Below are 72,089 nucleotides of genomic sequence, written 5' to 3'. Positions count from 1 at the left end.
GGAAGCGATTAGATGCAATTGTTAAACAGTGGATATACGGCACAATCTCAACCGATCTTCTCAACACGATTTTGGCTCCAAAATCAACTGCTCAGAACCTTTGGGATCGCATTAAAGAAATTTTTCAAGATAACAAAAACACTAGGGCCGTGTATCTTGAAAATCAGTTTAATTTGCTTCACATTAGCAATTTCTCTAATGTCACTGCTTATTGTCAACAGCTTAAGAGTATCGCAGATCAATTAGCAAATATTGATCAACCGGTTTCGGAGCAGAAGATGGTGATTCGACTTGTCTCCGGCCTCACAAACTCTGACTTTGACACCGTGGCAACGATGATTCAGCAAACCGACCCGTTACCCTCTTTCAATTCTGCCAGGTCGAGGCTTCTTCTTGAGGAGTCCCGCCGCTCTAATGACCAGGGTCAATCGGCACAATCTTCTTTTGTCGCCCAGCAGGAGACCGCACCGTCCTCAGGCTACAACAACCAGCAGCAGCCGCCATCTCAGGGTGGTCGTGGCTCCGGCGGCCGCGGACGTGGAGGCAGAACTGGTGCCAAAGGGGGTGGGGGAAAAGGTCGAGGAAAAGGGCGAGGGAATTCCTCAAACAAAATGCCCAGCAACAATACCTCACAACAGCAGCCCGACCCAACTCAACAACAATAGTGGCCCAATCCACCGTTTTGGCCAGGCTATCAGGCCCAGCCATGGCAGCCTCAACAATGGCCTGGATCTTGGGCCACCCCTCCATGCCCATATCCATCTACCCTTGGCCCAATTGGGCAACCCTTGCGGCAATCATCCCCTAGTGGGCCTTCACTCATTTCTGGCCCATCTCAGCAAGCATATATGGCTAGTCCATCACCATATGGACGACTTTACACTCCCACGGAGCTTGGTTCGGCCTATTCAACCATGACTTTGCCTAATCCGGACAACGGATGGTATATGGACTCGGGTGCTACATCTCATATGACTCATAACTCAGGTACTCTCATGCCCCTATTTAATTTAAGCACTAAAAATAATATTTTAGTTGGCAACGGACACCGCATTCCTATTACGGGTTATGGTCATACTACCCTCCCAAACAATAAATTAATCCTTCGTGATGTTCTCTTAGCCCCTCAAATCATTAAAAACTTAATTTCAGTTCGCAAATTTACTTCTGATAATAATGTTTCTATTGAATTTGACCCTTATGGCTTTTCTGTGAAGGACCTTCAAACGGGGAGGATAGTAACGAGATGCACTAGCGAGGGAGACCTATATCCAGTCACCACCACCACCATCCCATCATCATGTCTTGCCTCTACACTTATGGTCACTACCCCAACCACTTGGCATAGTCGCTTGGGTCACACTGGAGCTAGTTCTTTTAATTTTCTAAGGAGCAATAATTTAATTCATTGTAATAAGGAGTCAATCTCCAATTTTTGCAATTCTTGTCAATTAGGAAAGCATGTTAGACAACCCTTTTATGATTCTACTAGTCATACTACTTGTGCTTTTGATATTATTCATGCCGATTTGTGGACTTCCCCAATTCGCAGTATTAATGGTCATAAATATTATTTAGTTCTCATTGATGATTTTACTCACTTTGTTTGGACTATTCCTCTTGCTTACAAATCTCAAGCTTTTCCTACTTTTGTTGATTTTAGTAAATATGTGCAAACTCAATTTGAACGGCCCATTAAAGCCTTTCAAAGTGACCATGGCCGAGAATTTGACAATGATCCATTTAAAAAGCAATGCTTAGATATTGGAATGGTCTTTAGGTTCTCTTGCCCTCACACCTCTTCACAAAATGGAAAAGCTGAACGCATGATTAGAACCATTAACAATGTCAACCGCACACTCCTTTTTCATGCTTCCTTACCACCAAACTTTTGGGTTTATGCTCTTGAGACCGCTACCTATCTCATAAATATTTTATTAACCAAAGCTCTCAAAAACATAACCCCAACTCAAGCGTTATTTAGGAAACAACCGTCATATGATCACTTACGGGTGTTTGGGTGCCTTTGTTTTCCTAATTTGTCCGCTACCGCTCCTAATAAATTAGCTCCTCGCTCCGCTCCATGTGTCTTCTTAGGATATCCATCCAATCATCGTGGCTATAGATGTCTAGATCTTTCATCAAACAAAATTATTTTGTCAAGGCATGTCACCTTTGATGAATTCACATTCCCGTACTCAAACTTGGGTAATTTTCGGATTGGGGACTATGATTTTTTGGGCCATGATGAAGCCTCTCCACTTCTCACACATATGTTGATGCGGCATTTCCACAAGCCCAACACTCTAGCCCATCAACCAAGCCCAACCCCAAGTCCCCCTCCCTCCACGCACTCCCCTCCCTCACCTCAGCAGTGCAGTCCGCGGGTAGCCTGCGGTTCCCTAGCCACTGCCGCGGCCAACCCGCGGACACCCCTGCCTACACCCGCTTCTGGTGGCAGCCTTGCCACGCCCCTATCGCGCGACCAGCAGCGCTCCCCACCTTGTCGCACCCCGCAACCCACATACACCCCTCCCCCAGCCCGGGGAATTCCCCCCATTCAACCCACCCGCCCACCACCACCCTCCCCACGTGTTACTCGTAGCCAACGAGGCATATTTAAGCCTAACCCAAAGTATACTCAAACCTCTTTGATAACTTCGGGTCCTTCTATTCACAAATCACCACTTCCAAAAAGCTATAAAAAGGCCTTAAATGACCCTAATTGGAATGCGGCGATGTTTGATGAGTATAGTGCTTTAATTAAAACGGGGACATGGGAGTTGGTGCCTAGGCCACCGGGGGTGAATGTTGTTAATTGTATGTGGCTATTTAAAAATAAATTCAAGTCTAATGTTGACCTTGAAAGGCACAAAGCTCGTCTTGTTTGTGATGGCAGGTCTCAGGAGGTCGGTGTAGATTGTGATGAAACTTTCAGCCCGGTAGTTAAACCGGCCACTATTAGAACTGTTTTGAGCTTAGCGATGGCTAAAAAGTGGTCAATACATCAATTAGATGTCAAAAATGCCTTTTTACATGGTGACTTGCAGGAAACTGTTTATATGCATCAACCTCCGGGTTTTGTTGATCGGAGGGCTCCTACTCATGTTTGTCGGCTTCGCAGGGCACTTTATGGTTTGAAACAAGCTCCCAGAGCTTGGTACCAACGCTTTGCAAATTTTCTCGTTAAATTGGGCTTTGTCATTTCCAAGAGTGACAACTCTCTTTTTACTTTCCGGCAGGGTGATGATATGGCATATTTGCTTCTATATGTTGATGATATTATTTTAGCTACCTCATCTGACAGGTTGCGTACAAGAATTATTTCTCAGTTGCAAACTGAGTTCCCTATGACTGACTTGGGTCCTTTGAGTTATTTTTTGGGGATTGCGGTGACCCGCAAACCCTCTTATATGCTACTTTCACAGGAAAAGTATGCACAGGAGATTTTAGAGCGTGCAGGTATGGCCTCTTGTAAGCCTGCAGCTACTCCAGTTGACACTAAGTCCAAACTTAGTGCAGATGCAGGACCACCTTTTCGGGATCCTACTTTGTATCGCAGTTTAGCAGGTGCTCTTCAGTATCTCACATTTACCAGGCCAGATATCTCTTATGCGGTACAACAGGTGTGTCTATTTATGCATGATCCCCGGGAACCTCATTATGAGGCATTGAAACGCATTCTGCGTTATGTTCAGGGTACCATTGCTCACGGCTTACATTTATATCCTAATGTTTCTCATCGATTGATTACTTACACTGACGCTGACTGGGGAGGTTGTCCCGATACCCGGCGTTCTACTTCGGGCTATTGTTGTTTCCTTGGGGACAACCTCGTGTCTTGGTCATCTAAGCGTCAACATACTTTGTCTAAATCGAGTGCAGAAGAAGAATATCGAGGCGTCGCAAATGTTGTCTCTGAGGCGTGTTGGCTTCGTAATTTATTACTTGAGTTACATTGTCCTCTACGGCAGGCTACTATAGTTTATTGTGATAATGTCAGTGCTATATACCTTTCTGGCAACCCGGTACAACACCAACGCACCAAACATGTGGAGATGGATATTCATTTTGTTAGAGAAAAGGTTGCTTTGGGGGAAGTACGGGTTCTACATGTTCCTACTAGATATCAGTTTGCGGACATTTTCACTAAAGGCCTACCACGAGAACTATTTCTGGAATTTAGATCTAGTCTTAGCGTACGATCTCCTCCCGCTACGACTGCGGGGGTGTGATAGATATTATATTTAGGATAATATTTGTCGCAGATTAGGATATATTAAATGTATCTTTTGTATGTTTATCGTATCTAGGATTCCTAACGTGATTAGGCCTAGCGTTGTAAACTCTATATATTTGATCAATGGTACACACTCCAGATTGAGGAGTTTTCCCGAAATCTAACACTAATCTAGTTCTGTTTCCTACCCAAAAAAAAAAAAAAAAAAAAAAAAAAAAAAAAAAAAACTTTCTCAATTCACTTATTGAAATTTAAACTACTAGACTCGACAATACTAATTACTAAATCATAATCGTTAGTTTATAACATAAAATAATTTTTTCAAACTCAAGCTCAAGCATTGATTCATATATAAAGAATCCAATTTAAACTTGTATTAAAAATCAACATGAATAACTTTATTAGTACTAGGACGTTATAAAATTAATGGGCACTAGAAACAAGTATGACCCAAACTAAATCACTAATTACATGAATATGACTAATCCAAACAAATAAGCTCTTCGTTTATTTTATCTAAACAACCAATTTCCATGACTTATTTCCTTAATTAGTGTATAAATAATTAGTGGATACATTTTGATTGGATTAAAAATGATGTTGCAAATGAAATTATCCAAAAGAACACATGGCCGACATCCCATAATGTAATGTAATGCAAGTGATGGTGGATGTATACATCAAAAGTAAGAACCCTTTGAATAACAAAATCCAAAACGGCTGATAATTATCCTTTATTAATTTGGTTAATCACCCCTTCTCACTTTTTTAGTCATCGTCAGCGCCAACACATCCATTTATTTGGATTGGCTTTTCATGTTGTTGAATTGGATCATCTCTTGCCCGGCCCCCCTACGGATCGCCGCACACTTCAATAAAATTTAGTTGCTTACATGTGTTAAAACGTCCCAAAATTAAAAATATTTGATAGAATAATCTTTAGTAATTGACTTTATTAGTAATCTTTATTCTAGAATGATCTGCGCATACACTTATTATTCAACAACCTTATTCTTCTTATAAATTATAATGTTAATCATACACTGCACAAATACAACAGAATTAGAGGTGGCAATTAAAAGATGATAACCATAAATAATTATGTTTGAGAAAATCCCCAATTGGATTTCACTAATCTTAATTACACATGATTTTCCCCTCCATTTTGAATTGTCAATTCGGTGAGGTCTTAATTATAGAATTTGAAACCCTACCTTACAAAATAAGACAATTGAATTAAAATGCGGAAGAAGAAGATATAGAAAGAGGGAAGTGTAGACACCTACTTTTGGCCTCTTGTCCCGAAAGGAAGTGCGATGATGTTACAAAAACCCGTTTTTCATGCTAGATCAAAGTTGTAGCGTTTATGGACTATGAAAAGAATTATGAAGTAATTTAAAACCCATATTTGAGACCAATTTATCTTAGAACCTTGTCCGATTACTAATTAGGCCTAAACCATGTTCATACATGTTTTAACTTGATTAATAACGGACCCAAATGCGTCAAATGCAAGATTGTATCCAATGGAACCTACATTGTTGAAAAACCGAGCCAAACAGATAAACCAACCATCAAATTCCCATGCAAAGCCTATACAGAAGGATAGCCCTTTTAAAGAGCTTTCCAAAGGTATATTATAAGCCCAAAATTCCGAGCCAAAACAAAGAAGTTATGATCAAAACACTAAACCGGGCCCTAAAATCGATACCCTTGCACTCCAACGGCCATAAATTTTGATCCATAACATATTTTAACCTAATTCTAATGGCATTGGAAAGAAGACATTCAGAGGTTTCCAATGATATCTCACATGCCTTAATCTAACTCCGCAATCAAAATTTATGGAAGTTTTAAAAACGTGCTTTCGTATAAGGGAAACAGCAAACCAGCGCAACTCAATCAGTTGCGCGCGCCTGGCATGCGCGACTCATTGAGATGTGTGCGGCACCCAGCGCGACTCAAAGAGTTACGCGCGCCACCTGACGGCGCGACTCTAAAACCCTAAACCTAGATCTCTATCACTATAAATAGGGGTTTTCGTTCAGCTCTTAACGGACCAAAAATTCAGAATTAAAACCCTAGTATTCTCCAAACCCTAATCTCTCAACTTCTCTTACTATCATATTACTTTTTTTTCTCTCTTCACAAATACTTTCCAAGCCTAATTGAATCTATTGAAATCCTTGGAGGTACGAAGAAGAAAGAAAGTCCATAAACACATTAAACGGAGATTTAACACAAAAGAAGAACGTTTAGTTTCCTGAGCACTTAGATAAATCACTTTTCCTTTATTGTTTAAATAACTTTAATTGAATAAATAGTGTTGTTTGATCAAATAGTAACTTGTTTTAAATAAGATTAGAATTGAATAATTAATTGATTGATTGATCACCTAAGCCAAGGTGAATCTTGTTTACTTTTGCTCCTTTCACGAATTTGAATTAAATAAAGAATAACGATTTTGCAATGTAATTCCTACACGATTAATGCGTGTAAATAAAATCAACTAACTTAGTTTTAGTTATCGCGTTGCATATATTGTTTGGTGATGAAATTGTGAAAAAGGAAGAGCTAGTAGAGGCCGCACTAGGGCTAGAATAGCGATTCCTCCCTAAAAGGAACGTTATTTTAGTACCCTTGCTCCCGAGCTCATTTCTAGTTTATGTAGACCAATTTGGGCATGGGTAAACTTACGATTCGTGGTAATTATTCTATGAACTCCACATGGGAGAAAGGCATGAACGAGGTTTATGAGTTTTCCTAAAACTCATTGGCGACTCCCTACTTGTTTCTTATAAAAAAGCGTGATGACAAGATCTATTCTAATTCAAGGTCCCCCAAACAGTCAGAAATTCAAATCCTAATACACCTTAACAAGTGTAAAGTCCTAGGCTTTTAAATGGCCATGGGCATCTAAGGAAGGACCCCCTACGATGGGATCACCCTCCTTACAGTGGCGACTCCACTGGGACATAGAGGTTACAAGATTAGTTCGTAGTTATGGTTCAAGGTTTCCAACATAACACTAGGTTGCCTATGGATTGTAACGAGAACTAACTTGGGTAATCTCTAGTTAGAGAACGAGACTCGAACGCATAATATCTTTCTTTTTCACAAAAGTAAAATTCAAACAAGCAACATTGCATCATGCATAATCATAGCACAGTTTAACTATTGGGGATTGACTCATTGACTAGGGGTTTCCAACATTAGGCTTCTATTCCAAAATCAATAACAATCATCCCACCTATATCGCCAACAAAATGTTGGGAGGGCTATGCCATGGGTCAACACGTTGAGTGATTGATTCGTGCATCGTCCCTTAAGATATGGTACCTTTTGACACCCAACCCTTGACCTTAGAATGACATTGTATATGCTTTGACGGTTCCTTTTATGTGCTTTTGTGACTACATGAATATGTGCTTCGTGTCTAATCTAACTAATTCCAACTTGTTACCTAGAGATATAATAATAAAAAAATTCGCAAAAAATTATGGTTAAAAAAAATGTCGAATATACCACATGGCACGTGTAACTGTCAAAGTTGCGCATGCCCTCCTAGCGCAAGTTCAGAAGTTGCGCGCGGCAGCTCCGCGCAACACTGTGTCTTGCGCGCGACCACTGTTCAACGTTGACTTTGACTCTTTACGAGCAATATCATACGGAGAAAACGATACTACAGCTTTAAGGTTAATCGTTAAGTAGGTGCTAAAAATATCTCTTTGGCTAACAATGTTGTCTAACTTTTACTATGATCGTCTTTTTTCGTTTTTTTTCGAAAAATCCAAAATCATGTTTTTTATATCGTTCTTTTTGAATTTTCACAAAAAAAACAAAAAATAAATGTTTTTTTTATCGTTCTTTCTGCGCTTTCGCAAAAAAAAAAAAAAAAAAAAAAAAAAAAAAAAAAAAAAAAACCGCATGTGGCAGATGCTTCTCTTGAATTTGCACTTTCCACCTTAGCGTAGGACGGAAAATTGCGCGCGATACTGTTTTTGATTATGATGATTCGTTTACGTACTTTATAATCGAGCTAATGACATTACTTCTTATGAAGTTCGTCATTAGAAGTTCGCATCTCATAATAGGGCGTAATCAATATGTTTATTCTTAAACATGCCTATTTTCATGTTCATCATTTTTTAGTTGTAATTGGTCAACCTTGATTTAAGAGTATAATTTATTTACCTCTTATATGGTTTAAAAAGAAAATTCCGAGAACTTTACTTGGGATGATTGCCTCACAAAAAAAAAAGAGAGAAATAGGACAAAAAAAATGTCGTTCTTAAAAAAAAAAAAAAAAAAAAAAAAAAAAAAAAAAAAAAAAATAATAATAATAATAATAAAAGAGTATGATACAAAAAAAAAATTATTCTAAAAAAAAAAAGAGAAGATAATGAAGATAAAACCGAGAAAATGATTTAATTATTTCTTGATTTTACATTCGGAGGCTATCATTCTTTTTAAGAAAATAGTAAAATATTATCCTTTAAAGATGAGCAATATGAGAATCATAATCGAAAAAAATGATATAGATCTCTATTGCAATCTAAGTGATCAACAAATACCATAGTATGTTTGATCATTTTAAGGAGTATGTTCGGGTTGATTAATATTCCTAAAATCTGATGAGCATTTTCAATTCAACTTTCTTGTCTTTCTCTTCTACCTTTTTCGAAAACAATTCATTAAAAGTAAAATCCTTAGATGATTACCCTGTTGAAGTCAACACAAATCATGACACTCCATTAATGATTGTTCGTGAATTTTTTGACATTTTTCATCAACAAACTTGCTTAAAGTGAATTAGTATTACAAGGATTAAAAAAAGGAAATAATACAACAATCACTTTGACTTTGATTCATTGTTTGAATGCTTGGCAGAAAAGGTTGAAGTGAACGTGCTCAATTTCTAGTGGTACACGTTACTAGATCATCTTCCACATTGGCATACTAGTCCAATCATGGGTGACAAAGCAGCATTGGAGAAACTTAGAGAGGAACTCAAAAACCTAAAGGCCCTATGAGAAGAATAAGCCCAAATGAAGTCTCATGAAAAACAGAAAAGGCTAAAATAAAAGCAGAAAAAGAAAACGAAAACATTCTGCAAGAAAAAGCAAAAGCCGAAAGAGTAGATGCCTTGGAGAAACTTGTCCTTTGAGCTAACTCAAGGAATAAGTACTTCAATTATGAGCTTGCACCATAACCTAGAGGCAAGACTCTCCCAAAAAAGTTCTTGACTACGGATTTGCCAACCTTTAAGGTCACAGACAATCCTAGGACTCACTTAATGAGCTTTATTGGAAATATGGCATTGAAAGGGGTTGAGCCAAGCCTATATGCATGTACTTTTCCTCTTTCATTGGACCCAATTGCTAGATCATGGTTTTATAACCTTGATGCAAAACAAAATTCCACTTGGAGTACGTGACGTTGTAAAAGCGTTTTTAACCCAATATGGAGATAACATCGAGCTCACAACTACCTTGCGCAATCTCGAATTGCTTAATCAAGGGGAAGAAGAAGACTTCATTGACTTCTTTTCCAGGTGGCGATCAAAGGTTGCTCTTATTCCACAAAGACCTCCGGATCATGAAGTTCATAGACAATATGTCTCCACCATACAAGTGCCATTTACAATACCTTGGTTTAGACACATTTCAAAAAGTCTATACTGTGGGAATATTAATTGAAAGGGACTTGATAAATGAAAGCATGAATCATATAGATGGACTTGATTTTTAGAGAAGATTTCTCCTACGTCCAAAACGGACAAAGCTCGAAGACGCAATCTCAAGAAGTTGTCAACAATTCAAGATGTAGCACCCTAGGTCTTGTTTTGTTTCTTTCCTTTGTTGTTTTTTTATGATAGACTAAGAGATTCATGCTATCGAATCTACTTATTTTGTACTCTAATTAATTAATGAATAAAAAATAAATTTTCAAGTATGTGTATCTTGTTCTCTTTTCAATCTCTTTATTGTTATTGACTTGAATTAAATAAAACGTATACATACAAATAGGCAATATCAAAAGGCATACATACTCAACACTTTAAGAATCTTGATGAGCTTAGGCTTACAAGATGTATTGAATGAAAAGAGGCCCATCTTAGGCCCACGAAGAAAGGATATGATGATTTCCCCAACATAGGAGGCAACTTGTTAGTTGAGACGATCAGTACAAGAGGGGGGTGAATTGTATGTGAGTTCCTAGTGACTACTTTTGCGGAATAATAAAACAAAGCTTATAGGAACTTTCAAAGACACACAAATTTTACGAGGAAACCTTCCAGGGCCCAACTGGAAGTAAAACCTCGACCCTATCTTAGGGATTTCAACCACAAACAACTTCACTATAATAGGGCAAACACCAAGTTACAACCTACTATAATCAGACCTTTACTCACAAGTTCCAGAATGAACTTGCTACACAATAGGACCCTATCCAACCCAATCTAAGTACCACACTTAGATTCACTCGTACTCCCAAAGTACAAAAACTCTCAGCTTCATAATATAAGCTTACACAAACTGTATGTAAATATTAAACACACAAACACCCAAATAACCCAACTAATTACAAGTAATGAAACCTAGTATATGATAGGCAAGCTATGCATAAAATCCGAAACTAATATAACAAGCTTAGAAGCTTGGCAAACTTACACTATTAAAGCTCTGTGATTTCTCCACGCATAAACTCACAAAAACCTAAAACAATTCGATATCTACTATTTATACAAGTACAACTTGTATAGCAAGTAGGTTTTCTAAAAGATAAAGGGTTAACTTGCCTTATCTTAAAACCACGGTTTAAGTAAATCTTCTTTGGAGAAAATCTTTTCCGGAAAAATAAGATAAAAAGAGAAATATTAAAAAGAATAAAATCTTTTTAAAAACCGATTTTAAGAAACAAATTTTAAATAAAATCTTTTCATAAAATCTATCTTTTTATCTTTTCCAAGTTTATCTTTATTTACCAAGCAACTTGTCACGCTTTTAATAAATTTCGTGGATAACCTACTTAACATATTTAACAATAAATCTAGAAGATACAATATTAACTAAATAATATTGCTGCGCCATATTCTGCATAAGTAGGTTACTTGGGATTCACGCAGACTAAGTTCCTAAAGGAACTTACTGTCTTCACTCGCAGTCCAAGCTGACACCTCAGCATGCTGTTTTCAAGTTCCTGTTAGGGAACTTAGTTCTTGTTAGAGAACTCTTCTTCTTCTTGGTTTAACTTTCTCTTTAAAGGCTTCTTTATGTCTTCTTAGCTCAAGTTACTTCTTCCATCACCAAGATCAATTTCACCTAAACTAATCAAACACTTAAAAACCTTTATTAGTTGAGTTTGCTTTAGTTTAAGTTCATCATCATCAAAACCTTTAAGCTTCAACAATTTCCCCCTTTTTAATGATGACAAACTTAAGCAAACTCTTGAGAAAAGTTAAAACAAATAGAAGGACTTATTTTTGTATTTTTGATTTATAGACAAAAAGTAAACACACAACTGAAATTAAAAATACGAAAGCAAGAAAAGCATAAATAAACAAAACATAACATAAATTAAACTAAGAGATTAAACTAATCTACTTGGCATCATATCAGAAGAAATTTTTGATACTTTCTTAACTGGAACCCAGGACAACTTGAGCTTCCAAGTTTGCTTCTTCTTTTTCCCCTTTTGGCATTATCAAAAAGGCCTGTTTTTTTAAGTTTAATCAAGCTTCTAGCCACAGCCCCACAAGCAATTCATCGAGTGTGGGAACTGAAGGCAGCGCTGCTAACTTCCCTTAAGCTAGTTCCACTTCCATGCATAAGTGTTCAAAACATACACATACACACAAGTATAGGCAAAGTTCCAACAATACATACAACCAAAAGACTTAACATCCTGCTTAACAATTTTAAAAATATTACAACCAAAAGTAATTTTTCCAAAAACTAAAACAAAAATTGAAATTGTTCATGACTTCAAAGTGAAATAGGGCTAGGTTAATAATAAGGCTGGTAAATAAGATTGCTGAGTTAATTCTTCAGGAACTCCATAATTTGTCTGCTGTCTTCCTTCTATTTAGCAGCAAAGGTGTCAAATCTTTCCTCAACACTCTTAATCTGCTGCTGAAACTCCAACCTTTGATCCTTCAGGAGCGTGTCTTGCTGCTACACTGACTTCTCTAACTTCTGAATCTTCCCAGCAGATTCTTTCACTTCCTTTTCAGCCAACACCAACCTAATAGTTAACTTTGCAACCTGTCCATCCAGATCCCTGTCATCAGTATCTAGCTCATCCGACTTCTCCATACTGGTTTGAGGGGTAGAGCTTGTTGATAGTCTCTTGCTTTTCCTCACAGGTTGCCCAGCCTCTTCCTTTTCTTTTCTCTTTTCTATTCCTTTCTTTTCCTCACACTTTTCCAGTTTTTGAATCATCCGCCCATTCACCACCTCCAAACTAATTCCCAGCAAAGTTTCTTCATTAATCACATTTTCTGGTTTCTCCTCTAAACCTCCATATTTACCCTTTAAAACCACTCCAAAACTCTCAAAGACTGTGGACAGGATAGCTCCATATCCTACCTTAGTTTTACTTGGAACATAGTGTGCCAAGTGCTGAAACATGAGTGAGGGAAAATTTATCTTTATTTTCTTAGACAGACAAAAGATCAAAGCCATGTCCATTAGACATGCTTCCCCTTTCTTTGATGTTCGAGGCAGAATGGTTTTCTTAACTAACACTAGTAGAATAAACGTAATGGGAAGCCCCAAATGGCAAGCAGTTATGCAATTCCGCTTCCAAAATTATAAATGGCAAGCGGTTTGGGTTGAACCGCTTGCATAATTGTAAATGACAAGCGGTTTGGGCTGAACTGCTTGCAAAAGCCCAAATGGCAAGCGGTTCGTACCGTGAACCGCTTGCCTTTTAAAAAAAAACCCTACCCATTTTAAATACCAACTCACGCAGTCACGCCCCTTATTTTCCACTCTTATCACTCCAGTCGCTCTCTATCCTCCTCTCTCTCCTCTCTTTCTCAGTTCTCACTTTCCTCTCTCAATCTCTTTCGTTCTCACTCCTCCCTCCATTTCTCACTCCCTTCATTTCACTCTCCTCTCTCAATCTCCATTTCTCATTCTCCTCGACCAAAACCCACATAAATTTCGAACAAATTCGACCAAAACCCATATAATTTCGACTAAAATTCCGAGCAGCTTTGGAGCAAAATTTCGAGAAATTTTTGAGCAAATTCGTGCAAATCGTGTGGGTTTTCAAGGTTCTTTGGGTCAAATTCGACCATGAAAAACTCTAGATCTAGTGTTTTCATGGTCGAATTTGACCTTTAAAACCAAATTTTCAAGTCAAAATTGGTGTTTTGCTTAAGTGGGTTGCGGGTTAGGGATGGTGGAGGTGTGGGGTGGTGGGTGGGTACGGGCTGGCTGGAGATGTGGGTTTTTTTGGGTGGGTTGCGAAGGGTGGAGGTGTGGGCTGGTGGGTGGGTTACGGTTTGGGTACGGTGGAGATGTGGGTTTTGTTTGGGTGGGTTGTGGGTTACGGAGGGTGGAGGTGTGGGGTGGTGGCTAGGTACGGGGTGGGTCAGGGTCAGGGCTTCTGGTGTTAGTGAGGGTCGTGGTGTGTGGTGGTGGTGATATTTGTGGGGGTCATGGTGTGGGTCGGTGGTGTTGGTGGTCGTGGCTGGTGTTGGTGGTCGTGGCTGGTGTTGGTGGTTGTGTTGGTGTTTTTTTTTAAAGTATTTTATTTATTTATTTTTATATAGAGCTAATTTTATTAGTTGTATTAATTTTATTGTTGTATTAATTTTTTTTGATGTAAATGTAATATTACAACAAATAATTAATAAAAATATTAATGTTTTTACATATATTTGGTTTGTGTATCAATTTATGTGAAAAAAAACAAAAAAAAAAAAAATTATTTTGTATACCCACAATGGGCAGCGGTTTGGCGCCAAAACCGCTGCCCTTTCTCTAGTAATGGCAAGCGGTTCTGAACCGCTTGCCATTTAAATGGCTAATGGCCAGCCCCCTAAGCGCATGCGGTTCAAAACCGCTTGCTATTAAGGGGTTTGAACCGCTTGCCATTACGTTTATTCTACTAGTGTAAATTGAACAACTTAATCAATGGGCATAAATTATTGTGACTCATGATGTTCTTCCCCCTTTTTCCTCCAAGGGCTTCAACAATGTCACCACTCAAATACTTTTTGACTTTTACACTAGCCTTCCCTTTAATGTAGGTCTCATATCCAATAATAGGAGTTTTCAGAATTTTACCAAGGGTTTCAACATTGAACTCAATTTTTACTCCATCAATTTCACTAGATATAACTCCCTATTTTACTTCAAAATTTTGACAAAAGTTAGTCATAGCAATTGGGTACATGTAGTTATCAGATGCTTTAGACAACAAGTATTCCCATCCTTGGAACTTATTTAAATCAAGAAATTCTAGGAACCTAGCCTTTCTACACCAAGTTAAGTCAATGCGATGACCTACAACATACCTTCCTGCTTGCGATTCAAGCTCTACTTGATCAAAGATCTCTTCATCTTCCTCCTTCTCAGAATTCTCTCTCTCCGAGTCCTCCAATTTTGCAGCAAAATCCTCAATAATTTCTTTAATATGTTCTTCAACTGTCTTTCTCTTTTCTTTCATCTCTTTCCACTCTTTCAACTTTTGAAGAATTGATTCAGAGGTGAATTCCTCTGTTTCAGCAGGTTTAGGGTTTTGTGGTGGAGAGGATAAAGCGGGTTTGGCTTGAGGTTCTTTGTAAGACACTAAGGGGGAGAGAGGACACTTCTTCTTGTTCCAGGTTTTGGGAGTTTTGAGAGTTTTCGGAGGAGCTAATTGAAGTGATGATAACCATGGTTATGTCTTGAAGGTGTAGAAGGTTGTAGAAAATTTTCACAGTGGGTAATTTGATTTGACAGTGATGATGTAAGGTGGATGAAGATTCCTTTTATAATAAATGAACCGGTGTGAAGGAAATAAAGAGTTTTTCACTTTTCAGTCATTAATTGAACATATTCAATTAATTTTCTAAATTCAATTAAGCAGGATATATTTTTGCCAAATTCTTTTTCTTTCCAAATTCATTTAATTTCCAAAAACAACTTTCTAAAAATAAAACACGCAATTGGAACACGCTTTCTACACATGTGCAATGTATATAATTACTAACTTATAAAGTTAAATGTTTTAATGAACTTACCTTCAGTAATTAACAACGGTGACACTTCAGCTATGTTTAGCACACCAAGATTGTGCTAAATGCTCTTTTTTTCACTATTTACATTAGTTTTTTACTTTGACATATCTTGGAACTTCAGAAGCAATCAATTCAGCTTGATCATCCCAAGTTCCAATCTTAATTTCTCAAATCTTTCTCTGCTTAAGGGCTTGGTTAGAATATCTGCAATTTGATTTTCAATATGGCAAAATTTTAACTTAATATTCCCTTGCTCCGCATTATCTTTTAGAATGTGATGTCTAATGTGGATGTGTGTTTACCTTTGAGTGTTGAACTAGATCCTTAGAAATACATATAACACTAGTATTATTACAGTAAATAGGAACACATTCAAAAATAATACCAAAATCTCTAACCTGTTGCTTTATCCAAAGTACTTGTGAACAACATGCTGATGCTGCCACGTACTCAGGTTCAGCTGTAAACAATGCAACCGTGTTTTGCTTCTTGGAACCTTAAGAAACTAAACAAGGTCCTAAAAACTGTACCATACCTGAGGTGCTTTTTCTATTAACCAAATCACCTACATAATCAGCATCAGTAAAGCAATTTAAATCAAAGGAGTCACTTCTAGGATAGAAGAGACTCGAGTCATCAGTTCCTTTTAAGTATCTAAGGATTCCGTTTACTGCTTTCAAGTGAGACTCCTTTGGGTTTGCTTGGAACCTGGCACACAAACCTACACTAAAGGATATGTCAGGTCTACTAGCTATTAGATAGAGTAGAGAACCTATCATACCTCGATACATAGATTGATCAATACAAGTTCCAGTTGGATCTTCATCCAATCTAGTTGCTATACCCATTGGAGTGTTATTGGTCTTCGCATTATCTAGCTTGTATTTCTTAATCAGTTCCTTGATATATTTTTGTTGATGGATCATGATTCCTTCTTCAGTTTGCTTGATTTTCAATCTGAGGAAGAAATTTAGTTCTCCCATCATACTCATTTCAAATTCTCCACTCATAAGGTCAGCAAAATACTTGCATAGAGATTCATTAGTTGCACCGAATAAAATATCATCAACATAAATTTGTACAACTAAGATATCAGTTCCATTTGACTTTAAAAGCAAAGTTTTATAAATTTTTCCACGTTTAAAACCAATTTTCAAAAGGAACTTTGATAATCTTTCATACCATGCTCTAGGAGCTTGCTTCAACCCATAAAGAACTTTGTCAAGCTTATAGACATTGTTTGGGAACTCTGGATTTTCAAATCCAGGAGGTTGTTCAACATAGACTTCTTCATTTAGAAATCCATTTAGAAATGCACATTTAACGTCCATCTGGAACAACGTGAATCCCATATAAGCAGCAAAAGCAATGAGTAAACGAATAGCCTCTAACCTGGCTACTGGTGCAAATGTCTCTTCATAGTCTATTCCTTTTTGTTGATTGAAACCTTGAACAACAAGTCTTGCCTTTTTCCTGACAACAATACCATGCTCATCCAGCTTATTCCTAAACACCCATTTTAGACCAATAGTCCTCTTATCCTTGGGTCTAGGTTCCAGATGCCAAACTTCATTTCTTTCAAACTCATTCAACTCAGCTTGCATAGCATTAATCCAGTCCGCGTCAATTAAAGCTTCAACATAGTTCTTAGGTTCCATAGAAGAAAGGAATTCATAGAATGCACAGAAGTTCCTAAGTTGAGATCTAGTCTGAGTTCCTTTTGTAATATCACTCATGATTGCATCTACGGGATGTGATTTCTGATGTTTCCATCGCTTTGGAGTAAAATCCCTGACTGGATACAATCTTTCCTGATTATTGTTGACTAGTTCTTCTGTAGGAACTTTGTCTTGGAACTAAGTTGTTACTTCAACAGGAGGTTCCTCATTTTGATTTTCATTCTGATCTTGATTCTGTTCTTGAGGTGGAGTTCCTGGTGCATTCTCCACTTCAGGTTCTGCATTTACTTCTGGATTCGTCTCTCCTACATTTTCCACTTGCTGCTTCTGCAATGATGTTAATTCCTCATCTTGATCTAGCTTGCGTACAAGTCCAATTTCAAAATCATCATCACAATCCTGTACATCAATCAATTGTTCAGTTTCATCAAATATAATATGTACAGATTCCTCAGCACACGTTGTTCTCTTATTATAAACTCTATAAGCTTTACTATTTGAAGCATATCCTAAGAAAACAGCTTCATTACTTCTTTCATAAAATTTTCCCAAGTTCCTTTTACCATTATTATGAACAAAGCATTTACAACCAAAAGATTTAAAGTAAGAAATGTTAGGTTTTCTCCCTTTGATGAGTTCATATGGAGTCTTGTTGGTGAAGGCTCTAACAGATACTCTGTTTAGAATATAACAAGCTGTGTTGACTGCTTCTGCCCAGAAGTTCCTAGGCAGTCCACTTGACATCAACATTCTTCTAGCCATGTCTTCAAGGCTTCTGTTCTTGCGTTCCACCACTCCATTCTGTTGCGGAGTTCTTGGGGCAGAGAAGTTGTGATCCATGCCGTGCTCAGTGCAGAATTCCTTAAATTTGGAATTTTCAAATTCTATTCCATGATCTGATCTAAGATGTATCAATTTATTACCTGTTCTTCTCTGTTATTTCTTCACAAATGCAACAAACTCATCAAAAGTTTCATCCTTGCTTACAAGAAAGAAAACCCAAGTAAACCTTGAAAAATCATCAACAATAACCATTACATATCTCTTACCACTTCTACTTTTGATTCTCATTGGACCACAAAGATCCATATGAATAAGTTCCAAAGGCTATTTGGTGCTTACCATCTTCTTGGATTTAAAAGAAATTTAAGTCTGTTTTCCTCTAACACAGGCATCACACACTTTGTCATATAGGAACTTAATGCAAGGAAGTCCTTCCACAAATTCCTTAGATCTAAGTTTATCAAGTAAAGTAAAGCTTGCATGACCAAATTTCTTGTGCCACAAAAGAGGATTATCCACAATAACACTGAGACATGTTTGACTACTGTTAGGAACCTCGTTAAGATCCACAACATATGTGTTCCCTTTTCGAGTTCCTTCTAAGATTATGTTCCCAGTGTCATTGTGTATGATTCTACACTTATTAGAAGTAAAGCTAACAGAGTTACCTTTGTCACAAAATTGTGAGATACTTAACAAGTTGTGTTTGAGACCCTCGACTAAAAATTCATTATCAATAGCATGGGAACTCGACCGTCCTACCTTTCCAATAGCAATTATATCTCCTTTCATATTATCACCAAAGGTCACAGTTCCACCATAATAGGCATCCAGTGAGAGAAATCTAGATTTATCTCCAGTCATGTGCTTAGAACAACCACTGTCGAGGTACCATGTGTTGTCCCCCCTTACTGTAACTTGCATGAAGAGTCAAACGTTAGTATCAAGAACCTAGGTTTCCTGGGGTTCTTGTGTAACATGAGTGGGATTATTTTTCATAACCCAAATCTATTCAACATGTTTTTCATTTTTCTATGTGCTCTTTTATTTCTTAGGACACTTAACCTGCTTGTGTCCTGTATTACCACAGAAATAACAAACAATACTACTAGGTAGGTCAACATACTTCTTTTCCTTTTGGAACTTCTTTTTGAAACCTAGACCTTCCGTTCTCTTGGTTTGAGCTTTAGTGATCCAACCAGGTACTCTATACTCTATAGGTTGTTTACCTTTCTTAGCTCTCTCAAGTTCCCCCTCAAGTCGTGCCTTATCCGTTCTTAGATCTTCCAAATCAAATTTTAGTTTTTCAAAATTCGGATATTGAGCAAGTGGAGGAACTTCAAAGTTAGGAGCATCATGAGAGAGTTTCATCAAAGACATTTCCACATTTAACATTATGTTATCATGTTTCAACCTATCTATAGTCTCTTTCAAAATTTTATTATCATCAAACAGACTAGAGAACCTATATTGAATGGCAAACTTCATGTTATCAACCCACTCACTGTTTTCTTTGTAAGTTATTAAAGCTTCATCATTTTGCTGTTTGGCTCTATATAATTCCTTTAACTCATTTTGAATATCCAACACAACATATATTAGGTTTTCTTTAGAGAAATGTTTTTAATCTTTTTAGGAAAACCATACCTTAGATTCCATTGCTTTTAGTTTTTCCTATTCATCTGTTTTAGCCATTAGACATAGATGGGCAGTTTATTCTGATGGTTGGTCCTCTTCTTCTTCTGAATCTGTATCTCCCTAGGCAGCTAGCATAGCCTTTTTCACATTAACCTTCATGAAGTAAGGCTTATAGACTCTTGACTCCTTGGAATGCTCTTTTCCTTTACTCTTTCCTTTATCACCTTCCTTAAGAGGAAAATACTTAATGATGTGATCTTTAGACCCACATTTGAAACAAGTTGTGTCTCTTAAACTTGTGTCTCTTGAACTTGTGTTCTTCTTGTTCCTATCAAACTTCCTGTTGTTCATCATCTTTTTAAATCTTCTTACTAGCATTGCCATCTCTTCCTCATCAACTTCTGAGTCCTCTAAACCTTGAACCTTCAGAGCAAAACTCTTGTTCTTGGAACTTTCAGTATTGGAACTTAGATGAAGTTCATGAGTCATCAATGATCCATCTAGTTGTTCCATGTTGAACTTGGTAATGTCCTTAGCTTCCTACATGGCAGTAACCTTGGATCTCCAGCGTTCATCTTGTGGTAGGATTCTTAAGATCTTTCTTGCCTGTTCATCAATAGGAATGTGTCTGCCAAGGGAATTCAATTCATTAATAATATCATTAAACCTAGTAAACATTTCCTCTATAGATTCCTTAGATTTTATTTCAAACCTTTCTTATCTAGACATCAATAAATCAATTTCAGAACGTTTACCTCATTGGTACCTTCATGAGTTACCTCTAGTAGATCCCAAATCTGTTTAGCAGACTTGCATCCCATGATACGATTATGTTCATGAGTTCCTAGTCCACAATGTAAATACTTTATGGCTAAAGCATGTAACTCAAGTTTATGAGAGTATTCCTTATCATAATCAGAAATAAGTTTAGGAGCTACCTCGTTATTTTCATTGGTTGCGGTTATTTCAAAATCAACCAGATTAAATAACACGCCAAACCTGGTAATTTTCAGCCTTGATAAAGATCTCCATCCTGTTCTTCCAGTAGGTGTAAAACTTACCATTGAACATAGGTAGACGTTGGGTGGAATAACCTTCTTCAAGTTTCTCCTTGTAATTCATTTCTCCAGGAACTTACTTAGCAAAGTTATCTGTTTACACATGAGAACCAAGCTCTGATACCAATTGTTAGTTGAGACGAACAGTACAAGAGGGGGGTGAATTGTATGTGAGTTCCTAGTTACTACTTTAGCAGAATAATAAAACAAAGCTTATAGGAACTTGAAAAGACACACAGATTTTACGAGGAAACCTTCCAGGGCCTAACTGGAAGTAAAACCTCGACCCTATCTTAGGGATTTCAACCACAAAAAACTTCACTATGATAGGGCAAACACCAAGTTACAACCTACTATAATAACACCTTTACTCACAAGTTCCAAAACAAACTTGCTACACAATAGGACCCTATCCTACCCAATCTAAGTACCACACTTAGATTCACTCGTACTCCCAAAGTACAAAAACTCTCAGGTTCACAATATAAACTTACACAAACTGTATGTAAATATTAAACACACAAACACCCAAATAACCCAACCAATACAAGTAATGACACCTAGTATTATGCACGAAATCCGAAACTAATATGACAACGTTAGAAGCTTGGCAAACTTACACTATTAAAGCTCTGTGATTTCTCCACGCATAAACTCACAAAAACCTAAAACACTTCGATCTCCGCTATTTATACAAGTACAACTTGTATAGCAAGTAGGTTTTCTAAAAGATAAAGAAGGTAACTTGCCTTATCTTAAAAATACGGTTTAAGTAAATCTTCTTTGGAGAAAACTTTTCTGGAAAAATAAGATAAAAAGAGAAATATTAAAAAGAATAAAATCTTTGTAAAAACCGATTTTAAGAAACAAATTTTGAATAAAATCTTTTCATAAAATCTATCCTTTTATCTTTTCCATTTTATTTTTATTTACCAAGCATCTTGTCACGCTTCTAATAAATTTCGTGCATAACCTACTTAACATATTTAACAATAAATCTAGAAGATAAAATCTTAACTAAATAATATTGCTGCGTGTAGACACCCATTTGTGTCTCCCCAAAACCAAACCCAGTGATGAATACCTTTCGCGTCGAATCATAATCGAATGAAGTGAAAGTGTGGAAAGTTTAGTGTTGCGAATAGTTTTAATTTCTATTCTCTTCTCTCTGTTTTTAAAAACCTATTTTAAGAAAATAGCCAATACAGTTTTATTGGTCCATGATATGGGTCCAATAATAGTGTAGTTGGATAGGGTTTGAAATGTGCTTTCCAACGATATATTATAAGCTCAATTCCGAAAAATATTGAGGAAGTTATGGCCAAATTACTAAACTGGGTCTGGTTTGAGCCTGATATGCGGCCCAATGATCTAGAGGAGGGCCTAATATGGATTTATCATTCCTAATGCAATAAGGAATGGTTTTAGTCTTCTAGATTCTTCTAGAAGGTTCTTTTCATTCCTAATTTAATTAACATTGATAAATTGACTTTTGTTGACTTTTTAGAGTTTTAATCAGAATCAAAGAACGTTTTTTTGAGGAAAATACGATTTTATCCTCCTGTACGGCAATTTCTATCTGATTTTAAGAAAACGCATGGATTTCTGAGTCAGTGCCAAACGCCAGCTATAGCGCCTGACGCTACGCTTGGCGTCTGGCGCTAAGGTTAGTGTTTGGCGCTAATCTGGCTTTTTGCGTCAAAACTCTGTTTTTGATGTTTTATCTTTTTGACTGGTTTTCTCTATAAATAGTCTCCTAAAAACTCCGTTTTGATTCACCAACTCTCATCAAGATTTTCTTGATTACTCTCTCTCTTTCTCTCTCTCTTTTCTAAACTAGCCTTCTCTCAAATAAAAAAATCCGCATTCATTAGATTTAGATACACCTAGCCATATTCGAAGTTGCCTTTGCCCTAAACGTGAAAGGTTTAATTTCTGAGGGTTTGGTCCCAAATCTCTCTTTCAATTATTTAATTTAATTGTTTTATTATTTTTCTTGAAGTTACTAATGTGTGTATTTTGTTATTAGAAAGAGGTACGAGGCATCCAAGTAAGTACTTTAATGGTTTTTATTGATGTTATGATATAGAGTTCATGCTTAGGTTGTTATTATGATATTCCTAGTATCATGTTAGGATGTTTTCCTTAATTTGATGTTTAGGGTGACAACAATAAATTCCTAGTATCATGTCTAGGGTAACTTTAATATTAAATATGATTGTTATGATGCCTTTTATGTTCTTCCTAATATTTACGATTGTTAGTATCATGTTAGGGCTAAAGCTTTGATTTTTATTGCTTAGTGACATGCTAGGGTTTGTTTTTAATCTTGTTAGTATCATGCCTAGGATCTTGCTATTTTTGTGCTTTAACATGATTATTGATTATAATTATTATTATGATTATTTTTATAATTGTTATGATTTTTTTAATTATAATTTATTGTTATTATGATGTTGCTTGATTATATTTTATTGTTATTGCTTGATCACACCTTTTATGCATGTTTAAAGGGAATTTGTACTTGTAATCACACTTAATAAGATAATTAATAATCTTGTTTAGGGTTAATATGATTATAATTCAAGTGATCGCCAATAATAGTTTTATTTGTGCATTAATATTCAACGAACACAGATTAAATAGGTTTAGGGTAAACCTATTGATTGTATGTTAGTCAGAAAGCACACATGAATACGATCAGAATAAAGTAGAGGCATATTATTAGGGCAGGTTCAATCTCTTTTAGGTTGGATTTGTACCTTCATCCCCGAACCCTATTTGGTTCAAGACCTTATTGGAGTTGACGATCTCTTGGATCGTTAAGGGGTGTAATCTTCCCCTCATGAACGGTTTACAAGTTCCTAAAAAAACTTGTTGGTGACTCTTTTGCTTTATCTTCTTTCCATTTGGACGCCACCGTACTTTAGTGTATGATCACAGTGGAGTTCAAGCTAGGGGTTAATGCTTGAAATATTCCCTACACTGCGCCATATTCTGTATAAGTAGGTTACTTGGGCTTCACGCAGACAAAAAGTTCCTAAAGGAACTTACTATCTTCACTCGTAGTCCAAGCTGACACCTCAGCATGCTGTCTTCAAGTTCCTGTTAGGGAACTTATTTCTTGTTAGAGAACTCTTCTTCTTCTTGGTTTAACTTTCTCTTTAAAGGCTTCTTTATGTCTTCTTAGCTCAAGTTACTTCTTCCATCACCAAGATCAATTTCACCTAAACTAATCAAACACTTAAAAACCTTTATTAGTTGAGTTTGCTTTAGTTTAAGTTCATCATCATCAAAACCTTTAAGCTTCAACAATTTCCCCCTTTTTAATGATGACAAACTTAAGCAAACTCTTGAGAAAAGTTAAAACAAATAGAAGGACTTATTTTTGTATTTTTGATTTATAGACAAAAAGTAAACACACAACTGAAATTAAAAATACGAAAGCAAGAAAAGCATAAATAAACAAAACATAACATAAATTAAACTAAGAGATTAAACTAATCTACTTGGCATCATATCAGAAGAAATTTTTGATACTTTCTTAACTGGAACCCAGGACAACTTGAGCTTCCAAGTTTGCTTCTTCTTTTCCCCCTTTTGGCATTATCAAAAAGTCCTGTTTTTTTAAGTTTAATCAAGCACCTAGCCACAACCCCACAAGCAATTCATCGAGTGTGGGAACTGAAGGCAGCGCTGCTAACTTCCCTTAAGCAAGTTCCACTTCCATGCATAAGTGTTCAAAACATACACATACACACAAGTATAGGCAAAGTTCCAAAAATACATACAACCAAAAGACTTAACATCCTGCTTAACAATTTTAAAAATATTACAACCAAAAGTAATTGTTCTTAACCTTAAAGAAAATCCATGTTTTTGGCAGCCCTCTTGAGAATCGTCAATTGAGACTTAGTTATTCAACCTACAATATTCCATACCTTGGGATGGGAATGGTGCAAAGATACAAATAGGAAATTGGGGGAACGAAGCATAAGAGGGGGACACAAAGTTAGTCTAAACCCAAAAGAAAAGATAAAAAAATTGTACCAAACCCAAAACAAAACTTGCAAAAAGAAGAAAGAAAAAAAAAGAGAGAGAGAGAGAGAGCAAGGAAAAAGCACCTAATGTAGGAGTTATCACACAAAGTATAAAGGTTTTAATTTGAGAAGCACAAAAAGTAAGGGATTTTGGGAGTATACTTTTATCCTGTCCATTCTTCATAACCCCAAGCCTACCACGTTACAACCTTGGAAAGGCCCTCCTTGAGGTGGACCCTAACCATGTACCAAAATCATCATGCCATGAAAAAATGGCCAACCTTAGGCCTTTGCACATATGGAGCTACTATTGAGTAGTCATGCCCATATATAAAATGCATGAAGTGTTGAGTTATGGTTAAAAAATCATACAAAAAAAAAAAAAATCAAATGATATTGGATGATTTGATAGCCACTGGCTTGATTACATCATTTTAGTAAAGCAATCGAATCAAACTAAATTCGATATTTTTCATATCTTTTGCCAAAGAAAAATGAGATGATTATCACTTTACAAAAAAACAATCATCTTATTTTTTTTTAATAATAGTGCTATTTATTACCAAGGTAATTCGGGTTCTATATACATTTCCTAGAAAGAAAAAGAGTTAACACAATAAATTAATTTGATTTATCGACAGCCTTGACGTCAACTTTAGATGTCTTTTACAACCCTTGAGCATTTGTCTTCTCACTTATCATGAACAACTAATTTGTCTGCCTGCGTGGGATATCTCCATCTTCTCTAAGCGAGGAACATTGATAGAACATGATCGCTACATTAAAAAGAATGATTGTTATCGCTATCACACGTATACCTCATTGCCAAGTCATCAAGATGATTCAAATATTAAGTCAATAATCCTTGCTTTTCGAAAACATGTATAATTTTCTTTCTTTATTTTTCTATGGGAAAGTTGGATTCCCCTTCCTTTTTATACAAATCCGTCTTGTTTGTTCATTTCTTTTTTATGGGGTAAGTCGAGATGATCCCTCCCATTTAGCAACTAAAATACTTGAAAATAGTATAGTTTTTTCGCCCTTTGCCTCAAATTGGGGGCTTAAAAAAGCTAGGACATCCCCACTTCTCTATATTTACAGATTTGAACACGCTATTTATGCTGCAAAATCAATGTCATGCAAAGCTTATTACCAACCATCTTAATAACTTTAAATGACAAAGGGAAGAATACCACTTCCTATTATTTGACCAAGATAATTAATTATGTTACTTGATCAAACAATTTATGATAAACATATGCAATATTCCGCAAATCGAAAATACAAATCTTGGGGCCTTAAATAAACATGAGAAACATCCCTTAGCATATGTATACATGAATTCCTAAAGTCATCTAAAGTCTACGCTTGGGGGCTTCAAATTAAAAATACAAGTCTCACCTTAACTTTCATTTTGAAATGAGACTATATTTTGGAAAGTGATTTGAATAATTTTATAAATTATTCTAACACTCCATCAAACCTAAGTTTGGTAAATATACATTTTCAAACTACGAAATATTTTAATTAGAGGAACTCCACTTTCAATTAGCAAAATATGAAAGTGATGACAAACACTAAAAAGAAAAAAACATAAACAAAATCAGATTTATGAAAGTTTTCTCACATTGTCATATCTTTGTTTAAATAAGTTGCAAATTAAAACTTACCTTCATCAATCTTGGACAAAAATGTTACGCTCAATTACGAGCTAGACTTTTATTTCCATTTTAGGTCTAGTTTTGAAAATAATATGATTATGTATTTTTCCTACTAGAAAAAAATTGCTTTTCAAAACAAAACTTTCATTTAAATTATTGGACCCTTTTCAAATTTTGAATTCTAGTTCGAAACATGTTTCTAATAAAAAATAGTATTCAAAATTTCCTTTCTGAATTTTTGTTTCATTTCCTCAAATAAATAAATTTTAAGATTCTCAATAAACCTTTGGATAATACGTGTATGCACATTTTTCAAAAAGAATGAACTAAGATTCGACTTCTTGGCTCGAACTTATTCTCATTGGCTTAGGGATGGTAAACAAACCACCCGCAAGACCAAAAACAATGATTGATAAGAGCAAAGAAAATATTTGATGTTCTAAATCAACTTTGAGAATAAAAGCACCACAATGATCTTTACAAACGTTTAGACATTAGGTATGATATACTAAACCTTAAACACAATTGTTTTGGTTTATAAACAAGCAAAGAACTAACTTGCTTTCTCGAACATGACTTTAACTAAAATGTAAAAGCCATGTCATTGTCCTAAATATCTCAAAACAAAAATAGGACATATACATAGATCCATCTCAATATTATGATTATATGAATGACCTAAACAATAGCAAGTCATTATAACTACCCCAAATTGGGGGCTCCAAGACTTGAGAAATAGCAAGGATGCGCATAACCCGACACATGGGGGCTCCAATATCCACAAAGAAACAAAATGAGATATTCATGCCATTTGAGCTACTTTTGAGAACCGCCTAAATAGTTGTAGATCTCGAGCCTTATAATTTTCAAATGCATCACAATGATTTAATAATCATTTTGTTCCATTGAAAACTAAGTTTGCAACTGAACTTGGCCATGAAACAAGTTACATATTCGAGCCATTTTCAAGTTCAACTTCAAGAACTAATCTTAGTGCATAATTTTTGTTTAAATACTTCAATTTACTCTAGAGATTAGAGAGTATGACTAGTATAGAGAAACAAAATCATGATACTTGCTCATACGAAAGTTTAGTACTCAATCATTCATCATGAAAATTGTATCACGACACATTATTAACATAAGACAAACAATTTCATGAGTTAGAATGTAAACAAAAGACTCCTAAATTCGAAATTAAGGAGTCTTCGAATTCATTCTAAATTATTCTCCCTTGTTGTACACATTGGAATTTCGCAAGGGGATAACATCTACTTTCTCGAGCTTCAAAAAAAGTTACCAAATTTGAACTCAAAAGAAAGAATTCGAAAGTAGCAAGAATAGATGAAAAATTTGAACAACATTTCATTTTTTTCCCTTACTTGTTCTAATGAATGACCAATATTACTACACTTAGCAAATTTCCTTTGAATGGTCAAAAACGATTTAAACACACTAGTTTAATCGTTTCCAAGATCCTAGTTATTATCATAATAAGACGAAACATGGGATTTATAGACCCATTTTAAGCAACATGAAAGGGTCTAATTATTGACAACAAGCAAATCACCAAAGTCACTCAACACTGGGGGCTACAACATTCGAAAATGTAAAATGGGGGCTAACGCACCCAAAATATAACCAAGCTACACCAGTTCGATGATCTCTTCAAGAATTTCCTAAACTAACTAGTTTTGTGCAAATCTTGAAATCACAGTTTTATAAGTGAATAATAATAACCATCGGTTATTTTTATCATTGATAAAGCCAATTTTGCAACTTAAGCATGAAAACAAAAATGAGTCGCAAGTACAAATTCATGCTATTATAAAAGTTCAAAAATTCATTTATAATTTTAATGCATAATTGTTGTTCTTAAAACTTCAATTTACATTAAAATTAACAAGTACAATCCATGTGAGCAAAAAAAGAGAGAAATAAAGATCAAGCACAAAGTCAAAATTAGAATGAAAAAAAAAACACATGTATGCTTGACATGCTCATACAGGATCAATACTTTATCACTTAACATGAAATTTGTTGCAATATATTGCTTAAACATGTCACAACAACAAAAAAACAAATTCATGACAACAAATCGAATTAAAAACCCCCCAAATTCGAAATTAAGGGTTTAATGGTTTAAAAATTGTTCTAATTAAGCCAAAATCAAATGAAATTTAGCAAAAGACTTACATTGGACTATGGCAAATAAGAATAAGGGACGAGATCTACTTCCTTTATCTTCAAAAAACAAGAAAATCCGAGCTTCCTAGAGAGAGAGAGGAGCAAAAATGGCGAAGGAATAAGAAAGAGAGTGCGAAATGAAAATCGCGCTCAGCGATTTCTTTTTTGCAAATTTAAATGTCGCGCGCAACTAAAATCTGTTGCGCGTGACAGACCAACGCATCTCAGAATGATGCGCGCGCTTGGCCAGCGCGACTTGCTGAGTTGCCCGCGGATACTGGTCACTTAAATGACCGGTATCCTGATTTTGATCCGTTTAATCATTTTCCAACGGTTTTTGCTCGTTATTAGACGTAATGGCTTGCAAATTATCAAAATCTTTTAAATTTCTTTGAATTTTGTAGTTTGTTTTCTTCTTTGTTGTTTTTTTTGCATCATCTTGCATGCACATCGTGTTTTGTGCCTTCCCTAAGCATACGGTTTGAACGTTTTTCGTAAGAGTATCTTAAGATGTTCCTTAGTGGTCCTTTACGTAAAATCACCCATAGACAAGTTTGTCATTTTACTATACTGACGTTATAAATGTCTGGATTTTGTTCCTTTTCACGTCCAAAGCAAAAAGAAAGGCGTTGTCATGCAGCGTAAAAATGCAAAAGGCGTATCATACTGCGCAAAATTGTACGGCATAGGTGTTGCGTAAAATTTCACTTCAGCCCAAGCTTTGTGAGATCTACCTCTTGGAACTAATAGGTAGAGGATTACTTTAGGCATTAACTCACGAGTCGACAGGCGCGCCGAACAATCAGGAACAGACACTTCTTGATTGGAAGCAAATACGGTAGTTAGTGAGCTTACTAGCTTACCGGACAGTTAGGGTGTCCGTCTACCCCCTGTATAAAGAAGCGACGAGACGATGTCGCACCTATGTAGTCACGTGCCCCCAGTCCTGAGACACGCGTACTCATCTTGTGGACAAAACTATTGAGAGAGTTGTTAACTTTCTTCCCTCTCACTGGATTTGGATATGTGCCTCCAGTCCTGAGACATGTATTTCTATCTTGTGAACATCCGACTCGAATACCAGACCGTCTAGGCTCGAATGCCGAAACACCTTTTTCATATTTTTACTTTGTTAAAGTTAGGCTAAAGTTTCAATGACATATCGAAGGACTTTAGACCAACGATGATACGATTGAGAGGAAATCATCCCCTTTTATTCTTTTTTTTTAAAACCAATCTCTTCTCATGACTTGACATCACCCAGATCACCTTTACTTGTAAAAGTGTTCTACAAATGAAAAGGATCAATCTAGATTCTTTAGCGCGTTAAGACTAGGAAAAAAAAATTTAGCCTTAATAGTTACTTGTTTCAAACACTTAGCGAACCAAGGATCGTTTCGTCATCCTTAACCTTTCTAAAAGATTCTCTATTCTTAGGGAAATTCACATAATGAGTCTCGGATTTATTTCCTTGACTAATTTTATCATCGTCTATTCCAGACTCGATCAAAGTGGGGGATAACTCTAAACACCTACTTTTGGCCTCTTGTCCCGAAAGGAAGTGCGATGATGTTACAAAAACCCGTTCTTCATGCTAGATCAAAGTTGAAATGTTTATGGACTATGAAAAGAATTATGAAGTAAGTTGAAACCCATATTTCAGACCAATTTATCTTAGATTCTTGTCCAATTACTAAATAGGCCTAAACCATGTTCATAAATGTTTAAACTTGATTAATAATGGACCCAAATGCGTCAAATGCAATGGTTGGATCTAATGGAACCTACTATATTGAAAAACCGAGCCAAACAGATAAACCAACCATAAAATTCCAAAAAAAAAGCATATAATATGGATATCCCTTTTAAAAATATTTCCAACGATATATTATAAGCCCAATTCCGAGCCAAAACGTAGAAGTTATGATCAAAACACTAAACCAGGCCCTAAAACTGACACCCTTGAAATCCAACGGCCATAACTTTTGATCCATATTATATTTTAAGCTAATTATAACGGCATTAGAAAGTACACATGCATAGCTTTCCAATGATATCTCACACGCCTTAATCTGACTCCACAATCAAAAGTTATGGAAGTTTTAAAAACGCGCTTTCGTATAAGGCAAACCGCAAACCAGCGCAACTCAATCAGTTGCGCGGTTGGCTCGTGCGACTCATTGAGATGCGCGCGACACCCAGCGCGACTCAGAGAGTTGCGCGCCCCACTTGACGGTGCGGCACTAAAACCCTAAACCTAGATCCCTACGCCTATAAATAGGGGTCTTCGTTCAGCTCTAAACGGACCAAAAATTTAGAATTAAAACCATAGTATTCTCAAAACCCTAATCTCTCAACTTCTCTTACTATCATACTAGTTTTTCTTCTCTCTTCCTAAATACTTTCCAACCCTAATTGAATCCATTGAGGCCCTTGGAGGTACGAAGAAGAAGGAAAGTACATAAACACATTTAACGGAGATTTAACACAAAAGAAGAACGGTTAGTTTCCTGAGCACTTAGATAAATCACTTTTCCTTTGTTTTTTAATTTACTTTAATTGAATAAATAGTGTTGTTTGATCACATAGTATCTTGCGTTAAATAAGATTAGAATTGAATAATTAATTGATCACCTAAGCCAAGGCGAATCTTGTTTACTTTTGCTCCTTTCACGAATTTGAATTAAATAAAGAATAACGACTTTGCAATGTAATTCCTACGTGATTAATGCGTGTAAATAAAATCAACTAACTTAGTTTTAGGTATCGCGTTGCATTTATTGTTTGGTGATGAAATTGTGAAAAAGGAAGAGCTAGTAGAGGTTGCACTAGGGCTAGAATAGCGATTCCTCCCTAAAAGGAACGTTATTTTAGTACCCTCGCTCCCGAACTTATTTCTAGTTTATGTAGACCAATTTGGGCATGGGTAAACTTACGATTCGTTCTAATTATCCCATGAACTCCACATGGGAGAAAGGCATGAACGAGGTTTATGAGTTTTCCTAAAACTCATTGACGACTCCCTACTTGTTTTTTTATAAAAAAAGCGTGATGACAAGATCAATTCTAATTCAAGGTCTCCCAAACAGTCAGGAATTCAAATCCTAATACACCCTCCTTACAAGAAGAACAGGGGAAAATTGAGTAAAGAAAGAGGGAAAGAGAGAGAGAACTGAAAGAAAGGTCGTTTGTGGGGCCCAAGGTGACGTCATGTAGAAAAATGGTGGTAGTTTTTAGTGTTTTGGAAAAAACTAGGTGGTATAATACATTAAAAAAAAAAACAAATAAAACAAAAACACTTAAGGTGGTAATGTAAAAAATGACTATAATACATAGTGATATTTTTCAATTTTTCTTAATAATTAAAAATAATATAGTTAAGAGAGGGAAAAATTATCTTGTACTCAATCCATTTAAAAAAAAAAAAAAACTACATTGCAACATATATATATTGCGAATCTTGGCTAAAAGTAAGGAACATGATCACATCATTCTAGACTCTAGAGTTGTAAGTTTCTAACCAAACCATTAAACTCGACTATTTTGAACCGATCTGAAAAGAAACCGAACCGTTAAATATCAATTTTTTTTATCGAAATCCAACTCGACCCATTTTTTTCCAACCTGAAACTAAACTAAACTGAATTTGTGAAAGTCGTTAATGACCCAACCCGTTATCAAGATGAACCGTTACAACATGAAATCGAAACCAATCCAAACCAATTACGCCCAAATCCGATAGCAACCCGATTCATTTTAAACCCAAACAATTTTAACCAGGCAATAATCCAATAAACTCGGATTATTGTTCCAACTAGGTTACCCATTGTGATCGAATCGTTTATACTCGGTGATCCATTATGATCGAACCATTTTCAATCTGTAACCCATTGAGATCAAACTATTTACAACCTATAACAAGTTGAGCCGAACTGTTTACAGTCCGTAACTCATTATGACTGAGCTGTTTACAACCCGTAAACCAATTTCTTTATGATCCTGTTTATTTCAACTCACTACTTGATAACCTCAACTTATTAATCTATACCGATTATGACCGGAACCGATAATGATTCAACCCAATTTCACCCATTCTGCTTTGAACCAAAACTCGTTTACAAACTAACCCACTTCAACCAACCTTGTTATAATCTGAATTGATTAGGACCCAAACTATTTTTGAACCAAAACTCACTTTAAACTATTAAAACCCGTTTTCTATCCGATCTAGTTCAACCCAAGCTGATTATAACCCGAAGTGATTACAACCTGACCCGATTAAGACTCGACCCAAATGGAAACTACAATAAAAATAACCCCAAAAAAATTTCAAAATTGACCCAAACCGACCCGCTAATTATTTCAAACTGTTATAATAAACCGACCCGTGATAACCCAAAACAGATAAACCTAACCCGAAACCAAGCCATTTACCCGAATTACTCCCTTACATCATTCACATAATCTCTATTAATCATGAATGCCTAACGTTGGTATGCTTGTTACCAAAATTTAGTTACATGAGTTTTGAATATTCATGCATAATTACAAAGGATAATCAACTTCCTCAAAACAAGAAAGAAGGTTGGTGAAAGACCTATAAGATGGTTAAAGAAGCTCTAAAGGAATATTTTGGAAATGATAAGAAGCATGATTGTGGCTTGAGTAACTCTTGAATGTGAAGGAATTTTTCAAATTATAAGGAGATAGTATACTTGGCAATATTGAGCAATGGATATGAAAATGTTGTAACTAAGAGGAGTTTATGACAAGATTTATGAATTTGATTGAGACATGTTAATGTAATTTGAGTATGAATTGTTTGTGAGATAATTGAAATTGAGATTAATTGTGAATCACAAAACCTATACAAACATATAAGGAGAAAGGTGAAGGGATTCTAGAGAAAAGATTATAGGTTGTTTCGAGGAGAAAGATAAGCAAAGGATATAAAAGTTAAGTGAAGTTTGGAGGTAATATAAGGACATATTTCTGTGTGGAGAAAGGATTAATATTGTATTGCTTAAAGGGATTCGAAAATACAATTGCAAAGTCATTGAAGGAAGGTTAGACCACCTTGGGGAGCGCATGTAGTTGTTAAAGAGGAAAGATAAAAGTGTCTGTAAAGTGCCTATGGGGGATTAATCAAGGTGACAATAAAGAGTAGCTATCTTTGTATTTGGATTGACGATTTGTTCAATCAAACATAGGGAGCAATAATAATATCGAGGTAAGACTTGAGAATAGGAACTACTAAGTAACAAATTGGCGTTTATGACAAGATATGGACAGTTTACGTTTTTATTTTTGCCTTTTTGGGGTATTGAAGCACCTATGTTTTATATAGACCTAAAGGGATAAAGTATTTTTATTGAAGATATTTTAGTTAATTCTAAGAATGGGAAGAAAAGGACGATGTGAACACTGGTGATAAAGTTATTAATATAGAGAGAGAAGCAAATGCACGCACAATTTTCCTATGAGTGAGTCGTATGTGATTGAAGAAATTAAAGGACTATTTTGGGAGACCTTGTGGCAAAGTATAGAGGAAGTTATTTGTGTAGCAAGGATAGAACAATAGTAGAAAATTGCAATTCCCCACCGGGTCAAAACCCCCCTATGCCAACGGTTTTGAACCACTTGGCCTTTGGGGGGTGGCAATACTCCGTAGAAAAGCCACCGGTTCAAAACCAGTGGCAAAACACAAGTATTCCGGTGGATATATACATGTAATTTATTTTTATTTTTTTTGTTTTTTTCACTTGAAATATAATCGAACAGTTAAATGTAAGAAACACAGCATCATAATCAACCGAAATATAATCATTCGAAATATAATCAATCGAAATACAATTATCATTAAATTGTTAAAGTAATTACAACATAAAAATCGGTTGTTTACAACATAAGAATAAAAAAAAATACAACATGAAAATAAAAAAATAAAAAAATTACAACATAAAAAAAATTACAACATCAAAATAAAATCAAAACTTACAATATCTAAATCAATATTGCAAAATCAACATCTTGATTCTTCTATGTGGAGTCATAAACTAATACCTGCATCAATTAAAACACCAAATTAAAATTAATTAAAACTCATACTATAAGTTGTGAAAAAAATTAAAAATAAAATAAAAATAAAACAGTACACTCATGCATGTACCCCGAAATAAAACCTTGAAAAATCGATTAATTAAACCTTGATTTTAAACCGAAAATTAAACCTAGAAAAATCGACTAAAATCCAAAATTAAATCCAGAAAAATTAAATTGATTAAAATCCAAATTAAAACCTAGAAAAATCAATCAAAATCCAAAATTAAACCCAGAAAAATAAAACCAAGAAAAATTGATTAAAATTGAATTTAAATCCAAAATCGATTAATTAAACCATGAAAAATCAATTAATTAAACCCAGAAAAATCCAAAAATCGATTAATTAAACCTAGAAAAATCGATTGAAATCGATACAATCCAAAATTGATTAATTAAACCCAAAATTAAACAAATAACTTACAATGTCTTCGTGGTATTCGTGGTGTTATTGTTGCGGTTGTGGTCTTGGTGGTCTTGAAGGATAAGGAGACGAGAAGGAGATCAAAGGAGAAGAGAGAGGAGTAGATCAAAGAAGAAGAACAAGAGAGAGAAGGAGATGAGATCGAAGGGAGAAAGGAGACGAGAACAGAGAAGAGAGAGAAGGAGAGAGAAAGAGAAGAGAGCGGCTGAGGAGAGGAGAGGAGAGAGTTATGGTTAGGGGATTATAAAGGGGTGTGGATTTTTTTTAATTTTAACAAAGCCATCGGTTCAAAACCGATGGGATTAATATTTTCCTTACTGGTTATGGTGGTGAAAATGACCTATGAATGATTTTCAAGGATTATTTACAAGGGAATGCATTAATGGGGAGTAATTGAAAGTTATTGGGAGAGTAATAAGTAACAAATAACTTTTTACGGAACATGATTATTTGAATGAAGCTCAAAGTTTGAGATGTCCTCTCACACATAAGGATTTTAATATGTAACAAAGAGATGATTAGAATTTACAAAGGACCATGGATGAGACACTAAATATCCTCGAAAGGAAACATAGAAATGGATGATGCATTAGTAGTATTCGACAAAATAACCGAGAAATAAGGAAATTAACCTCTTCAAAAGTGTTGGAAAAGTTAATTGAAGAAAGTGTTGGGGCAATAAGAGTATGGGACCAACAATATTCGAGGAGATGAAGGAAAATTAAGTAGAGAATGTGAATTTGGATGGAATTCGTTTGAGAATGATTGATTCTAAAGATAAAAGCTTGAATATACATTGTAAGAATAAGATTTTGGAAGGAAATATAATGGAAGGAAAGTGAAATACACCCAAGAAAGGACAATTTGTAAAACGATTTGAAAAGGTGTATTGATTGTTTATAGGGAATGTTTCATTTGGATTGTGGTGGAAATACTATTTAAGTCTGCGATGTATAAAACCAAGGAAGGAGACTTGGAGGATATAATTACTTGCGAAGGCTTACATAAAATATGTGTGAATACATGGAGTTCCTAATAATATCGTTTTGGATAGAGATTACAAGTTACTTTCAAGATCCTGGAAGTTATACAAGAGATATTTGGTAACACATCGAGGATGATTACAACAACCACCAAGTGGTAAATGGAAAAATAAAAAGGAATATTTTACATGGGAGGTCATAAAAAGATCATGTGTATTCAAGTTTGAGAAGGATGTAAAGATAGCTTGGAGAGGAAACAAAACTTTTTGAAAAAAGTAATTGTAGACACCTAAAAATGTCTCCCCAAAACCAAACCCGATGATGAACAACCTTTCACCACCATTAATGGTTGGGTTGAGTATTTAATCTTTGGAGTGTTTAATCCATGTTTCCATTCAATAAATTTCATAACCCAAACCATTTCCTAGCTCATTTCCCTACACCATAACTTGTTTTCCTCTTTTCGTATCCACATCACAAAACTGAGAGAAACTGATTTTGTGGCCCAATAATTTTGATCCAATTATTATTTGGTTATATATGCCTTGAAATAAGTTTTCCAACCATATATCATAATCCCAATTCCAATTTAAAACGAATAAGATATGAGCAAAACACTAAACTCAGCCCAAAACCGACACCCTTCTACTAAAACGACCATATATTAAAATCTACAAAGAGCCATATATTAAAAAAAAAAAAAAAACCCTTCTAATGGGTTTGGAAAGTAGACTTGATAATATTTCCAATGATATATTTGAAGGAGTTCTGTCTTTGATAAGTGCAATTACTAGATACATCAAGGATCACTATTATGGAGATAATAAGTTCGTTCTTTAGGGTCGTCATTATTTGGTGCTAGACTATGATCATTGATCTTTGGGCTAGTCAAATAGTCCAAAGACCACTAGAATGGATCCTATGAGGTCACACAACAAAGTTATTGGGTTAAGTAAGTTAGAGGCCCATTTTTGGGCCTCATGAACAAGTAATTGATCATGAATTGGATTGGGCTAGTATAGTTAGATTAGAGTTAGGATTTAGGCTTTGTCATGGACTCTTATTTAGAGATGAGATCTATAAATAAAGTCCATGCCTAGGGTTGTATGACACAACACAATTAACAGTTAATTGTGCACCAAGCAACCAGTATCCAAAACCTCTCTCTCTCTCTCTTTCTGTACCACACGCCTATCCCCTCCCTTCGTGGTGGTTCGTCATTTGTTCGTTGCTCGTTCTACTCCATAGAAGGTCAATTGAAGTGTTCAATTGCAACTAAATAGCATTAGTGGAGGACTTAATCTGTGCCTGTGGACCAAGTAGAGGAATCACGCTTGAGGTTCTTTATCTCCCCTGTTCTTGTTCGATCGCACGTGGAATCACGCTTCATAGGTATTAATTCTAATTCTTTATGTGTTATGCATGATCTTGGGATTAGGTGATATATGAATCTGATTCATGTTTTCCGCATTCGTACCTATAAACTCCTACAGTGGTATCAGTTAGCCTATTGCATTTACGCATATTGAATTTTAATTCTTTGATAGTCCACAATTTTAATTCAATTAGGAGGGAGAATAATTTAATTATAGTTCAATCTTTATATTAAATGAGATTTAATTTTTGGAATTGTTTAAATATGATTTAAATTGCTCAATTTTTCTAGCAAAATCAAATTTAAGCCCTAGAATTTTCAAAAAATGTGATTTAAATAAAGACCTAAATTTTAATTTTGTGCTTAATTTTGATGATTTTCGAATATTTATGCTTCATAAATTTAATTAGATTGATTTGATGCATAAAATATGTTTTTTGTATAATCAATAATTTGATTTAAGAGTTAAATTAAATTTGAATTAATTTTGTGAAGAACCCTAATATTGAAATTGGATTGTGAATTTAATTTTAAAGTTGAATTAGACATAAATGTTGTGTTTTAACTCAATAGACCTAATCTAATTTAATTGTACAAATGTTGTATGATTAAATTAAAACTCTCAAAAATAAAAAAAAATAAGGAAAAAGATTAATTTTTGGGAAGGGCAACCGTGGCTGGGTGGACGAACCACCGCCAGGTGGGCCACGACGGCTGCCAAGGTGGTCGAAGAGAAGGGCAGGGAGGTCGCAGCAGGGAAAAGGCCGCAGCAACATAGTGGAACTTTTCCACTGCCGCGTGCTGCAGCCAATAGACGCAGGTGGCTGGGTTTCGGCCTAGTTGTGACCCGAGATAACAGCCTCCGGGCAACAACGGCGGACTTCGGCTGGAACAAGTCCAGCTAGGGTGGAGGTGACGTCGTGGCTGGGTTTTTTGTACCTGGCTGCGGTTGCGGAATTCGGTGGTGCCGTGGCCTGAGGTTGCGGACCTTGAGGTTGCGGTTCTACTGTTGCTACGTTGGCTGGGTTCTGCCCGACTGACATGGCAGCAAAATATATAAAAAAAATGTTTTTATTCAAATTATTTTATTTTAAAATATTTTCAAAGTAAAATCTGATTTTATTTTGAGGATAATATCAAATTTCAAAAATTGGTTTTTGATAATTATCCTTAATTAAAGTTGTTAATTTTAGATAAAATTTGTTAAGATAATTTCAAATCTTAAAATTTGTTTTAATCTTTGAAAATTTTAAGGATTATTGAGCAAGATTCCAAAAAGATAAAGATTGATTTAAATAACATAATTATTTTGGATAATAATTGAATTAAAATTGTGTGATTGGCTAGCAATTAGGATAGAATCTCCTAAATTAGTTAGGATAACCATAGAAAATAAATATGATTTATCTTCCATAACTAAAATATGATTTGATTCTATCTCTTACCTTAAATAAAATATTTGATATTTTATGGTTGGTTAGAAATAATATATGATATTATCTAATTGCAATAATTAATTAATTAAAATATGAGATATTTTGTGCCATGTTTCCTTAATTATGATCATTCGATGTTGTATTTTAGGAAAGCATGATGAGTGATTTATTATGTGGCAATTTATAATATATGATATTATTTATTGCTATATATATAGACTAGTATGGCCCATAGATTCTAAATACGATCTGCGCATCGTTTCGTATTTTTGTAATCTAAATACGGTCAGCGTACCGTTAAGTATTTTTGTAATTTATTTTATTTAAGTAGTAGATAGAATAGAATAGTATTACAGGTTGCAGTTAATGCAAGAAAATCCATGGAGTGAAGGCCCAAAGGAGCAAGATGGATGAGATCCATGAAGGTTCAAGTGGAAGCTTTTTTCTTTATTAGTTTTCTTAGGATTAAGGGGCCATACTATGTCATGTTTAAGTTATGCATTAGTAGATTATGCATGTTAGATTTTATTTATGTTGCTTGATGATGCGCTAGAGTTTACTAAATAATCACAACATAATAAATCTAGGTCCCGGTAATATTGAGGTAGCTTTTCCAATCAAAAACCCGATGAAAACTTTGATATTTATGATGGGTCATGCTAAAGCAGGGTGCCATATTATATCTTAGGGGAGTGGGGGTAAAACAAATTTTACACTTTTGATTGGTTATACTCAACAAGGTTACCTAAAGAGTTTAGAACCTTGAAGCTAAGGGTAATAATTAAACATGTGATGGGTAATTATTCAACCAAGAATTACAAAGAGTTGTAATCGGTAAAGAGTTTACTCACCTTGAAAATGTAATGGTTGATGGTAGGGCCAAAGTCCGGTCAATTATTGCACAATTAAAGGACCTTGGAATCATTTTATTCAATAGGGATCAATTAAAATTGAATAAATGTTTTAAAGTTACCAAAAATTAATATAGCTTATGGTACTTTAAATTTTATTAAACATAATTGAATTTTGTGATTACTTATAAGTAACATGTCGTTCTAATTTTATTATTATATATAATTTCCTCGATTGAAAATTAAGTTGAGAATCGTTCTCAAAAGGTTAAAAGATAATCCATAAACCTATATTCTAATTTTGCTAAGATGGTTCTAAATGACAAGTTTTAAAAACTCATGTCAAATGTCTAAGGTTGGTTTTATTCAAATGTTTGAGTAAAATGCCAACACATCTTCATTTTGAAAAGTGTTTCAAGGGATATCATGATATGGAAGGTACAAACCCTCTAAAAGACAATTATAGAAGTCCAATAAAATCTCTTATCTTCAATATAATCGAATATAAGAAAGTGATTGGAAATCTCTATGATCAAAAGTTGATCAAATGACGCTATTTTTCATCCACTTTATATAAGAGTTAAATAGTTGATTAAACTCTATTATAAATAATGATTGAATAGACTTAGCAAAATCATGAAAAGTGCTTAAAGTAGTTAAGCAAAGCATCATTTTGAACCTAAGAGAAGTGTTCTAAGTGGCTCAAATGAGAAAGGTTTAAAAATATATGAGGATTGCATTAAGAAGTTATAGGCCAAGAAATGAAAACAAGTTGCTACTTCTCAAACCTAGACTGCTTACATGCTAAAAGTTGTTATGAACAACAAATGTTTCAAATTAAATGGACCAATTCCAATTGATTATAAACTACATCATATAGTTGGAAGGTAAAAGAATGGAAATGTTCCAAATTTAAGAAGTATATTATAGAAATTTATTTAGCATATTGCTACTACTTGGACATACGATGTCTTGTTTAGTTCACTCATTAAACACTGTGGTTGAACTAAAGGAAGAATTTATGGCTACAGGATAAATAAATCTACAAGTTTAGAAGCAAATGTTGCTACTTCACAAGTAGAATCTACAAGTTTGGAAGCAAAAGTTGCAACTTTACAAGTAGAACCTATATTTCACCACACCTTGTTATTGGCTAGAATTAAATAAATGTTATTCATTCTTGCCCTTATCAAAACATAATTCAATGTTAGTAATAACTAAGCATCGAGGATTCAAAAATGTATAATAAAATGTTATTCCATGCTTCATTGCATCATAATATGTTTTGAATTGCTAAATAGGTTTAAAGTTCTATATGATAGAAATTATTAAACCATTTCTATATATAAATTGTCTCTAATATGTCAATTAATTCGAATGAAAAATGAACATTGCATGCGGAAGATTCAAAAGGATGGACTTTAAATATAATTAGATTGTGAATCTATTGATATATGTAATTATCATTCTAATTTGAAATTTTGACAAAGTCACCATTTAGAGAAATGATGAGGTGAACTCAAGGTCGAATACATATCGATGTAAGAAAACTAAAGGTTCAAAAAGCTAGAGACGAACAATGAAAATTCATTTGTGATACGATCACTACCTGTGCTTAGTTGAAGCATAAGTATGAAAATTTTGAAAAAGTTCAGTATGAAGTTCAGAATCAACTTGACAAAATAATGATTACATTACAATATATTGTAATTGTGAAAATTTGAGTCAAGACATTAACTTGGCAATATATTCAAAGTACTGCGATATGATCGTAATAATGAGAATTAAGCCAAGACCTTGAAAAACATCCAAGAGTTGTGAAATCGTTTTACAACAAACTCCAAAAGAAAACCTTATGAAATGTTCATGAAAGGAGAGATAAATCTATATGTGATATATTTTGATAATGGATGTAAATTACCTATCTTCCAACCATTGTTCAAGTGATATACTTTTAAGATAAGCTACAAAACTAAACAAAACTACATACATCAAATCAAAATGTAGCAAAGGCTTCATCTGTGATATGGATAAGAAAAGTTCCTTACTAAGTCTTTCTAGCTACAAAGCAAGGAATATAAGTTGTATTAAATCGTTTGATGCACGTTCGATTCCTATATAGAGTATGGGGTACTACTACACTAATCATACTTAGCACTAAATGTTTGTTTCTTAAGTAGGTGCCCTTATGGAAAAATGTTCCAAAACGTCAAGTGGGATTAGTATAAATCTCAAAAGAGTTCGAGAAAAGCAACAAACAAACGTGGTTCAAACCATGATTGGTTCACCCTATGCTAAATATGCCTCCTCAAAAGGCAAGTGGGAGTATAAGAATCTCGAAAAGTTTGAGAACCTTGAAAGAGTTCAAGAAAAGTGATTCGAATATCGTGAAGAAATTTGAGAAATAATCGAATCAAAGCAAAAATATGAGCATGATTCACCTCATGTTACAAATGACAACGCATGGTATCATTAAGTGTAATGGGAATAATAACCATGTGTCGAAGGTAGTACATTCCAAGTGCACATCCTCAATTGTCGTTTCTCATTGAAAACTAAACAAAGTTGTTGTATGAGTTTCAATTGTTGCATAAAAACCCACAATGATGACCAGAATATGTAAAACTTAGTCAAAGAAATATGATTTCATATTGATTAAGAGTTCTAAAACATTCATTTAAGAACATGATGATTATGCAAGTAACAAAGATGATTTGACAAGCTATAACTCCAAGGGGTTTAAAAACTAGGAAATCTGAAATAGATTCTTAATCTGTAAGAAAATGTATGACACTTGATAAATTTGTCTAATTTGGTAAGACCCATTATAAGCAAAACAGACAAGAAAGGAAAATGTTTTCTAACTAAAGAAATGACTTGTTAAAGGATTCAACAAATTCATAGTATGACTATGACTATGACAAAACCTTTACATTGGTCATGTTGCAAAGATCTATTAAGATATTTTAGTGATTTCTACCTTATAAGATTTGGTAGATGGATTTCAAAACACTTTCTTGAAGTTTTTCATGAAAGAATATTTGTATATGATACAATCAAAAGTTTGAAGATCCAATAATCCTAGGGATGCATAGCATCATGGAGTTAGTGTTCTTAATTTTGTGAGTTAATCAAATCGTTTGATGTTCTCGTAAAATGAAGAAAAGGTCGTGTGTGTACAAGATGTTTAGTGGAAGCTATACAGTCTTCTTGGTCTAGTATAAGGACTGATAATTCATTTCTTGAACATTTAAGTGATGGTTAATACATTCAATTGATGGTTAGTACATTTGGGATTCAAGATCTATAGAGATAGGTTTTTGTATGAAAACCAGTGATGATTGATTTCAATCGAAATCCAATGTAACGTTGGCATACAAATTAGAAAATTCCTAAGTTCCTTGCGAAAGGGCAAAGGAAAATTCTTAGTGTATGGAGGTGAATATTATTATAAAATTTAGAAATTTCAAAATTCATGTTTATGAGAATGTCTCATGAACACTACTTACTAAACCCCTTCCATGACCAAGGTATGAGAGTCATACTAAGATTCTTGGATTGAAGCAAGTTATGTAATTTAAGTTGTGTATGTTTTGAGAAAACATGTCACATAAGTAATACATTAACTTGTAGAATTACGTTTATCAATTGAAACAAAAGTTTCAATCTTATTTAATTATGGTTTCAATATTAAATAAAATGTCCAAAATAATTACGGATTGATGGGCTCCTCGGGTTAATTTATATAAATAACCTGGTGAATGAAACCCCACAGGTGAACAAAATCCATACATTATTCCAATTCCTAGTCTAGAGTCATTAAAATGGACATAAATGATCTCTTTAAATGGACTAGCATGTAAGATTGATTGGATAGCGCTGTTTCTTGGGCTATAGGAGCGTAGTGAAGCTCAGTAAATCACATGGATATGCATGAATGATGCATGATCGAACTATAGACCTACTTTGAAGGTCAAGAATAGAGCTTCCGGATATATTAGTGGATTCCTTTGACATGAGTGGAACATTGATTTCATTCAATGATTGATCTAATTGTGTACATTCAAACGTCTTCCCGTAACTGGAGATTATAAAGGGAGTTTCCTTGTTACCTCATGATTTGAGTGGGAGCCTTGGTTGCCACAAGATTGGATTGAGTCTACCTATTTAATTAGGAATGTGTCTTGGCCCCTTGAGGAGGGAGAATTCAGAAAATGTATGGCCGTACTCAAATAGGTTACAAAGTAATAATTTGTTTTGTAATTCTAACTCCGTTTCTCAAGAAAAGATTTGTAGATTTATATGATCACAACATGAGATGCAATCATATTACCAAATCGACACACATTGACTTAAGGAATTTGAATATTGTGCACTTGTCTCAGACAAGTGGGAGATTGAAGGAGTTCTGTCTTCGATAAGTGCACTTACTAGATATATCAAGGATCACTATTATGGAGATAATAAATTCGTTCTTTTGGGTCATCATTATCTGTTGCTAGACTATGATCGTTGATCTATAAGCCAGTCAAATAGTCCAAAGCCCACTAGAATGGATCCTATGAGGTCACAAAACAAAGGTATTGGGTTAAGCAAGTTAGAGGCCCATTTATGGGCCTTATGAACAAGTAACTAATCATGAATTGGATTGGGCTAGTATAGTTAGATTAGAGTTAGGATTTGGGCTTTGTCATGGACTCTTATTTAAAGATGAGATCTATAAAAAAAGTCCATGCTTAGGGTTGCATGACATAACACAATTAACAGTTAATTGTGCACCAAGCAACCAGTATCCAAAACCTCTCTCTCTCTCTCTCTCTCTCTCTCTCTGTACCACACGCCTATCCCCTCCCTTCGTGGTGGTTCGTTATTTGTTCGTTGCTCGTTCTACTCCATTGAAGGTCAATTGAAGTGTTCGATTGCAACTAACTAGCATTAGTAGAGGACTTAATCTGTGTTTGTGGACTAAGTAGAGGAATCACGCTTGAGGTTCTTTATCTCCCCCGTTCTTGTTTGATCGCACATGGAATCACGCTTCAAAGGTATTAATTCAAATTCTTTATGTGTTATGCATGATTTTGGGATTAGGTGATATATGAATATGATTCATGTTTTCCGCATTCGTACCTATAAACTCCTACAATATTATATGCCTTATTCCGAGTTACAGATCAAAAGTTATGATAATTTTAAAAACGTGTAAAAAACTGGAATTGCCGCGCAACAGCAAAATTGCCGCGTCGCGACAATATTTGACGTGGCACGGAAGCTAGTACCATGTAACAACTATCTCTACCATGTTGCGGTACACATACCGTGAGACGGTGCTTTTCTCGTGTCATTTCCACGTTTTTCTCATGCGCTTTTTTACGGTGACACGGTGTACTGTACCGTGTCACGGTATTCTCTCGTGTTTTCTCCGCATAAAACCTAACACGTTTTATCCTTAGTTGGTTTGTTTCTGTCCCGCGTCACACTTAAGTACCCCGCGTCACGGGAATCCTTGTCGTGTCGCGGCATGCCTTTGCCTTGTCGCGACATTATTTTTAGGGTTTTTATCTTTTTAGGGTTCCGTGTGTTCCTTCTACTCATTTTCCCTATAAATACCCCCTCCTTTCTACAGTTCGGGGCATCAAATAATTCTCTCTTCCTCTCTTTTACACCCAAAATCATTCTCCTCTCTCTCTCTCATACTCTAAGCCTTAAACCTGTATTCCTAATTACACCATTCTTCCTTTAAGCACTCAAAGGATTCCATACTCGACCTGAGGTTTTGTCCTTAAACCAAGGTATAAAAAGGTACAAATAACTGAGGGTTTGGACTAAATCAACTCTACTTTTATTTAATTTGATTTCCATTTGATTTATATTTTTTTATTGAAGTTACTAACAATTTATTGATGATGTAGCAATTTAAAGGAACGCGCGGAATCTGAGTAATTAATTAATTTAATTACTTATTTTATTTTAATATTTTTAGTATCATGATTACATTAATTTATATTTGATTTGACTAACGCTATTTTTGTTAAGTTGCTTCCAATATTAATGTTTATTTTAAAGTGATCACGATATTTTATAATTATATGTTGCATTAATATTCAACCAATTTAACTTAATAATAGTTTGGAGCAAATTGAATCTTTATTTGCATGCCTTTGAGATCGCAGGAATGTTTTTCACTATAAGAATCGAGTAGAGGCCAATACGGGCGAATGTGACTCCATGACTCTCTTCGTACCATCATTCCCGATCCTCCTTTTGTGGTTCCGAACCATATGGAGTTAGTAATATCATGGATTATGAATGGGGTGTAACCTTCACGGGTCAATCATTGTTGCCTATCGTTGTCCCTTTATCGCGGTTGCCTTTTATGATACGTGAACGGTTTACAAGTTCCTTAAAAACTTGTTGGCGGCTCCCTACTTTTCTTGTCCCTAATCGTATTATGTCAATTCCCATTTCCTGTGAGTGCCAAGCATATTCACAACATGCTTAACGTAGGCGCACTTCAAACGAATGGATTTGAGAAGTGCTAGATAAACAAGGGACAAATGATATTAAAAGTGTAACTTGTGAAACAACGGATTAATTTTGGTAATAAAGAAAGGATTGAATGATCCAAAATATATAAAAACATATGAGTTGGTGTAAAATTGGTAAAGTGATGATTAAATCCTTATCATTGTACCTTGGTAAGGTATAACAAATTTTTCATAAGTCATTGTGAAAGAACATTGACTAAAAGTATGAGTTGGAAGCTATTGAGTTAAACCAATTTGATAATGAGAAAGCTAGACAAAATAAAGGTTTTGAATAGCAAAGTGCTTCATACATTTACTAAAAGATTGGTAAGAGATAATGTAGATGGAAATAAATTTATTTTTGGTATGATGAGTAAAGGATTGATAATATTATTGGTACTCGCAACAAGGAATAATGAATATAAAGAACTATTATGATTTTTCCAAGGATGGAATGAGAAAGAGAACAATATAATTCTAAAGTTGAGTTAAGTGTAGTTACGGGGGCGTAAGTCGTTTTCATTAAGAGGGGCAGAGTGCGGTAGAATTATGCGTTTTTTCCTTAATTTTGGCATTTAAAGTGCTTTATTAACAGTTTTACACTTGTTTAATTGATAAGTTTGATTGTTTTACTGTAAGGAGGGTGTGCCCATCGTGGGGGATCCTTCTCCTTGCATGCCCATAACCCTTACAAAGCCTAGGATTTAACACTTGTTAGGGTGTATTAGGATTTGAATTCCTGATTGTTTGGGGGACCTTGAACTAGAATTGATCCTATCACTACGCTTTTTTGTAAGAAACAAGTAGGAGTCGCCAATGAGTTTTAGGAAAGCTCATAAACCTCGTTCATGCCTTTCTTCCAAGTAGAGTTCAAGGGATATTTATCACGAATCGTAAGTTTACCCATGCCCAAATTGGCGTATATGTACCAGAAATGAGTTCGGGGAAAGGGTACTAAAATAGTGTTCCCTTTAGGAGGGGGATCGCTATCCTAGCCCTAGTACGACCTCTACTAGCTCTTCCTTTTTTCACAATTTCATCACCAAACAATGTATGCAATGTGAAACCTAAAACTATGTTTGTTGATTTAATTTACAAACATCAATCACGTAGGAATTACATTGCAAAGGTAGTTATTCTTATTTAATCAACATTCATAAAAAAAACAATATATAAACAAGATTCACCTTGGATTAGGTGATCAATCAATAATTAATTATTCAATTCTATTCTTTTTTTAACGCAAGATACTATGCGGAATTAATTAATTAATTAATTAAAGGTTCGTTCAAAGTGATAAAAAAACACTATAATTAAAAGTTATTTAAACAAGAAAATAAAGGTGATTGATTTAAGTGCTCGGGAATTTACCACTTCTCCTTGCTAGATCTTTGTTTAGAACACTTATTGACTCCTTCTTGTTTGGGAACCTCCACCGTAGTAACAAGTATTGAGGGGGTGAGTGTTTAGGACAAGAGGGTTAAGAGTACACAAGTTCACAAACTTTCTACCATAGTTTTAGGTTAATTTATGTCTTTTGAAGCCTTGTATTAAGCCTCTATTTATAGGGAATTGATACGTTTAGGGTTTTGAGCGTTCTGCCGCAACAGGTGTCGCGCGCATCTGAATGAATTGCGCGTGACATCCCATCGCAAGTGATTTAGATGCATTACGTTGGGCAGCGCAACCGAACGTCTTACGCACTGTATTGTGGTAAGATTCAATTTTAAATTTTTATAAAATTCTGCATCTTCTGCAAGCGCATCACTAGCAGTTACGCTGGGTGTCATGCGCAACTGTTTAAGTTGCACGCGTGCAGACCAGCGTGACTCATTGATATGCGCGCAAATTTATCTACGGCAGCATTGATTTTTAACATAGGCGCCTCTACATCCGTCATAATTAGGTTTTAACCGCGGGCTTAGTCCTAATTATGATCAAGCTTAGTTTATTTAGACCTTAATTCTTTTTTTTTTTTTCATAAGTCTAGTCTTTTTGCATTCTTGCAATTTAATCAGTTGTCCATAAGCATTCTTCACGTTGATCCAACACAAAGATGGTTTTATTTATCATCATAGAACTTTTTGTCGGGACAAGTGGCCAAAAGTAGATGTCTACAGTTAGCCCCCACTATGATAAGGTCTTGAATATACGAGGATCAAAGTAGACAAGGAAATAAATTTGAGACTCATTCTGCGAAATTCCCTAAGAATAAGAATCTTTCAGTAATGTCAAGGATGTTGAAATGATCCTTGATTTGCTAAGTGTTTGAGACCAGTAGCTATTAATGCTAGAAAAAGTATTTTCTAGTCTTAACGCGCTAAAGAATCTAGATTGATCCTTTGCAAATGTAGAACGCTTTTATAAGTAAAGGATGGCCTGGGTGATGATTCATGAGAAGAAATCGGCTTAAAAAGGATTAAAGGGGATAATATCCTCTCAATCATGACATCTTTGATCTAAAGTCCCTTGATATGTCATTGAAACTTTAGCCTGATTTTAACAAGTTAAAAAGATGATAAAAAGGGAGAGGTGTTTTGACATTCGTAGCCTAACACGTGAATAAAGTTCTTGACACTCGCTTACCAAAATGCGGCATTCTATGTCCACAAGATAGAAATACATGTCTCGGGACTGGAGGCATATATCCAAATCTAGTGAGAGAGAAGAAAATTGGCAACTCTCTCAGCACTTTTGTTTACGAGATTAAAACATGTGTCTCAGAACTGGGGGCACGTGCCTAAATAGATGCGACATCACACGTCGCCCTTTATACAGGGGGTGGACGAACACCCTATCTGTCCGGTAAGTCAGTAAGGTCACTAACTACCGTATTGGCTTCGAATCAAGAAGTGTCTGTTCTTGAATGGTTCAGCGCGCCATTTGACTCGTTTTAGATAACGCCTAAAGAAAGTTAGAAATTCTACCGTTTTAGGTACGGGAGGTAGATCACGTTGCTGGGAAGAGGTGAAACTTTACGCAACACCTACGCTATTCAATTTTGTTGTGGAAGCCAAAAAGAAAGAAAAGAACGTGACATTTCTTCAGTCAGTAAAATAAAATAACAAACTTGTCTATGGGAGCTTTTACGTAAAGCACCACTATAGAATGTCTTAAGACACGCTCACAAAAAAGTCTAAAGTGTAGGGAAGCACAAAGCACGGTGTACATATAGGATAATGCAAAAAACTACCAAAAAAAAGGAAATAAACTACAAAATGCAAAGTAATCTATTCTTAAAACTTACCTCTAAATCTCTAATGACTATTACTCCATACTTATAAGACCAATTATTATTATTATTTAGGTTTTTTTTTTAATATTAGATAAATTTGATGTATAATGACATAATAATTTAGTTACACAATTTTAAAATTATGTTCTTGTTCACAATTAATATTTGAAATGAATGTTGAAAAAAAATTAATATTTGTAATGTGTTAAATTTAAGACATTATTTATTATGTAAAAGTTAGATTGAAATGAACAAATTATGTATTTTTTTTCAAATTAAAATATCTAATTCTAATTTGTAGTCTACTGGCCTTTTATCTAAAAACCTTAGACTCACATTCTCAATTTCTCACTCCTCACACTTTCACGCAGTCACTCCACAAAGCCTAGCCTCACCTCTCACCATATCATATCTCTTCACGGCGGCGCGTCTCCACGTAAACCACCTACTCGTCGCCGCTACCGCAGACTGATGCAACGCAGCACCGTTAAAAAGTCAAGTATTGTTTCATTTTTCCTAAATCTTTTTGTATTCTGAAACCGAATTATTTGCTCGATTATTCACCGAATTAATTCTATTTGAGATACTATAAAGATTGAGCTAGAATTAGCTTTAATTTATGAAGATGAAGATGTGGAAGTTGATGAGGAATAATGAACAAAGGTTAATTTTATATGTTTTTGATTGGTTAATTAATTAAAAATAATATATTATGTCATCATGTTACTAACTCTTTTTTTTTTATCTTGGTTAGTTTCACTGGGAACTTGAAGTTAAAGAATTGAAGACTTGAAGTTTTAAAGAGTTGCATGGAGCCATGGAGGAATGAACTTGGTTGTTTTGTATTGCACTTGTAATTTATTATGAATTTTTATGATATTATTGTTCTAATGTAGACAATTTCACAAGTACTTTGTAATATTTACTTTGTTGTACTTTGAATTTTCATTAATGATGTTTTTTAGTGGAATTTGGAAATTGTTGATTTAGTATATTTTTTTTTTTAAAAGAAAAAAAAAAAAAGAAAACCTGAAAAAATAAAAAAATAAAAAAATAAAAAATAAAAAACTCGGAGTCGGGTCGAATCGGAGTCGGAGTCGGAGGTCGGATTTTAAAGTCGGGTCGGATTCGGAGTCTCGGAGTCGGATGTCGGAGTCGGAGTCAGAGTCGGATCTAACCTCCGACTTCCAGTCTGGTCGGAGTCGGATTTTGCATAATCCGCTCCGAATCTGACCCGTTGCCATCCCTAGTTTAAGTACGTTCTTTACTTCTTTCTTTGAATTTTAGTTCGAATTTGTTGTTTTGTTTTCTCATTTTGGTTATACTTGTTGATTATGAAGTAAATTATAGTATTAAAGCTACTATTACTTTCATGAGTCATGTTTTGAAAATTTTGAATCTGAAAAATGGCACGAAGTATACATTTAGCTTGTTTTTGCCCTGTTCGAACCTCAAGATTGTTTGGTAGACGATATTTATGTTCATGTAATTATAATTCATCTAAAAGTAGTTGATTTTGAGACTTGGAAACATAATCTCTAGAACACTTTAGTTGAAAATGGTATAGGATGGCTTTTGTGGGTATTTAAAAGCCCCTATTTACTAAGTTTAACTACAGGTATCGTAGCCCCCAAGCATGGGTGGCATTCGATTTTTGTTTTTTCCTCACGGCAGTCATTATGCTGCCGAAATGGGTCTAAAACACGTGTATTAGTCTTTTAGAAAGAAAATAAACTAATAAGAAACTTTATCCGTTATAGCATGGATTCTCCTCCGTTTGTCGATGCTGAGGAGGACCTAGGAGAACCCGTGCATGACGAGGCAATTTACCCTCGAAAGAGGGTGACACGTCCACTTGAGGAGATTCAAGATGGAGCGACGCGTCGAGGCCAATCTATGTCGCCAGGAGGATTTGGTCTGGGAGGCTCCTCCCAACTAGGACCCTTAGGTCCTTAAGTGGGACCCAGACCATAAGATTCGGATTTGGCGCGGCATAGTGATTTCTTTTTGCGTCTTCGTCTCTTTATCATGGTTTCCTCTCTTTTCAAAGTCGTAACCGTATTTTTCCTTCGTGGGTTGCTGGAGTTTTGGTGGGATTCCACAAACTTTTTCCACTTTCCATGGGGAGAGATGACAGTTACCCCTTTAGATTTCTCTATGATTACAAGCTTTCCTTTTGGAGGCAAGCCTGTGGTTATGGAGACCATAAAAGCGTCATACGAGAGCTTGCGTGACCTTGTAGGGGACCGTCTTGCGGCGACCCTTCATATGTACGCGTAGTCTTTTCCGTACTCAGTTCTTGTCGACGAGCTGTCGGCTGACAAGGTTGAGCTACAATGTACACCTGAGCAGCTGGCTCGGATATACATTGCTCACATTCTTTCCGTCACTATCTTGAGTGATCGGGAAGAGCGTTTCGCTATTGGGTTACTTTTTGCCTTAGTGATTTGGGGCAAGTAGGTAATCTGAGTTGGGTGGTTGTTTCATATACCCATATGCTTACAGCTATAGGCAAGGCGGCCCGGGTGATGGATTCCGCGGCGGCTACTGAGGTGCCTCGGATCTCCATTTTGTGGCACGGTTGTATCCTCGAGGTGCGTATTTGCCTTAATTTTTTTTATCTAAATCACCATTTTCCCTTTTTGATCTTATTGTTTTCTCTTTTTTCTTTTAGTTTTGGGGGTACTCATACATTCCTTTCTTAGCCCCCAAGATACTTGGGTAGGCTCGTTTCCTATCGTCCACCGTCTGGTCACGATTAGGAAGAAATTAGCAACTTCTGCCGGCGACTATCGCCAGAGGATTCTTTCGGCGACTTGTGCGTCGGTGAGTATTTTGACAACACAAATTTTCATATATACGTATATTTTTTGAAAGATTTTCGTATGTGGTTGTGTTTTATAGATCGATCTCCGTCCTCAGAGTTTAATTGTTGGGGTCCCTGAGGCTGTCCGATCAGGCATGGTTCGCTGCTGTTTTCGGCCCTTTATCAGGGATTGTCTGAACTCCAAATTCAATGAGTCGAACTGGGTGGTTGGGTGCCACCCACGACGGAGTTCACGTATACCGACGCTTTCGGGTCAATAATTTGCAAGATCCTTCCAGCGGCCGAGGATGAGGACATATCGTTTGTATCGGAGACAGTTGAGTCGGTATGTTTATTTTGTACATGTATATTATTTTCATATATCATATACATTTGTTTGATAAATGTTCTTATATTATTATTTTTTGAATAGGTTTCGCGATACATTGTGAATGGCATGGTGATGACGATGAGCGCTTTTCGAGCCGCTTATCGGAGAGCCCTCGTGGCTTTGTCATGCCGTGATCATCGGATCATTGCGGTAAGTTTGTTTTTTCTTTGTGCAATAACAAAGTTATTGCACGTTTTATGTATTAATCTTTGTTTTGGATTTTGCAGGATGTACAGCAACCTTCCGGGAGTCCCCGAGCATCCTGACTTCCATTTCATTATTTTTTTTTAGCTTATGGAAAAATGTATATGTTTATATATTATAATTTTTTCCTTACGGTTGTACATGACACATATTGTTTGTATATATATCATATTTTTATTTCCATAAGTATTTTAAATCGAAAAATAAATTCTGAGAGAGGAAAAGGGTTCCCGACTTACCCCCCTAAAAAAAAATAACAAAAAAGAAAAGGAAAGGAAAAATGAAAAGGAAAAACAAAAAAGGCAAGGGAAAAAAGGTGAAAGGAGAAAAAGAAATTAAAATAAAATACAATAAAACAAAGAAAAAGAAATAAAATAAAATGAAATGAAACTAAAGAAAGGAAATAAGACTTAACAAAGGCAAGTGTATGGATTAGTCATAAGATTTCGTTGATATTCCATTATTTCGTAGTCCAAACTATGGAAATAAACCAAATAATATGTCACGGCAGAACAGGGCGCGCGCAACTGGAAAGGTTGCGCACGGCTGTCGCGCGCATGTGGATTGGTTGCGCCCGGCAAGTGCGTGCAACTTGTGATATGCGCTCGCCATCTGCGAGTGAACTTTCCTTTGGATAAAAACTGCTGAAAAATTGCCCTGTTTGGGTCTATTTAAACGTGGTTTCGTGTAGGCTTTTGATCTTCTCACATTCATTCGTTACTAGTATTATTAAGACAATTATTGCTTTCTCTACTTGTTCCCTATTTTTTTTAACAATGGTAAAAACCTTTGAGCAACGTTTGAAACAATGGGTCACTTCCTTTTCAACCAAGGACAAATTAGCCTTTAAAATATACCACCTTGACCCCCTTCTAAGTGTAGACACCTAAAAATGTCTCCCCAAAACCAAACACGATGATGAACAACCTTTCACCGCCATTATTGGTCGGGTTGAGTATTTAATCTTGGAGTGCTTAAATACATATTTCCATTTCATAAACCAACCCAATTCCTAGCCCATTTCCCGAAACCATAACTTATTTTCATCTTTTCTTGCCTTTAAACCCAAAATAATTCATTTTGTGTCCTTTAAAATCATTCATTTCGTGTCCTTTTATAAAAACGTTTGATCCAGTTTATTTTGGTCCATAATTTGGGTCCAATGATTTAAAAATTGTATGGGGCTTTAAAAGAGATTTCCAACGATATATTATAAGCCCAAATCCAAGTTATAACGAATAAGTTATGGCCAAAATATTAAACTGAGCCCAAACCGAACCAAAGCCCACCTTACCTACGACCCAATGATCAATTGGAGGGTCCAAATGATTTAATCCAATTCCTAAACCAATTAGGATTAATTAGAAAATTCTATAAGTTTCTAAAAGATCTTAATTATCCTTTTAGAAAAGATAAGATTAAAGAGTTTGAAATTGAATAAAACTCCTTTTTTTGAAAGTCCTAATTTTAATCGAATTGAAAGACATTCAAAGATAGACATATATTATTTTGGTGCCTCATATTTTTTATTCAAATTTTATATGATTGGATAGCCCTTGAAATTATCTTTCCAATGATATATTATAATATCAATTCTGAGCTATAACGGAATAGATATGAATAAAATGTCAAACTCTATCCAAAACTAACACCGTCTCACTATTTCGGCCATATCTTTTATTATATAAAATATTTTAATCTAATTCTAATTGGGTTAGAAAGTAACTTTAAGAGCTTTTTAACGATATATTATTTGTCTTCTTCCAATTTCTGGATCAAAAGATATGATAAAAACAAAAACCGTAAAAACTGCAGTCTATCGAGTTTTATTCTGATTTAATTCGGATCTTATCTTAATTCTTCGACCCCTCTTTTTTTCTCTATAAATAGAGGTCATATCACCCCCTTTTCAATCATCAACAAGATTTATGATAAAATAATTCTCTTATCCCTCTTTAGCCTAAATACTAGCCATCCTATTTTCTCAAAATACTTCCCCTAATTAAGCACTCCAAGGAGTTCATACAATACCTAAAGTTTTATACTTAAACCAAGGCGTGAAAAGGTAGAATTAACTGAGGGTTTGGACCAAATCAAATCTATATTTATTTAATTTAATTGTTGCAATTTGATTTACATTTTTATTGAAGTTACTAATGGTTTATTCATGATGTAGCAATTCAAGGAAACGCAGAAAGTGAGTAATTAATCACTTAATTACTCTTATTTTTATTCTTATTGCTAGTATCATGATTAGGGTTATTTTATATTTGATTTGACTAACACTATTATTGTTAAATTGCTTCCAATATTAATGTTTATTTTTATTATTATGATCACCATATTGCATGTGTAAAGGGAATATGTAATTGAAAATCACGCCTAATAAGATAATTTGGATAACCGGTTTAGGTTCCTTTTAATCTTGTTGTTTAATTCAAGTGATCACAAATATTTTAGAATTATGTGTTGCATTAATATTAAACCAATTTAGCTTAAAAATAGATTGGAGCAAATTGAATCTCTGTTTGTATGCCTTTGAGATCGCATGAATCATTTTTCACTATAAGAATCGAGTAGAGGCCAATACGGGCGAATGTGACTCCATGACTCACTTCGTACCATCATCCCCGATCCTCCTTTCGTGGTTCCGAACCATATGGAGTTACTAATCTCATGGATAATGAATGGGGTGTAACCTTCACGGGTCAGTCGTTGTTGCCTATCGTTGTCCCTTTATCGTGGTTGCCTTTTATGATCCGTGAACGGTTTACAAGTTCCTTAAAAATTTGTTGGCGGCTCCCGACTTTCCTTGTCCCTAATCGTATTATGTCAATTCCCACTTCCTATGAGTGCCAAGCATATTCACCACATACTTTTAACGTAGGCGCACTTTGAACGACGCCTACAATTTGGCGACTCCACTGGGGAGGATTCTTGGTTATTTATTGATTTGAGTTATCGGTATTTAATTGAGATGAGTGGATGAGACTTGAAAGATTCTTGAAATGTATTCCTGCGACTTAATTTGCATTGTCACATATGCATATGCAATTTTAGGTCACCTATTTTTCCACAATAGTACGTGTTCTACGTATGTGGCTAGCCCGGGGGATTTAAGCTCTATCAACCCGAAAACGCTCATGGCAATAAGGGTTCATCCGAGTTTTTAAATCCACCCAAACCATGGAGTCGAGTTCGATTTCATCACGAACTCGCGGAGCCACCCGTTGGCATACACCCTCAAGGGAGGTTGCCTTGCTAACGCGTCCAAACTCTTAACCATGGTACCCTTTGACACCCAAAAGCTTGACCATAGTGGAACATAGATCTTGACTCTAAGTTGCGAACTTCATTGCATCATTCATGACGATGTGCTTATATGTGCATTTTTTTTATTGATTTTTTTTAATTATTTTTTTTATTAAACCCTTTTTTTTTTAGGTTTTTTTTAGAGTCGAGTCATAGATTTTTTTTTTTATTTTTGAGTCACCCGGATTTTTATTCCCGTATACTGCACAAGAGTCAACTTGTTTTGGTAATAGCCGGAGTTCTAGAACGAGTTACATGTCGTACAACCTATGGATCTATAGCCCCGAGTTTTATCTTTCATTTGAAGCTGGTTTTGTCCTAATCAGAGTCACAGATCAAAAGTTATAACCGATATACTACAACCTGTCCAGTTTAGGTGTCTTTTTAACATTACCTTTTTTTATTTTATTTTTTTTTTTTAAAAAAAAAAATTCGCGTCAAGCTAGTCTTAGCCAAATCCTTTAATCCGTGTCAACTCGTATAACATAGGATTATAGAATTTTCTTTTATTTATTTATTTATTTTTTTTTATATACCCATGTGTCATAACTCTTCTAGAATTCTAGTCCTGTTCCTAGTTTCTTGTGATCGATTTTTGTGTTAACTTTAACATGTGTTCTTTGTCTTCGATTGTGGTTGATCTTATTTATGACTAACAATTGCCAATGGACCGTTTTCACCTAGTAAATAGCATTAACATTAAAATTTGACAAAATTAATCAAGTTAGTTTGTCTTTTAGTCTTCTGCGCTATTTGGTCATTGGGTCCTTTGTTTTTCACAACGTCCTCATATCTAGCCATGCGATCATACCACGAGTCTTAATAAACTCACCTAATCACACATTTTTAGTCGTTGCACACACTTTGTCTTCGAGTAATGCACTATATTGTTTATGATCGTATACTAGGACCATGCATGCATCGTTTTCCGTCGTAATAGGAATGAGTGGAGTATTTCCCATTAGTTTTCAAAATCGTTTCATACACTCTTCCTTTTCAATCCAAGTATTGAAGAAATGCATTAAGTGAGTTCTTCCTTACACAGTATTTGAGTCTAAAATCACTAGGCAATAGTTGGAAGAATAAGGGGAACGTCACTCCTTCCTTCTTTCCTTCCAATTAAAGCATCAACAACAAGAAACTTTTTTCCTCACTAGGCGGCAAGAAGTTACTCATAAACAGCCATGAAGACAAAGCATGATGCAAGCTTCTCACAAAGATTTCTTGTTTTCTTATTCTTTTGTTTCAAACCCTTCCCCCTAAAAGTCTAGCATATGTTCTCCTTATCCATGTGTCTATGTGTCACATTTCTTACCTTCTTCATAAATGAGCATCTCTTTCTTACATTCGATCACGCAAAATAAAAAAAATTGCCGAAATAAATACAAGGTACACCAATGACTTGAGGCACCTTTGGAACCCTTTCATTCCCTATTAACCATTTAATCACATATCCATTTCTTCGTCAACCACTTTGAGCCTCGTCTAACGATTGACCTTATTTATTCAACCCACATTCACTTAATCCTGGGATGGGAAGGTGTGCAGTTTGTGTAACAATCAGAAAACAAGTTCAAATTAAAAAAAAGGGAAAAGAATAAGTAAATAAAAAAAAAAAACAATGTCTAAATGCAAGTGTTCCAATGTCTCCGATATGAACATGTCTCAAATTGCGTCTCTCATCGAGTGCTTGGTACCGTGCTTGAGAAACATGAATGCTAAGTGAGTGATGGACCGCATGATCTGAGATTTCCTACATTGATTCACAAGAATGGAAAAAAGAAAAAAAAAAAAAAAGAAATTCAAAACAAAAAAAAAATATATGAAAAATAAAACTTGCAAAGTCTAATACATAATTGCATATCTTGGGGGCTTCTCTCGGGTCTTGAGCCTTTTACCCCTTTCTTCTATAAATCTTCAGCTTAACCACATTACAACCCTTGAAAGACCTCTTTGAGGTGTGCACACACTTGTGCAAAGTTCGGTTAGAGCTACGTTCGGCCTGATTACTAACGGATACGTAGGCAACCTCACATCGAGGTGCGCCCACTGCATATTCATATTCATATCCATGCATGATCGAGTCAAAGAATATCCAATGCTTACCCTTACCCATTTAGAGCTAGACTTGGGGTCTTGAGCCCACATCATTTAGCCTACCTAGCCTAAAGAGTCATCATCTTTGACTCTTCTCACATCTCTTTCCATCGCCATAACCCTTGCAGCCAGCCTTAGTATCACATTCATACACTTTACTCACACATCCATATCCATATCCATATCAATCATCCTTCCCTTTAAGAGCCCTTTATCATGAAATCTTATTTCCCTACCGCGCATGTTTCATCATATTTAAAGACAACATTCATTAGAAGAAACATTGTATACTTACTTAGCTTCCTTACCTGAGCAATATTCATTGTTTCATGCACTACAACACAAACGAGCAAAAGCAATGGTCAAATGCAACGGTTAAAGCTAATACAACGGTCTGATGCAACGGTGATAGCTAATGCAATGGTTCAATGCAACGGATAAAACTAATGCAACCTTTTTGTAAGCTATTGCAACGTTCCTAACATAACCGTTGCATCAGCCTATCAAATGCAACGAAATTTTAGGCTACTGCAACGGTCCAAAAATGACCGTTGCACTAGGTGCTAAAATGTGAAAATTTAAAAACGCGCCTTGTTTCCCGCTCCAATTATTTTGTCGAAAATTTAAAATAGTTATTCGGCGGGACATCATTATTTTTTGAAATAAATTCTTACCATGTATATACTCTTAATGTTTATCCTCTACTCTCTTTCTCTCTCCTTTAACCGTTGCAATAGGTCTATAGCAACGGGTTTTTGCCCTATTGTAAAGGTTTTTAGGGGTTGCATTTTTTCGTTTATGTAGTAGTGATGCATTGCATAATGTGCTGAGAAACATTTATATATCAATGATTTTTAAACATACAAAGCATATCGTGCTTAGCTTCTTGACCTAAGCAACGTTCATTATGCAATAATCACTTCATCTGTATATGTGCTTAGCTTCCAGACTTAACTGACATTCAAGATTGCTTCTTTACACCATATATGATGCTTAGCTCCACGACCTAAGTTCATTCATCTATCGTGTCACATGATGTAATTGTCCTTAGCCTCCTGGCATAAGAACATTCATCATGCATACATTATTTTAAAGACAAGCAATTCAATCCATATGATTCATTTCGTTTTGCTTAAGGAGGAAGTTCAAAACTTCTTCCCTTTTTCATTATTTTATTTTGGGGAAGTTTTAAAAAAATTTCAAAATTTTTACCGAGGGAAGTTCGAAAATAAAAGTTCAGTTTTCACATCTTTCTTGTTCGGGAGAAAGTCGGTACCCTCCACTCATGAAAAAAATTGACTGAAAATTTTTGCTTTTGCATCTTCGTTTGCATGTGTCTGCACACACACATATACACACACACACACACACTCACAAGTCATACACATGTCATGTCACATCAAGTCAAACTTGGTCAAGTCAGTGGTCAAGTCAATCACAATATATACGAGTCCATTGGCAAATTTATTTTTGCAAGTCTCATCTACAGCCCACGTTCGGGGAAAAGCGAACCAACTACAACCCACGTTCGGGGACAAGCGGACCATCTACAGCCCGCGTCCGGGGACAAGCGGACCATCTACAGCCCACGTCCGGGGACAAGTGGACCATCTACAGCCCACGTCCGGGGAAGAGCGGACCATCTACAACCCACGTTCGGGGACAAGCGGACCATCTACAGCCCACGTCCGGGGACAAGCGGACCATCTACAGCCCACATCCGGGGACAAGCGGACCATTTACAGCCCACGTTCGGGGACAAGCGAACCAACTACAGCCCATGCCCGGGGACAAGCGGACCATCTACAGCCCACGTTCGGGGACAATCGAACCACCATCATTTCATGAAGCAAGGTTCTCGATACATAGAGACTTGCAATCTCATCATCTGTCGACTTTCCTCAAGCATGGAAAGTATTATCCGGTGGATTTCTTCAAGCATAGAAAATCGCCAAATTCCTTTGTCGGCTTTCCTCAAGCATGGAAAGCATTATCGGTGGATTTCTTCAAGCATAGAAAAACGCCAAAATCATATGTCGACTTTCCTCAAGCATGGAAAGTGTCATCCGGTAGGTTTCTTCAGGCTTAGAAAGCTACCAAGCTCATCTGTCGACTTTCCTCAAGCATGGAAAGCATTTCCACAAACGTCATCCGGTTCCTTCAAGCATAGGAAAATACCAAACTCATTTGTCACCGATACACTGGTGTCAGATAAGCGTTCTATCCCTTTACTCTTTTATATGTGGAATTAACATTTTTTGCAGGTATCGGCGTATACAGAGTGATTTAGGATCGTAGAACGTCTTAAATCCTTCTCCGTCCCTATCGACTACTTTGACTATCGTCTTCAAAACTGACGTTTCTAAAAATGTCTCCCCAAAACCAAACCCGGTGATGAACAACCTTTCACCGCCATTATTGGTCGAGTTGAGTATTTAATCTTGGAGTGCTTAAATCCAAATTTCCATTTCATAAACCAACCCAATTCCTAGCCATTTCCCTAAACCATAACTAATTTTCCTCTTTCCGTGCCTTTAAACCCAAAATAATTTATTTAGTGTTCTTTAAAATCATTCATTTCGTGTCCTTTTATAAAAACGTTTAATCCAGTTTATTTTGGTCCATAATTTAGGTCCAATGATTTAATAATTGTATGGGGCTTTAAAATAGATTTCCAAATATATATTATAAGCCCAAATCCGAGTTATAACGAATAAGTTATGGCCAAAATATTAAACTGAGCCCAAACCGAACCAAAGCCCACCTTACCTACGACCTAATGATCATGTAGAGGGTCCAAATGATTTAATCCAATTCCTTAACCAATTAGGATTAATTAGAAACTTCTATAAGTTTCTAAAAGATCTTAATTATCCTTTTTGAAAAGATAAGATTAAAGAGTATGAAATTGAATAAAACTCCTTTTTTTGAAAGTCCTAATTTTATTCGATTTGAAAGACATTCAAAGATAGACAGATACATTTTCGTGCCATTTATTTTTTAACCAGATCTTGTATGGTTGTATAGCCCTTGAAATTATCTTTCCAATGATATATTATAATATCAATTCCGAGCTATAACGGAAAATATATGAATAAAATGTCAAACTCTATCCAAAACTGGCACCGTCTCACTATTTCGGCCATATCTTTTATTGTATAAAATATTTTAATCTCAGTCTAATTGGGTTAGAAAGTAGACTTTAAGAGCTTTTCAACAATATATTATTTATCTTCTTCCAATTTCTAGATCAAAAGATATGATAAAAACAAAAGCCGTAAAAACTGCAGTCTATCGAGTTTTATTCCGATTTAATTCGGATCTTATCTTAATTCTTCGACACCTCTTTTTTCTCTATAAATAGAGGTCATATCACCCCATTTTCAATCATCAACAAGCTTGATCATAAAATAATTCTCTTATCCCTCTTTAGCCTAAATACTAGCCATCCTATTTTCTCAAAATACTTCCCCTAATTAAGCACTCCAAGGAGTTCATACAATACCCAAAGTTTTATACTTAAACCAAGGCGTGAAAAGGTAGAATTAACTGAGGGTTTGGACCAAATCAAATCTATATTTATTTAATTTAATTGTTTCAATTTGATTTACATTTTTATTGAAGTTACTAACGGTTTATTCATGATGTAACAATTCAAGGAAACGCAGAAAGTGAGTAATTAATCACTTAATTACTCTCATTTTTATTCTTGTGGCTAGCATCATGATTAGGGTTATTATATATTTCATTTGACTAACAATATTATTGTTAAATTGCTTCCAATATTAATGTTTATTTTTATTATTATGATCACCATATTGCATGTTTAAAGGGAATATGTAATTGAAAATCACGCCTAATAAGATAATTTGGACAACCGGTTTAGGTTCCTTTTAATCTTGTTGTTTAATTCAAGTGATCACAAATATTTTAGAATTATGTGTTGCATTAGTATTAAACCAATTTAGCTTAATAATAGATTGGAGCAAATTGAATCTCTATTTGTATGCCTTTGAGATCGCAGGAATCATTTTTCACTATATGAATCGAGTAGAGGCCAATCCGGGCGAATGTGACTCCATGACTCACTTCCTACCATCATCCCCGATCCTCCTTTCGTGGTTCCGAACCATATGGAGTTAGTAATATCATGGATTATGAATGGGGTGTAACCTTCACGGGTCAATCGTTGTTGCCTATCGTTGTCCCTTTATCGTGGTTGCCTTTTATGATCCGTGAACGGTTTACAAGTTCCTTAAAAACTTGTTGGCGGCTCCCTACTTTCCTTGTCCCTAATCTTATTATGTCAATTCCCACTTCCTATGAGTGCCAAGCATATTCACACATTCTTTAACGTAGGTGCACCTTGAGCGACGCCTACACTAAGCTATATGCAACTTAATATAACTTTTTATCCTCCATGCCACGGTTAATCATGGGGACTCAAACCACCATCTTTTTCTCTTTAAAGGGGATGGAATTGTCCCATTACCTGGCGAGTTTGAGGCTCTGCTAGGCTTCCCTGCAAATACTCTCGCCGTGACATATGCCCCTAACTTGTCATATTCCAAATCTGTGTTTCAAAGATTTTTTGGCATAAATGATAATGAGATGGCCAATATTGGGATAAAGAAGGCGTAAATTTAATTCAATTCATTGAACACTAAGTCGCCCCTTGTGACAACTTGACTAAACAACGTTTTAAAATTCGTGCTTTATGTTTTTGTCTTGTTATCAATATTTACTTAGGATAGGTAAAGAGTATGGAGATTATTCCACGGTGTCCATAGTGGATCAAATAGAGGGGTGTTACTCACCCGCTCTCTTAGCTTTGGAAAAAACTGTTCTTTGCTTGAATCACCTTAGAGGAGATCCTAACGAGAACAGTTTCATGGGAAGTCCACTCCTATTACACGTACATTTTTTACGTCGTATTTCAGTGCAACCCATAAAGCTACACTGGTCTTAGCAGCGCAATCTTCTGGGATGTGCACGACTAGTTGTAATGCGCGCGCCACCTGCTAGTGTAATATCGCAAATTAATAATAATGTTTTTTTAGATTTGGTAATTTTTTTCAAATTTGGCTCATGGAGCACTTGCAAGTCATTGATCAACCATATAATCTCGAGGCTAACGCAGTGAGAACGTTCCCTGATCGTCGCATTCTTTACAAACATAAGAATGAAGAAGAATGGACGTCATTTTTTCTGTCATGGGGTTTCTAACATACGTTTTGTGATTCCTTGGTGGAACATAAGTAGTATGATTGGAAATTGTTTTAATTGTCCCTACATTAGGCTTTTAGGCCTTTCTAGTACTACTTACATATTTCCTTGCATGGTGATGAGACAATATGGGATGAAACAAGTTATTCTCCCACAAGATTGTGATGCCCTAAGGATGTGATCTTTAAACCCGAGAGAATTCCCCGTTGGATGGAATATTGGTCAAGTCTTCATAGGTGGGTAGTGCAAAATCCCACGGTGAGCATTGTACTATCTTCCTTTTACAAAGGTTGGATGAATGCGGTGGACAAAGGAGAATTAAACAAGGCTCGATCACAAAATCAAGACGCCTCGACTCGCAATCCACCCAAGCCTTCGATGCATTCGGCCACTACTACTCCTCCTAGTAGCCAAAATAAAGAAGTGAGAAGAAAGCTAGACTTCTCCTCATATCCTAAGGCTCGTTAAAGGGAACCTAAAAGGAAGGCTCCTCCTAAAACTACGCAATAAGGTGTGAAGATTAAGGAACCTTCATCAAATACTCACAAAAAGGATCCAACAAATTCTAAGGACAAAGGAAAGAGAGTTGAAAAGACCCTGATTCCTAAGTTGAAAAATAATGTTTGGGTCAAGAAGAAGGGTGAAGGGGAAAGCTCTAAGGTTGCTAATAGTACTGCGATGGAAACTACTCCTCCGTCAACTGTGACGATTGAGAAGATAGTAAAACCTTAGAGTGTTACACAATATTAGTTGTTTAAGAATAATTTTATTTTGAATAAAGTGTGATCACTACTATTTTTTTTAATTAATTACTAATTATCTAATTCAATAATGTCTTTTGAATTTGATTGGAATAAAAATGAGCTCTTTTTTTAATGACTGAATCATAAAGATTGCCTACATATTCGTATTAAGAAATCAGGTTTATGCGTACTTCTTTGCAAAAATATAATATTTATAGTTTTTTGTGTAATTTTTCTTAATCCTACTTGTAGAAATTAAATGAAAAACTAATCAAACTTTGTTTAATAACTTAAATGAAAGTTTAATTTTTTTTTTTGTTTTTTGAGTATACATAAAGGTTGAAGAAAAACTTCATCATTTTATCGCTAGTAAAAATCAAAAATTTATTCAAGCGTAAAATTCTGGGTTTTTATTTTGTCATCAGGTAGTGCGCGCAACGTTCAAGGTTGCACGTGCATGTCGCGCGCAACAGATTTTGTTGCACGTGACATCTGCGCACGACTAATTTTGCTGCGCGTGACATCCGTGCGACTGATTTTGTTGCGCGCGACACCTGTGCTACGAGGGTTTAAATTTTTTTATAACCATATTATAACCCCCCAAATGTTAAGAGTTTTTCGTAATGTTCGAAAAAATCTGAACACTTTGAATGGTATGTGTTTTTTTTATTACCCCCAAAGTGTTATGAGCTTTAATGTGTGATTTGGTAAAGCGCATAACACTTACAATCTTTATTTGAATGCCAAGAGAAATGATTTTTAATGAATGAACGAGTTTATCCTGATTTTTTATATGTAATATTTTCTGAGTCAATCATTGTTTATTAATTGACAAATTTCATCGCCACCAATATCCATTAATCTGACAGCTCCTCTTGATAGAATTTCAATTACGCGGTATGGTCCTATCTAATTAGGTTTGAATTTCCCTCTTGGATTGGTTGGTGGACCCTTAACCTCTTTTAGTACAAAGTCACCTTTTTTAATATTTCTGGGTCGTACCCTTTTGTTAAAGTATCGCGCAATGCTACGTTGGTAGATTTGTACATGATGCAAAGCTTTAAATCGTCATTCGTCGAGAAATAAAAGCTCTTCATACCTTCCTCGTACCCATTCAGCTTCCAGTAGCTTATATAAAGTACGATGCGTTTGGATGGTATTTCTAGTTCAACTTGTTGAACTGAGTCCATTCCAAAAACTAAGGAGTACGGAGTAACCCCTATTGATGTTAGTATGGATGTTTCATTACCCCATAGGGAAAAGTGTAGTTTGTTCCACCAGTCCTTATAATTTTTTGTCGTTTTCTTAATGATGAATTTTATGTTTTTATTCGCCGATTCTACAGCTCTGTTCATTTGAGGTCTATATGGGGATGAATGATGATGTTTTACTTTATAACGAGCTAAGACGGTCTCAACTTCTACTTTGAATTCAGATCCCTGGTCACTAATTAGTTCATGTGGAATTCCATATCTACAAAATATGTTTCGTTCGAGAAACTTTGCGACATGTTTAGAAGTGATGTTAACGAAAGAAGCGGCCTCAATCCACTTAGTGAAGTAATCGATGGCTACTAATACGTACTCGTGTTCTCCTGCGCATGTTGGAGAAACTTTACTAATTATGTCAATTCCCCAAGTCGAGAAAGGCCAAGGAGAAATGAGGTTATATAGTTCGGATGGTGGAAGGTGTTGTAAATTAGCAAACATTTGGCACTCTGGACATTTCTTGACATATTGTATGCAATCATGTTCTATAGTGGACCAAAAGTACCCTTATCGGGAGATTATTTTAGCAAGCATTTTTCCATTCATGTGAGGTCCACAAACACCTTTGTGATTATCTTCCAATCTTCCTTAAGGCGTGTGGATTCGGGTTGGTCTATACACAATAAGCTTTGAACATTGGGTTCTTTCTTGCATAATTGACCATTTACTAAACCATATTGAGCTGCGAGTGTTCTCAAGGCTCGTTGGTCTTTTGATGAAGTATTTTCATTATATGTTCCATGAGTAATGTATTGGAGGATATGATCATACCAAGGACTTTCTCCTTCGATGTCATTTATTTCCTCTATTGCGTTGCAATAAGGTGGTTTTATTTTTTTCTATCAACACATAATGGCATCATATTTAAGTGATCTAGTATATTGATCATTGAGGCTAATTTTTCTAGCGCATCGGCAAAATGATTCTCATCCATTGGGAGATATTTGAGGTCAATAATCAAAATGCTTGATGAGTTGCTATAGGCGTGCTTTATATAATATCATCATGGAGCTCTTTATTTTCCATTTTTAAGTATATGATTTATTATCAGGCTAGAATCTCCTTATACCTCCAATTTTTGCACACCTATGCTTGCTGCTACTTCCAGTCCAATAATGCACGCTTCACATTCTGCGACATTATTAGTAACCTCAAAGTCTAGTTTAACAGAGATTGGAGTATGTTCTCCCTCTGGACTTATGAGTAACACTCCCACACCACATCCTTTTTTATTGGATGCTCCATCAAAATACATTTCCCATTTGTCATCTTGTGTCATGAGAAGCTCTTCATTCGGAAGATGAGTAGTTTTTGCAAAACTTGGTTAAATAGGATGTTGAGCCAGAAAATCGGATATTACTTTTCCTTTAATTTATTTTTCAGGAATATATTTTAGTTCGAATTCGGGCAACATTACCAACCACTTGGATATTCTTCCTTGTATGGGTGGTTGTTCGAACAAATACTTTATCATATTTTGTTGTGAAATCACATGAGTGGTATCGGGTAGCATCTAATGTCGTGGTTTTTTAGTTTCCCACACTAATACTAATTTTTTTTTCCAACGTGCTATATTTTGTCTCATATTGAATGATTTTTTTTGCTTATATAATATATTGCACGCTCGACTTTTCTACCTCTTGTGCTAACATGGATCCCGTGGTCGTGTCTGTAATAGTGATGTATAGCCTAAGGGGTAGTTTTTGTACTGGTGGTGCTAAAACTGGTGGACTTTTGAGATAATCTTTTATTTTCACAAAGGCCTTTTGGCATTGATCGCCCCATTCATGTTTTTCCTCTTTTAAAAATTTTTTAAATATTGGTTCACAAGTCATTGTTAACTTATTGATAAATCGACTATTGTACTGTACTTTACCAAGGAACCCCCTAATTTATTTTTCTATTTGAGGGGGAGACATATCAACAAATTGCCTTTAATGTAGAGGGATCTATCTCAATACCACGTGTGCTTACTACGTATCCGAGTAACTTGCCAGAAATCACTCTGAAGGCGTATTTTTGTGGATTCAATCGCATTTTATGTTCTTTTTTGCGAGTGAAGAATTTTCGTAATGCTTTTATTTGCCCCTCTATCTTTGGACTTCACGATCATGTCATCCACATACGCTTTTATTTCTTTATGCATCATATCATGCAAGATAGTTGTAGCCGTTATTTGGTACGTAGCTCCTACATTTTTTATACTCCTTGGATAAAAAAAATATAAAGTAAATGAAAATTAAATTAAATATAAAGTAAATGAAAATTAAATTAAATAAAAAGTAGAGGTGATTTGGTCCAAACCCTCAGTTATTTGTACCTTTCACGCCTTGGTTTAAGGACGGAGCCTCGGGTTAAGTATAGACTCCTTGGAGTACTTAGGGGAATTATTATGGAAGAATACGGAGGCTAGAAATTAGGCTAAATAGGGAGAAGAGAATTGTTTTGTGATCAAGCTTGTTGATGATTGGAAAAGGGGTGATATGACCTCTATTTATAGAGAAAAAAAGAAGGGTCGATATAAGATCCGAATTAAATCGGAATAAAACTCGATAGACTGCAGTTTTTGAGGTTTTTGTTTTTATCATATCTTTTGATCCAGAAATCGGAATAAGATGAATAAGATATCGTTGGAAAGCTATTGAAGTCTACTTTATAACCCAATAGAAATCAGATTAAAATATTTTGTAGAACAAAAGATATATCCAAAATAGTGAGACGGTGTCAGTTTTAGATAGAGTTTGACATTTTATTCATATCTTTTCCATAATAGCTCGGAATTGATATTATAATTTATCATTAGAAAGATAATTTCAAGGGATATCCAACCATATAAAATTTGGATAAAAAATATGAGGCACGAAAATAATATCAGTCTATCTTTGAACGTTTTTCAATTTTGATAGAATTAGGACTTTAAAAAAAAGGAGTTTTATTCAATTTCAAACTCTTTAATCTTATCTTTTCAAAAATGAATAATTAAAATATTTTATAAACTTATAGAAGCTTCCAATTAATCCTAATTGGTTTAGGAATGGGATTAAATAATTTGGACCCTCCACAAGATCATTGGGTCGTAGGTAAGGTGGGCTTAGGTTTGGTTTGGGCTCAGTTTAATATTTTGGCCATAACTTATTCGTTATAACTCGGATTTGGGCTTATAATATATCGTTGGAAAGCTCTTTTAAATACCCATCCAACTATTTAATCATTGGACCCATATTATGGACCAAAATAAACTATATTAAATTTTTTTATAAAAAGATCACGAAATGAATGATTTTAAAGGACACGAAATGAATTATTTTGGATTTAAAGGCACGAAAAGAGAAAAATAAGTGAAGGTTTAGGGAAATGGGATAAGAATTGGGTTAGTTTATGAAATGGAAATATGGATTTAAGCTAAGCACTCCAAGATTAAGTACTCAACCCGACCAATAATGGCGGTGAAAGGTTGTTCATCATCGTGTTTGGTTTTGGGGACACATTTTTAGGTGTCTACAGTTTGGTTTTGGGGAGACACAAATGGGTGTCCACAAGTTTTTTTATGTTTGTATTTTATCATTATTTATTTAAGTTTTTTATGTTACCCTTCGAATAAAACTCAAAATTACGAAGGGACAACTTTGCAATTGGGAACCTAAACCAAACTAAAAAAAAGCTATCCTAAACACGTCACACATAGTTATATAATCACATAAGCATACCATAAGTCAAGATTCACACAATGCCTTTCTAAGGTTGCACGCTTGGGTGTCCAAAGGTACCATATCTTAAAGAACGATGCACAAATCAATCACTCAACGTGTTGACTCATAACATAGCCCTCCCAACATTTTGTTGGCGATATGGGTGGGATGATTGTTATTGATTTCGGTATAGAAGCCTATTGTTGGCAACCCCTAGTCAATGAGCCAATCCCCAAGGGTTATAGTGAGCTATGATTATGCATGATGCAATGTTGCTTGTTTGATTTTTTACTTTTGTGAAAATGGAAGATATTATGCGTTCGAGTCTCGCTCTCTAACTAGAGATTATCCAAGTTAATTCCCGTTACAACCCATAGGTAACCTAGTGTTGGAAACCTTGGACTATAACTAAAAATTAATCTTGTAACCTGTAAGTCCCAGTGTAGTTGCCATTGTAAGGAGGGTGCGGCCATCGTGGGGAATCCTTCACCTTAAATGTCCATAACCCTTAAAAAGCCTAGAATTTTACACTTGTTAGGGTGTATAATGATTTGAAAACCTGACTATTTAGGGGACCTTGAATTATAATTGATCCCATCATTACACTTTTTTTGTAAGAAACAAGTAGGAGTTGCCAATGAGTTTTAAGAAAACTCATAAACCTCGTTCATGCCTTTCTCCAAAGTAGAGTTCAAGGGATATTTAGCACGAATCATAAGTTTAACCATGCCCAAATGTGTCTACATGTACCAGAAATGAGTTCGATAGCGCGGGTGCTAAAATTATGTTCCCTTTGGGGGGGGGGGGGCTATCCTAGCCCTAGTACGACCTCTAATAGCTCTTCCTTTTTCACAATTTCATCACTAAACAATATATGCAACGTGACACCTAAAACTAAGTTAGTTGATTTTATTTACAAATATTAATCATGTAAGAATTATGTGTTAAAGGTTGTGTTATTCTTATTTAATCAACATTCGTGAAAAGAACAATAAATAAACAAGATTCTCCTTGGCTTAGGTGATCAATCAACAATTAATTATTCAATTTTATTCTTTTTTAACGCAAGATACTATGTGGAATTAATTAATTAATTAATGGTTCGTTTAAAGTGATCAAGCAACACTATAATTAAAATTTGTTTAAACAAGAAAATAAAGCTGATTTATCTAAGTGCTCGGGAATTTACCACTTCTCCTTGCTAGATCTTCGTTTTAAACACTTATGGACTCCTTGTTCGGGAACCTCTACCGTAGTAACAAGTATTGAGGGGTGAGTGTTTAGGACAAGAGGGTTAAGAGTACACAAGTTCACAAAGGTTTTACCAGGATTTTAGGTTAATTTATGTCTGTTGAAGCCTCATATTAAGCCTTTATTTATAGGGAATGAATATGTTTAGGGTTTTAAGCGTTCTGCTGCATAAGGTTTCGTGTGCATCTGAATGAATTGCGCGCTACATCCTTGCGCAAGTGATTTAGATGCGCTATGTTGGGTAGTGCAACCGAACGTCTTACGCGCGGTATTATGGTTAGATTCGATTTTATAATTTTATGAAATTTTCAATCTTCCTCAAGCGCATCACTAGAAGTTGCGCTGGGTATTGTAGAGACCTACTTTTGGCCTCTTGTCCCGAAAGGAAGTGCGATGATGTTACGAAAATCCGTACTTCATGTTAGATCAAAGTTAAAGTGTTTATGGACTACGAAGTGCATTATGAAGTAAGTTGAAACCCATATTTGAGACCAATTTATCATAGAGTCTTTTCCGATTATTATTAGTCCTAAAACGTGTCCATACATGTTTAAACTTAATCAATAACGGACCCAAATGCGGCAAATGCAATGATTGGATCTAATGGAACCTACAGTGTTGAAAACCAAGCCAAACAGATAAAACAACCATCAAATTCCCATGCAAGGCCTATAAATATGGGTATCCCTTTCAAAGAGCTTTTCAACGGTATATTATAAGCCCAATTCCAAGCCAAAATGAAGAAGTTATTATCAAAAGACTAAACTGAGCCCTAAAACCGACATCCTTGCACTCAAACGGCTATATATTTTTTGATCCATAACATATTTTAACCTAATTCCAACGGAATTGGAAAGTAGATATTCAGAGATTTCCGATGATATCTCACACGCCTAAATCAAACTTTCCAATCAAAAGTTACGGAAGTTTTAAAAACGCATTTTCGTATAAGGCAAACTGCATCCTAGCGCAACTCAGTAAGTTGCGCGCGCCTGGCGCCCGCGACTCATTGAGATGCGTGCGATACCCTGCGCGACTCGGAGAGTTGCACGCGCCACCTAACGACATGGCTTAAAAACCCTAAAACTAGATCCCTACGCCTATAAATAGGGGTCTTCAATTAGCATTACGAGGACTGAAAAATCAGAATTCTAAACCCTTAATTCTGAAAACCCTAATCTCTCTCAAACCCTCTTACTATCATACTACTTTTTCTTCTCTCTTCCCAAATACTTTCTAACCCTAATTGAATCCATTGAACTCCTTGGAGGTAAGAAGAATAAATAAAGTCAATAAACACATCCAACACGGAAATCCAAGCATACAAAGAAGAACGCTTAGTTTCCTGAGCACTTATATTAATCACTTTTCCTTTATTATTTAAATGACTTTAATTGAATAAATAGTGTTGTTTGATCACTTTTAAAAAACTTTTAATTAATTAATTGACATAGTATTCCTTTGTTAACCAAGACTAGAATTTGATAATTAATTGTTGTTTTATCACTTAAGACAAGGCGAATATTGTTTATTTTGTTCTTTTCACAAATATTGATTAAACAAAGAATAATGACTTTTGCAATGTAATTCCTACGTGATTAATGCTTGTAAATAAATCAACTAACTTAGTCTTTAGTTATCACGTTGCATTAT

This window comes from Chenopodium album, chromosome 9, assembly GCF_948465745.1.
Source record: "Chenopodium album chromosome 9, dcCheAlbu1.1, whole genome shotgun sequence".
In the NCBI taxonomy this organism is placed as follows: domain Eukaryota; kingdom Viridiplantae; phylum Streptophyta; class Magnoliopsida; order Caryophyllales; family Amaranthaceae; genus Chenopodium; species Chenopodium album.
The sequence above is the reverse complement of the archived record's forward strand: the minus strand, read 5'-3'. Positions refer to the sequence as shown.